Source organism: Triturus cristatus, chromosome 5_1, assembly GCF_964204655.1.
Source record: "Triturus cristatus chromosome 5_1, aTriCri1.1, whole genome shotgun sequence".
Classification (NCBI taxonomy): domain Eukaryota; kingdom Metazoa; phylum Chordata; class Amphibia; order Caudata; family Salamandridae; genus Triturus; species Triturus cristatus.
In genome coordinates this window covers 346496964-346569052 of record NC_140587.1, presented here as the reverse complement: position 1 = coordinate 346569052, position 72089 = coordinate 346496964, and positions in this window count along the sequence as shown.

Sequence of the window (72089 nt, the reverse complement as noted above, 5' to 3'; positions counted from 1 at the left end):
GTTCTTCTCTTAGAGACGCTAATCTCTCATTGCTAATCTCTGACTGGAAATTCTGTGCTCCTGTGAATTTTCTTTTAGTCTCCAGTTCAATTGCTCATAATATCCACAGATATGCTGATTTCATTTATACTTTTCAGCACATTGTTTATAAACTTAAATGCTCAAGTCTTAGTCTCTTTTATCTCTGGTTTCTCCCCTAAAGCCGGAACACTGCTCTCTAAATAATTCTCACTAACAGAAGACTACTCGCTGGATTCTACTCACAAAAGACCTCAAGAAACTAGCGTTTTTAAACTGTCACTGATGAAATGCTAGTTTCTTATTTTTTTCCTCAAATTCAGGCGTGATGAGTTACTACCTGTCTCCTCAGAGAGTTCAGGTGAAGTGCAACGTGGGTTGTTCGGACGTGCGCATTGGCTTCATTTGATTTTTAGCAACTAGACTGCATGACCGCTTCGCTAGGGATGACGGTGGCCATCTTGGAATTTGCACAATACCAAAGTTGAAACGCTTTCAATAGCACTTGAAATAACAATTTTCTGCGAGGGTGCAACTTCCTCCACATCAGATACTGCGTACACCAGAGGTACTTGACCATTTTCTTCCTCTTTACTGAGATTATTGTGCGACAGGATAATGACTTCTTGACACAAGCTGTTCCTCCATGCTCAGAAAATGTACTTTTATAGAATTAAGACAAGAATGCGTTTCTAGTTGCCCAACTTGTGCATGAAACAAGAACACTCACACGACACCTGCAGGCTGAGTACAGCCTCTGTCAATACCCCCAGTTCCTCGGCACACCATGAGTCGGGATTTTATCACTAACCTTTCAACAAGAAATACCTTAACTATTATTTTAGTTGTTGTTGACATGTTATCAAAAATTACATATTTTATCCACCTCTAAAAGATACCCATAGCTGCAGAAGTGAGTCAAATACTTATTGATCCTATCGTAAGACTGCATGGTCTTCCGACTAATATCATCTCAGATCGCGATATCCAGGTCACAACAAAATTTTGGAAACAATTCTGCGATAAATTAGGTAAAGAGGTAGCCTTTTCATCTGCCTTCCACTCGCAGACCGAGGGGCAAACTGAATGGGTCAACCAATCTCTAGAAACCACACTAAGAAGTTTACTATCCACGTACACCAGACAATAGGATCCGGCCTTACCCCTAGCTGAATTCTCATATAATAACAGCACCCACTCAGACACAAACTACATACCCTTATTTTTCATGTCAGGACAGCATCCTAGGGCTCTTCCCAATGATATATAAGGAGTTCTACTGTGCTACCTTCAGTCACAGAAAGATTAGAATAACTGCATAAGATTCAAAAGCATGCTAGGACAAGTTTATCAAAAGCCAAATTTGTCACGAAGTAACAAGCTAACAAGCATAGAACCCCAGCACACATATATAAGGAAGGAGACAGGGTATGGTTATCAACATGACACCTACAACTAGAAGTCCCCAGGGAGCTACCACCACAGTTTATAGGTCTTTATGACATTATCAATATATTTAATCCAGTCACCGTCAAGCTTCCCCCTGAATACAATATCCACCACTGCTTCATGTTTCACTGATCAAGCCATACCACATCACCTCACAAAAAGATACCCACCCCCACCAGTTCTGATTAATGGCCAATAAGAGAACGAAGTTCACAGTATACTGGACTTTAAATGATCTCAGGGAAAACTATATAACCTTATAGATTGGAAGGGTTATGACCATCCAGAGTGTTTTTTTGGAACAGGCCTCCTCAGTTCATGCCCCCCCCATCTGGTTGTATGATTTCATGCCCTCCATCCCACCAAACCATGACCTTTAAGACTGGCTTTGGGAGGGGCGATTGCCAGGATTCTTGCCACAGTGCACGTCTCTTGACTATCTCAATTTACCAGCATGACTCATTTTACTCCTCCCAACACTTATGAATTAACAGACATCTTGTACCCTGATGTTTGAACATATTACATGGTGTTAGTAATAGCTAGCTGCAGCTGGTGTTCCCCGGTTTGTTTGAAAAGGCTTAATAGCTTTAAAAAATGTTTTACCATGCATATGTGAATTCAGTTTTCAGGCGCCACGGAAACATCCAGAAAGTCCACCAGAATAAGCATCAAGTAACTGGCATAGATGACCTCAGCATGAACCTGCAGAAGACAGCCCTAATCAACTTAATCCCATGCACCTCTTCCTTGCTATTAGCAATTAGAATGCAACATTTGTGAACATTCTAAAGGACCTTCTAGAGGGCAGCCTCAGCAAGTTAATTATTTGCACCTGTTAGAAATGGGGGTCTCTAGTTGGCAGAGGTAGGTACCTTTGTCCAAATAGGGACCCTTGCTTCTAGTCAGGGTAAGGGGGATACACACTTTAGATAACCCCTGCTCACCCCCTTTGTATCTAGACACGAGCAGACAGGTTTATCCAAAGGGCAATGTGTAAAGTATTTGTACCAACACTCACAGTAACACAGTGATAACACCACAAATGGACACCACATCGGTTTGGAAAAATTAAGTATCTTTATCTAAACTTAACAAGACCAATTCGACAAAAATCCAACATTCAAGTATTAAGAAAAATGACTTTCAAAAGGCTGTAGCAACTGAGTCCATAGAAAACTATGGATTAGTGATTTATTGCAAAGTACCTGTCGTTGTGACAAAATTCACCAAGCCAAACAGCCGCAGCAAGGGAAACATTGAAAAACAAAGAGATACATCGATTCCTGAGACCTTTGTGGACCTTTGACCCTGCCACTAGGTAGGTTGCTCCCCTCACTGCCACACAGCCCCCTGTGTGTCCTGGTTCCTGCTGCCACTGCCGCCCTTGTTAGCCGCCTCTAACCCGGCAAAGTACTGTGATTGCCGTTCTTGATTGTCTGCTCGTCTTGGTTGTTGTTGTTATTGTTCCCTTGCTTGCCCCCCTGTGCCACTCTTGCCTTTTGTACCCTTTTCTGTACCCCTGTGCGCGTTTTCCACATTTGTGCCCCCTTTCTCTCCCCCTGTGCCACTCTTGCCTTTTGTACCCTTTTTGTACCCCTGTGCTCGGTTTCCACATTTGTGCTCCTTTCTCACTGTCCCCACTGCCTCCGTTTCCCCCGCCGTTTTCTGTCCTGCCGCTGCGTCCCTGTGGTCCCACCCCCTCGACTCCCATTGGCGGCCCCGTTCCCACCTCCCAGCTGCTCCTCCCTCCCTCTGCCACTCATATGGAGGCCGCGCAGCGGTAGAGAGAGCGACCTTTGACCCTGCCACCAGGTAGGTCGCTCCCCTCACTGCCACGCAGCCCCCTGTGTATCCTGGTTCCTGCTGCCACTGCCGCCCTTGTTAGCCGCCTCTAACCCGGCAAAGTACTGTGTTTGCCGTTATTGATTGTCTGCTCGTCTTGGTTGTTGTTGTTATTGTTCCCTTGATTGCCCCCCTGTGCCACTCTTGCCTTTTGTACCCTTTTTTGTACCACTGTGCGCGTTTTCCACATTTGTGCCCCCTTTCTCTCACCCTGTGCCACTCTTGCCTTTTGTACCCTTGTTGTACCCCTGTGCTCGGTTTCCACATTTGTGCCCCTTTCTCGCTGTCCGCGCTGCCTCCGTTTCCCCTGACGTTTTCTTTCCCGCCACTGCGTCCCTGCGGCCCTGCCCCCTCGACTCCCATTGGCGGCCCACTCCCACCTCCCAGCTGCTCCTCCCTCCCTCTGCCCCTCATATGGAGGCCGCGCAGCAGCCGCGCTCAGAGAGTGCAGCGCTGGCACGCCGAAGGCGCGCCAAAGGGAAGCCCGTCTGCCCCCGTCTGCGCCTGGACCGTGCCCAGCGCCAGTATCCCTGGCCCCTGCTGGAGCCAGAAGCATCGACTGAAATACGACCCCGCCGCCCTCAATGCACTCAACACTGGACGACCACCCACCTGCTACCGAGCCACCCCGAGGCGCACCCAGGGACCCTTCACCTGCCAAGCCTGCAAATTCACCTGCCTCTGAAACTCCCCCCCGCCCGCCGGACCAAGCAACGACAACAACCACCTCAAATGCATCCTCCTCAACACCCACTCCGTCCACAAGCACGCCGTCGAACTTTGGGACCTCCTCGGCACAACAGCCCCTGACGTCGCCTTCCTCACGGAAACCTGGATGAATGCCTCCTCGGCCCCCGACATCGCCATAGCCATCCCGGAAGGCTACAAATTCACCCGGAAGGACCGCGTCAACCAAACCGGAGGAGGAATCGCCATCGTCTACAAGAACACCATCAACATCACGACCAACACCGAAGACACACTCTCGGCCGCCGAACACCTACACTTCCAGATTCACACCAACCCCAAGACCACCCTTAGAGGAACGCTCATCTACAGACCCCCGGGCCCGCGCACACAATTCAGCGAAACCATCACCGACTTCATCAGCCCGCACGCCCTAGCCTCACCAGAATACATCCTCCTAGGGGACCTGAACTTCCACCTGGAGAACAACAGCGACAACAACACCACCACCCTGCTCGACAACCTCGCCAACCTCAGACTCAAGCAACTGGTGAACACCCCCACCCACCTCGCTGGCCACACGCTCGACCCCATCTTCTCCGCTAGCAACCACGTCTCCTTCAGCCACTCCACCAGACTACACTGGACCGACCACAACTTCCAAAATATTACATCCCACCACCGTACGCAACAAATCCCCCGCAGAAGCTGGAGCAAAATCACCACAGACCAGCTCCTCTTATCGCTGAGCCTGAACCCGCCAGCCAACACCGCTGACACCAACGACGCAGCCCACAACCTCGCACAGTGGATCAACAACTGCGCCGATGACCTCGCCCCACTGAAGAAACCCCCTTGCATGACTGGCAAGAGGAAAACCTCATGGTTCACAGACGCCCTCAAAGAATCAAAGAAATCCTGCCGTACCCTTGAAAAAACCTGGCGCCACGAACGGACTACAGAAAACATGACAGCCCTCAAGAACGCCACTCGCGAACACCACCAGCTGATCCGCACCACCAAAAGGTCATCGTTCAAAGCAACACCCACAACAGCAAGGAACTCTTCAGCATCGTCAAAGAGCTCTCCAACCCCAACCCCAGCGCCAACAACATCACACCGTCACAAGACCTCTGCAACTCCCTCACCACGTACTTCCACCGCAAGATCGCAGACATACACGACAGCTTCGGACCCCAGACTTCGCCTCCAGTCACCGAACCAACGACGCCCACCACCACCCTCAGCGCCTGGACCCCCACCAGCACTGAAGACACCACCTACATCATGAACACCATCCACTCTGGCTCCCCCTCTGACCCATGCCCACATCATATCTTCAACAAAGCCGACATCATCATCACTCCACACCTCCGGAACGTCATAAACAACTCCTTCACGTCAGCCACCTTCCCTGAGAGCTGGAAGCATGCAGAAATCAACGTCCTTCTGAAGAAACCCACAGCGGACCCCAAAGACCTCAAGAACTTCCGCCCCATCTCTCTTCTGCCCTTCCCGGCTAAAGTCATCGAAAAGACCGTCAATAAACAGCTGTCTGCATTCCTTGAGGCAAACAACTCGCTCGACCCGTCCCAGTCCGGATTTCGAGCCAACCACAGCACCGAGACCGCCCTCATCGCAGCCACCGACGACATCAGGATCCTGATGGACAACGGAGAAACAACCGCTCTCATCCTCCTAGACCTCTCGGCAGCCTTTGACACCGTATGCCATCGCACCCTAATAACCCGCCTCTTCAACGCTGGAATCCAGGGAAGGGCCCTGGACTGGATCACCTCATTCCTCTCCGATAGAACCCAGAGAGTCCGCCTCCCTCCCTTCCACTCAGAGACCACCAAGATCATCTGCGGCGTACCCCAAGGCTCCTTGCTCAGCTCAACCCTCTTCAATATCTACATGAGCCCCCTCGCCGCCATCGCACGCAGACACAACATCAACATCATCTCCTATGCCGACGACACCCAGCTGATACTCTCCCTCACCAAAGACCCAGCCACCGCCAAAACCAACCTCCAGGAAGGGATGAAAGACGTCGCAGAATGGATGAAGGTCAGTCGCCTGAAGCTGAACTCAGACAAGACTGAAGTTCTCATCCTCAGACAATCCCCATCCACCTGGGACAACTCCTGGTGGCCCACAGCGCTGGGCACCGCACCAACACCCACGAACCACGCACGCAACCTGGGATTCATCCTGGACTCCTCCCTCACGATGACCAAGCAAGTCAACGCCGTCTCATCCTCTTGCTTCAACACCCTGTGCATGCTCCAAAAAATCTTCAGGTGGATCCCCACCGAAACCAGAAAGACCATCACCCAGGCCCTCGTCACCAAACGACTGGACTACGGAAACGCGCCATATGCAGGAACCACTGCCAAACTTCAGAAAAGACTCCAACGCATACAGAACGTCTCCGCATGACTCATCCTCGACATCCCTCACCACAGCCACATATCCGCCCACCTGAGAAACCTGCACTGGCTCCCCGTCAGCAAGAGGATCACGTTCAGGCTCCACACCCACGCACACAAAGCGCTCCACGACATGGGCCCTGAATACCTCAACAGCTGCCTCTCGTTCTACACCCCCACCCGCCAGCTCCGCTCCGCCAACCTCGCCCTCGCCACCGTCCTGAGGATACGCAGAACCACCACCGGAGGAAGATCGTTCTCCTACCTGGCAACCAAAACATGGAACTCCCTCCCCGCACACCTACGACACAGGACCATCTCACCTTCATGAAACACCTCAAGACCTGGCTATTCGAGCAGTAGCAGCACCCCCCACCCCAGCGTCTTGAGACCCTCGCGTGTGAGTAGCGCGCTATATAAATGTACTGATTGATTGATTGATTGATTGATTGTGGATGCGATGCAACAGTTCCACTGGACAGAAGGGAGCGGTGCATCGATTCCGGTCTGTAGGGGGAATTGATTCTGCGTCGATTCTGAAACGACACCTTTCCCGGGTGATGCATCGGGGAAAACTTGCCGCCCAGGGATGAAACCTTGCCGCACAGGAATGATGCATGAAAATACTGGATGTGTCGGCAAACGATGCGGCAGCGTCAAACGGCACTACGTTGATTTCTTCAGCCGTGCTCCCTCGATGCGTTTATTCTTGCAGCAATGACAGGCAATGCATTGGGATTCAGCAGCAGCGCAGTGATGCGTGGAGATTATTCGCACACCACGCGCTGCATCGGAAAACTGTTGCAAGAAGAGAGCTGCGTCGATTTTCTTCTTGTTGCATTGCTTTTCCAGTTCTCAGCAGCAGAAACAAACTCCAGAAGCCCAAGACAGTCACAGGCACTTCTTGGCAGGTCAGAACTCCCAGCAAGGATATTCAGGGGAGCTTTTGGGGGGAAGTCTTTCTTTTCCTGAGACTTCAAAACAGGAGGCAAGCTCTACTCAAGCCATTGGAGACTTTCCTCAAGTCCTTCTCTTTTCCCTGGCAGAAAACAGCAACTGCAGGCCAATCCCAGACACACAGCAAGGGCAGTACTTCTCAGTTTCGTCAGCTCTTCTCCTTGACAAAGTTTCCTCTTCATTACAGAAGTAGTCTAAAGTTCAGGGATTTTAGGTCTAATATTTATACCCCAAAATGTCTTTGTTCTCTTTGTGCAAGGGTCTCTGAGCCCAGTCCAAACCAATTCTTTCCTCTTGTGTGCAGCTGCCCAGCAGGAGGTGGAGACAGCATTGTGTAAGGTAGACAGGCCCTATTCAGGTGCCAGGGAAATCTCCTCCCACTACTCTAAATGCAGACCGGGCCTATTCAGGTGCTAATGAGAACTCCTCCGCCTACTCTGAATGCAGCCCAGGTCTATTCAGCCAAGCCCTGACTCATTCAGGAAAGGCAGGACACACATCAACTCCCTTCGGTGGCTGTCTGGGAGAATGCACCTCCCCAGCCCCTGTCACTCCAAAACCAGACAGTCAATACACAAACAGGCAGAGGCACACAGAATGGTTAAACAAGAAAATGCCTACTTTCTAAAAGTGGCATTTGCAAACACACAATTTAAAAACCATCTTTAGTAAAAGATGTGTTATTAAATTCTGAGTTCAGAGAGCCGAAACTGTATTTTTCTATCTTATCTCTATAGGAAGATATGCTTGTAAAATATTACAAAGCATTCCCCATTCTGTCCTAAGGGGCAAGATAGCCTTTCTATAGTGAAAAACAAAATTGGCAGTATTTCACTATTAGGACATGTTACACACATCAGTACATGTCCTACCTTTCACATAAACTGCACCCTGTCCAGGGGGGTACATTGGGCCTACCATGGGTGTGTCCTATATGTAAGAAAAGAGAAGGTTAGGGCCTGGCAAGTGGGTGCACCTGCCAAGTCGACATGGCAGTTAGCAAACTGCGCACAGGCACTTCAGTGGCAGGCCTGAGACATATTTTCAGGGCTACACATGTGGGTGGCACAATCAGCGCTGCAGGCCCACTAGTAGTAATTTATTTACCAGCCCCGGCACACCCAATGCACTTTACTAGGGACTGACCGGTAAATCAAAATATGCCAATCAGGGAGAACCAATCATGATATCAATTTACAGGGAGCATATGCACTTTAGCACTGATTAGCAGTGGTAAAGTGCTCAGTGTCCTAAAACCAAGAACAACAGGTCAGGAAAATATAGGAGGAAGAAGCAAAATGTTTGGGGATAACCCTGCAAAAAGGACTAAGTCCAACAGCACCTGTTCCTTGTTACAAACAATTCAAATGTGACCTTTATGAATGTTCTAAAGTAGTCTTACTTAAAGACCGTTCATACTCCTCTTCACTTAGCTTCTTCGCCTGCCACTTACCTGTTTCCTGGCTTCTAGGACTCTCCCTTGACAACTACAGTGCTCCTTCCACTTCGGTCTCACCACAAAGGATGTCCCCCATCAGCCTCGTGCCTGGATGAAAAAAACAAGAATCAAAGGAGAGACGCATTAACAGACTTGATTTCGGTACACGCTGAGTTCAGTTGCAACATCATGTTTGCAGTCAGGGTAACCAGTATTTTTGTTCAACTTGTACTTTCTGTTGGCATGGCTCTGCCAGAAAGGACTTCAGTGAAGCTAACCGCATCCAAATTAGATTGTGGGTTTGGTGTTGGAATCATGCTCCCTACAGTCTCGAAACTTTGATCACATAACCTCAATGGACTATCTAAAAATAACTAACAACAAAACTGAAGGTTGGTTGAGATATAAAAAGCTTTCGTGAGGTGATACCTTAAAAGAAACAGCATCTTTTGACTCCAGACGCTCTCTCCATCTGAAGCCCTGTCCCCCTGGTATTTGCCACCGGAGTAGTGCCTCCTTCTGTACACCAAAGGGAAGTCTCGAAGGGATTCTGGAACCACTGTTAATGCCCCATTGGAATCACCTGGGATCCAGGTAGGTGGCTCATGACACTATAGCATGTGCTTAATCCAACATAACCAGATGTGAAAACAGCCACACAGGTAATAAGTAAGAAGTTGTGAAAGTGCAAAAGAAAATGAATTTAACACAACATAAACATCTTAAAATCTAAAAATATATAAATTACACCAACTATTTTTATCTACACTATGCCTAAACTAATCTATGCTAATTTACCTTCACTACCCTAACTGCAAACTAACCAAACCTACTTAACCCTAACTCATCCTACTGTACACAACACCCCTCACCCTTTGCTGCACATTTGCACATGAGACCAGCATAAACTACACCTATACACAAACTACCTAAACATTAACCCCTTCAGTGCCCATGACGAGCTGGACTCGTCATGGGCTGCGGTGGCGCTGTGCCCATGACGAGTCCAGCTCGTCATGAACTCCGCCCGCTAATAAAAAGCGCGGCACTGGGCGGGGAAAGGGGCGGGCATGCAAGGGGTTAAAACCTAAACAAATATATATATATTTTGAATTTTTTTGTTTTTTTTATATTGCTTTTCTATATACATACTAAACATTAACCCCTAACCCACTTAACAACCTACCCACCTATAACCCTACCCGCAGGCCTTAGCTACGTGCCTGATGTGGAGGTACCGCTCCACTATTAACTGGGGAAGGACAGAAGAGTGGAAGGAGAGACTACAGTTGTTGCCCAAGCCTGTCCACAAATTGTTGTAAGGTGTGCACCATTCTCATCGGTGATATATTTAAAATGTTTTTGATAAGTTTGACAGTTACTTCATAGATGTCCATCAATAACATCTACAATTAATGAGAACCAAAGATGATGTATAAGTCATTCAAGAAAAACAATGAAACAATACAAAATGGGTGTACTTCTTAGTTACTTACATTGTGTTAACAAAAAACAAGAGTTAGGACCTAGGAGTTATGGAAAGCACACTTGGATTGCCGAATTGGAATGCAGCCTCGCTATATCTATATACCCGTTTACACTGAGTTTTAAATTTACTGTTGACAATTGAAATGTGGCCAGGAACAATTGATGTATTTTTCCCAATATAACTGCGGTCTGCATATTCTTCATCTTTTCTAGGGTTTTTGGATCCTTAAATCAAACTTTTTGTCCTGATGACGGTCTCATAGATTAATTCCAGAAGAGACTGAAACATCGACGCCCTAACCCATTTTCCTTTTTGTTTTGTTAAGAACCTATTTGGGAGAATTATGATCCTGTGTTTAGGACAGTGTCTATTCTATATTTGAGAATGGGTTTATAGACATTGATAACTAGTGTAATCTAAGTGAAATCATTTGTTGTAATCTGTTTTCAATGCTATATGAATATCTTTCCAATTCTGTACACCAAAATGCAATCTTGTTTCTTTTAAATATTCTGGGCCCAATTCACAAAAGTAAACTGTCTCAGTCTAACTTAAGTTTTGTCTTAGTTTAACTTTACTACTCATAAATGCCCTTTGTGCATACGAAAAGTCATAAAGTAATAATTTTGTCTGTTTTCCTTTGTGAATTGGGCCCAATATAGCTGACTAAGATGTACACCCATTTTGCATTCTTTCTTTCCTTTTCTTGAATATATATAAAGTATCTTTGGTTCTCATTAAGTGCTGATGGTATTAATGGACATCTATGAAGTAACTGTCAATCTTATCTAAATGCATTTTAAATACATCCCTTCTTGGCACTATTACCTGACATCTATTTACCCAAGCCCACAAGGATATACTGGGTCACTCTTTTCTATGTATACCATTCTCATCGGTGTTGCCACAGGCAGTTTTTTTCCTGCGATCCTCAACTTCATGGCTGCATTGTCCTTCGGCACTGCCTTTCAAACTCCCTTTGCAGAGCAGTTGTTGTGCTGACCACCTGTGGTATCACTGCTGATGGTGTTGTGGAGGGTCCCGGAACTGCCCCAGGATCACCACCATGGGACACCTCCACTTACAACCTGGTGCTTGCCCTGTCCAGTGCTTTAGTTCTCGAGTTAGCAACTTCCATGTCCACGCGACCTTAGATTGCTGGTACTGCCTCCTCATGCGCCCGCAGGCCTTAGCCACGTGCCTGATGTGGAGGTACCGCTCCAAGCAAATCCAATATGCTTTCTCCTGTGAAGGGGCTGTGTTGTCTTTTGGAGGGAAGGACATATGTATCAGACAAGGCTGAATTTGTTCATGTTGACATCAATTACATGCATGTGTTGCCATTAGCATCACAAGTGGCATGTCCAGCCAAAAAGAAATCTATGGAGCAAATCTTGACCAACTGTCATGAGAAGCATTTACCCCTCCTAATATTACAAAGCAAGTGTATTCAGGTCTTGACCTTGTAGGTCAGGAAATGTCAGTTTCTGACCTCATAATATACCCATGTGCATATACAGACAGATAATAAACAATGATGTTGTGTACATATAGTATGGTACACATGGTCCATCTAGGTACTCCCTTCCAATTGTCATGCAGCATGCAAGAGGGTAAAATTGAAGTCATCTCCCCTATGTGAAATGAGTAATGTGTATCAAGTGCACGTATTGTGCCTCAGCAATGCTTCACTGTTATAGCGAATGCATATGGCACACACATTGCAGCATAGATTGACTCTGTGCCAGGTAGTTGAACCATAGATGGAGTATGACTAGCTACCTCCAAATCAACAGACCTGTTAGACACTTCTCCAAGAATGACACATGGACATATCTGGGACACTTTAACATAGATCACGTATTGAAATTCAAACAATAGCATGCGATCATTTCCATACCCAAGAGTCTGTCCATACATTTCTAAACAGATTTTTACCTAGATGAACATCAACTCATACTTAATCCATGTGATGAGTGTGTGCAAGCATGCTGTAGATCTCACATTTCTGAGTATATTGTGCTGTATTTTGCAGGCAATTGGCCGAAAAGGTTCAATAGTGACAATTCCTGAGGCTACAGAATGCGTCACGTTTCTTACTAAAATGTCACTTTTTCTACTAATTACCAAGAACAGTGGTCCCTAGACAAAAAGCAATGCGGCGGGGCGATAAATATAGACCTAATCTGTGCTATATTTGTAAAACCTGTCCAGCCGGACGGAGGTTCAATATTTAATATTTAGTATTTTAGTCACACAAATACAGAAAACAATTCAAGTGGGACACAAGCCTGTGTCCTACTTAATCAGACAAAACAAACATTAAAGAACAGAAAAAGTCTCAGGCAGAGCTGTATGTTTGTTAGAAACACGATATTAAATGTAACAAACAAATCACGTAAAGGACACCTTTACACAAAAAATGGAAAATTAAAACTGTGTAGTAGGTCCCTAGGGGGTCGACGTCGTTTTGATCCAGAAGAAACATACATGGATCATCATCAGGACATTTAGAATTAGCATGCCTGTGTACAATTCCCTGTAATAAGTGCTGTCAGATCCAGAATGACTGTTCATAGTCATAGGACACTAAGGTGACTATATTGGCCTCCATGAGTGTACAGCAGTGGATAAAGTAATGACTTACAACACACACACTCAGTAATTGAACACTGTTTACATTTACACTAATTTTGGATTGTGGTGGGATGTTTGACAGTCAGTACACAGTTGCACCACACATACTGTGCACACTGGTCAAAATTGCTACCTTTCTTTGGTGTACATCTTCCACACATACATACGTTTGGAAAATGTTGTTGATATGCACTCATGTTTGGACCACATCGTGGTGTCCTGGGGTGAGACTAACACTTAGCTACAGACCTTTGTGATGGGGAAAATGCAATAATGTGAGATGATGACTGTATTGATATTTACAGAGACTGTCAAATGAGAGTGCTTGCACAAAGGAGTTGTTTGTTCATGTAATTAAAATGTTTAACACTTATTCATAGCATAAATATGATTCATGGCCATCCAATAGTTCTGCACAATGGTGTACCTTCACAGAGTGCTAGCAATTGTGCCCACATTTTTGCCTCTGTCCTCAACTTCATCCTCATCCTCATCTGCTGCTTCCTGGTTCTCATGTGACATTTGTCTGCATAAATCTGTTGTGCAATATGCAGCATACCAGGATGATTTTGCAACCAGAGGTGGAGAGTATAGCAATCAGCCCCCAGGCATAACCAAACAGCGAAAGCAAGACTTCAGTACCCTGAAAGTCCGCTCCACAAACGCCTGGTCTTGCACAGTGCATGGTTGTAGGTGCGTTTTGCCTTTGTCTGGGGATATGCAAATGGGGTCATGACCCAGGACTGCAGACCATATGCTTGGCCAGCTGAAATGACAAAGGGAGAAATGTTGATTTCTGCTCATGGTGCTTGATCAACCCATATTCAAGTACATGTCTCCTATGTGTACTGAATTATTTGTACACATTCTTCCCACAGCTGTACACTATTGTTAATATTAAGGTTATCACATGCATTCCCAAATGTCTAGTCCTGTTCTCTTTGTCAGATTAAAACATGTGCATGGGCTGCTACTTTTGGCACTGCCACAATGGGACAAACACATTTGGACTGTAGTGTGATTTGTAGGTCGATTGCGACTGTAAGTGACAGTATGTTGACCGCAAATTGGGGTGTGTTGTCACCCATAGGTAGGCTGTACCAGTATGAACCTGTTTCACAAGCACACATGCACATGTCCCTGTGGACCCACTGATGTTGTAGCTGCACTGCCTACCAATGATGGAACCTTCAAATTGATTACTACATATAGGAAGTGTAGTCTGGTGAGTGCATGTGGTGCATTCTGCACAGGTTACCTGGTGTGGGATACATGACAAGCCTCATGTACCATGGGAGTTACATCTAGACACACAGACAGCAGCCATGGCAGGCCTTCCTTGCTCATAGTGTTGCAATACAGCATTTTTCAAAGTGTAGCATTGCTCACGTTCTTCCCACTACTAATAGACAGACACAGTGGCTTAGCATGTCTTAACACATGTGACCGGCAGGTTTGCATTGCAGATGTGCCCTGAAAAATAATGCAAGTATGAGGTCCACCCCTCCTACATATGCACTGTCTCAAGTAGCACACATGGATATGTCAATTGGGTCATTCAATATTTGCTGTTAATAGGTGTGTCATGTACTTCAGATGCAACCAGTAGGCCATTCCCATATTGGCCATTCTGGAAGAGCTCATTGATGATGGATTGCTTGAAGATGTATGCGTCATGCACACTCCCAGTGTATTTGGCCAACACATTGGTGAATATTGCCCTGATGGTCCACAATGGCCTGGACATTCACAGAGTATGTGTTCTTCTGGTTGCTGTAGAGATGGGATGTAGCTATAGAGGTAACCAGTAAACATATGTGCAGCTCATAGCACCCAGCACATGTGGGAAAACGACGATGGCATAGATGCCTTGCTTGATCTCCAGCTGCAGTTGTGTGTTAGGGAAGAAGATGTACTGTGGTATTAGGAGGATGATGGCATCCAGGACAGAGCATTGGAAAGCCAAGAAAGATGGCTAGGAAATATCTGCCACTCTGGCTGTTGTACTCTGTAATGACCCAGATGCCAACATGTGGAGGACAGCCACGTGTTTGACCTGCAGAGGGAAGTTGGTGGACCAGGCAGTTGCTGGCTGACGCCTTGGCACTATCTGGTGTAGCAGCTGGGCAATAGACTCCATCCTGAGCCGGTAGTCAGTGATGACCTCATCCTCCCTGAGATCAATGAGGGAAGTCCACTGCCGATAAATGTGCTCCCTTCTACTAAGTTGCCTTTGGGATGGGGAGGGGGCGGAGGTGTGGGCGGTTGGGCTGGTGGTGGTCTTCTCCTTGCGAATTACAGCTGCGAAATCAAAAGCTCCATCATGGTGTATTAAACTTGCCAGACTGTCTTCTCTTTATATGCCAAAACCAATGTGTCATTTCTTACTCATGGGTTATCAAAACGCGGACATTTTGATGCATTTAGCCCTCAGGTGACAATTCCCAGCGATGCATCTCTTTTTCCTAAAATTGTAAATACCCATGCGTCTGTTTTACGGTGGAGATAACACTGGAACGCCTACCGTGCATATACTAACACTTATGTAACTCAGCAGTTTGAGGCACCAGTACAGTTAGACACAGGATGGCTAAAATTGATGCATCAGCCCAGATGTGTCACCATATAAATATGTAGTACTGACTGCATCACCAATGTGTCAAAAATTATGAGGCATTGGTGGTGCAAGCTCCTTGTAAATAAGGCCCAAGTGTTTGTGCCTACTAAAACGCTTTTTGAACTGTACTAAACCCTTAACCCAATTAACAATTCAGAAAAGGTTTCTCAAATTGTTAAATGGAGTTAGGAAACAACGAGGAATCTTTATGATATATATTAATTTTTCAAAACAAAATATTTATATTTGGCCAAGAATTCATAGTAGGAGGTAAAGTATTCACAAATTGGAAGGGTTCTAAAGGGAACACTTTCTTCTTCTGAATGTTGACAAAATCGTTTTTTAAGAGTAGGCAGTGGTCCATGGGTAGTGTTGAAAAATACCATTCCGTAGTTTCAATAAAAAAAACAATAAATGTTGATAAATAACATTTTGTATAAAATCTGCTCCAAATGTGTATTTTTTTTTTCTAACTAACCCAGAGCATCGTACTCCGCTCCGCCTGTGGAGTTTGTGGAGATTTACCAACTCCGTGCTCCTCTGAGAGCGCGAAGTTGGGCAAAACTCTGCTTCCGTGCGGAGCGGAGTACGAGGCCAGCCCCATTTGAATTTTCTTTTTTTTAAAACACCACTTACCTTTTCTTCTGCCTTCCCTCCTCCTCACCGTGGTGCCTCCCTACATCATACGTGAACATCACAGAAGTCGTAATACCTACAGGGAAGAAAGGAGGAGGGCGCGGGAAGAAGGGAGACTCCGCGGCGAGGAGTTAGTATGTCATAATAACTAGATATTAATACAATAAAATGTGGAATGTGCTACATTGTATGACTTAATGAACATAAAATGCTGTTTAATTTGACATTCCTTGCTACTTAATTATGTTAATTGGCCCATACGTTTCCTTCCTTGATGCAGAATTAACTCAACGAACCTGCATTATGCAGTCCTCCATTGCCACATAATTCCAGCCCTTATAATATTGTACAATCAATTACATGTATACCAGGGTACAGCCACATTTTAAAGGAACACTGGAAACATATAGTATTATTTTCTCCATGACCATGGGATTTCTTACCCAATGCCAAGAGTCTAGACCGCATAGTGTTTATGGTGTCTAACTACAGGGAATTATTGATTTGCCCACAAACGTGCTTTCCTTCAAACAGTTGTTCAGTGCAAGTACAAAGGGGCATATCAACAAGGGCTTTATCTCTGCTTTTTTGGCTTTAAAAGCCAAAAAAGGAGAGATAAAACTAGCGCCCTATCAACAACAGGGTGCTAACATGCAAATTTGCATGTTAGCACCCTTTTACTCTACGCTTCCCCTTGCATCTCTAATGAGATGCAAAGGGGGCGTTCCAGAGTAAAATAATAGGAGAAATGTCGCTAAGCGACATTTCTCCTATTATCAAGAATGTCGCTAACCCTGTTAGAGACAAAAAAAGAAGCGCTAACCACGGTTAACGCTGCTTTTTTACGTCTGGTATTTTTCTGACTTAGCCATGATATCCTATGGAAGGAGGGTATCATGGCTAAGTTTGCCTGTCCCTATCAACAAGGTAACGTGAGATTATCGCTGGCTTTCCAGCGATAATCTCACGTTAGCCTGTTAGAGTGAGGATTTTTATCGCTATTGAGATAAGCGTTGCTAATAGCACGCTATCTCAGCGATAAAAATTCACGCTAGCCGGCGATAATTATCCTAGCGCTAAGTGCGCTTATTTTATCGCCGGTTGTTGTTGATATGCCCTAAAGAAAGTTGTAATGTTCCGCAGGGGTGATACCAGGCCGTTCTAAACTCCACTGCTTTGGATAATATTGCGATGAAATGTGTGCAATCGGTGGTACCCTGATTCTTGTAAAGGGACAGAGCCTGAAGAGCTGTTTTTGTGCCACAGAGATATGCTCTGTTCTGGCAGCAACACCTGACACGAGAGCCGCTGCCTTGTTCCAGATGCTCGGCAGTCATCCATCTTGTCAGGAGCGCCCCTACATCACGCCCATTGGAAAAATGAATCCTCAATCTGTGCAGTGATTGACAGCTTTCTTGCAAGGCTGCAATTTTCCTTCATAAAATAATGAAACGCCTCTACCTAGATTGCGGTTGCTTAGAAACACATTTATTGTATACAGAAATTGCTGTAGAAACCATTAGAATGGTACAAGTGTTGTTGATATATTTCACACAATTTCGTTTTTAGAGCGTATTAAATGTATTTTTACTGCAGTAAAGTGAACATATTCTTAATTTAAACATGGAAACGGAAGGTTCTGAAAATGTCTATGGTGTTAACTCATTGATGAGGAATTGATAGGTGTGGATTTAGACTCGTTGTTGAAGAGAAGAAAAACATTCACAATTTACTAACTATATGGACGCCACAAACATGTCCTGACTTTGAAAAGAGTGCCCAAAAGACACCAAATGTGGGTTACAGTAAAGTCACATGGTTGAGATACTACAAATTGAGATGTCTGTGCATGAATATTGAAATGCCAGTAGGCAAGTTCCATGAAACATACTGATGTCACATTGCCGCAAACAGAGGTATCATGCTAACTGTGAGAAAATCAAGTGCAAAAGTAGCTTTATTCGATAACAAGTATCTTAAAAGCAATAACATAAAAACAAACATCATAAGAGTACGAATTATCAGATAAAACATGGTCTAAAAATATACAATCCATAAAAACAGCAATTAAAAATTTCCATACTAAGATAACAGTGGGCAATTTCAGATAAAAGGTTTTGTATGATCATAACTTAGTTCAGTTTCAACTTGTTTTCAATTTATAGAGCAAATATATAAATGGAAGTGCAACAGAAAATGCGCTATAAGTGCAATAATCCGTCTAGGTTGTGGCGCGTAGTATTTTATGCCTTGCTATCCAGGCACGGGCAAGATACTTGGCCATGCCGCAGGCCAAGAAGGTCCGTGGATCCGTCTTCAGTATACGCAAGGCGACCCTGTGTTCGCGAGTGTCCAATGAACTACAAATAGGTTTTAGCCATCTTGTTCTTGCCTTCTTATAAGTGGGGCAAGCAAACATAAAATGGGCCAAGGTTTCGGCTGGAGCCTTGCAGCACGGGCAATCCACCGTTGTCTGATGCGGGAAACTCCATTTTACAGTTAATTCTCGTATCGGGAGTGTGCCTATCCTGAACTGGTTGTAAAGTGCCCTGTCACGTGGTGTCTGAATAAAATCTAAATAGGGTTCTGAAAATATACGCTGCTTATGTAAATAAAATTCATCTGTGAGTCTTCCTAGTCTTGAGTTGCAATGCTCTCGTGTGTCCACCCAAGCCCAGTAGCGCTTTTTTAGATCGGCCTTACTGGGTGGGATTTGATTTTCCCACGAGTCCTTCAAGCCAAGCGCCAAAAACTATTTTTTTAAGATTAAATAACCAACTAATCTTTTGATTGCCCTCCATAGCCATCACTTCTGTAAGCGCAGAGGCATAACTACCAAGCTCTGGGGTACGACGCAGGCGGGCCCAAAGTAACAGGGGCCGCAGCCTAGCAATATCTTTAAAAGAGCGCCTACACAGATCACCCATCAGGGGTTTTAAGGGTACCTTGCTGGGAAGCATCACTAGATCTCTAAAAAATGTGTGTTCGGATCTGCTAATTCCATCGACATTGTCGAAAACCGCATAATTTGGCACCATAGAGAGCTGAGCTAACAGCTTTAACTGCATAAATCGTGAGGGCAGGAGCCACAGGTCTGCTCTGCGAGGAGCGATGTTCTTTAAGTAGTGTTTCTACCACACGTTTATGGCTCAAAAGCATTTTGTCAATATGGTGCCTCCAATGCATTTTCTCAGCAAGCCGAATCCCCAGGTAATCAAACGTTAGGACTCACTCTAAGCGTGTGTCGTCTAGTATAAAATTAGCTTTATGTGGCTTGTAGGGATTAAACATCATAAGCTTAGTTTTGGTGGTATTAACAACCAACCCCCTGGATTCACAGAACAGATGGAACCTATCTAAGAGCTTGTGGAGCCCAGTAGGAGTTTTAGACAGGAGGAGAGTATCATCCGCAAAGAGCAGGGTAGGAACCTTGTCTCCTGCCAGAGACGGCGCATTCGGTGGAAATTCTTGTAAGAAGCTGACCACCCCATTAATAAATAAAGAGAATAGTGTGGGCGCCATTACACAACACTGGCGGACTCCTCTATTTACAGGGATCCTGTCTGTCTTCTGTGCCTGAGATCCCCACCTTACTTGGGCATAATTGCCCGCGTGAAGGCGAATGAGCAGATTCAGGATCATAGGATCAATCCCCATTTCGCCTAGTAGTTGCCACAGCCGCGGGGCACTAGGTCAAAGGCAGTCTTCAGGTCAATAAAGGCCAAATAAAGACTGCCCTTGCCAATTAGTACAACCTTCCAATAGATTAGCAGCAGTCTAAATGCTTCATCCACTGTACCTGTGCATGCCCTAACACCCGCTTGATACTGGGAAAGAACATCCTTATCATCCACCCAATGGTGGATTCTCTGAAGCAACACCCTGCCAACTACTTTCTGCATAGCATCAATCAAGCTAATTGGACGGTAGTTGGCAGGGTCCTCCCTGGCACCTTTTTTAAAGATAGGTACCACCTCTGCACCTTTCCATGAGTCGGGTACTGCACTACCCTCTACAATCGAGTTGATTAGAACCTTAATATAAATTGCCCAATTAAGGGGATCTGCAAGGAAAAGGTCGCCTGGGACACCATCCGGGCCTACGGCTTTTGCTGGAACAATTTTCTTAATGGCTGCCTCTATTTCCTTTGTATTAAAGGGAGCAATGACATCCTGAATGGGGTAACTACTTGTTTGACCGACAGACCTATCTTGAGGGGTTAAGCTGGGCCCCGAGTAAAGTTTCCCAAAGTGGTTAAACCAATCCTGATTTGCGATATGGTTAGGGATTAGATCGGGATCTTTATTGCCTAACTGCCTAACAGCATCCCAAAAAAGATTGGGATCCCTGGCGACGCTTGCATCCTTTAGATTCTGCCAGTGTGTCTCATCTCATTCACGCTTAGCTTGAGTAACAGCATTTTTATAATCCTTTCTAGCTTCCCTAACTAAGGGACAATGTCTGTTTTTTATCGCTAAGATCAAGGCCTTTTTCTTCTGTCTGCAATCCGCATTGAACCACGTCCAGCAGTTTTTGCGACATATGATTTGGTTGCCAGCGTGATTCTTTATAATAAATAGAGACCCCAACTGAGTCATCATGCTTCCATATAACTCTGGGATCCTAGACAGACTATCCTCTTCACTCTGGACCTCACGCAATTTAGATGTACTTTCGCTGAGTATACGCTTAATCTCAGCCATTCGAGACTCTTGAGCCGCCACTCGTGGCCATTTGAGAAACCTACTGCAGTTTGAGGGGACCAAGTCTTTTGTCCTCATAAGAGGGCCTGTCCCCTGAATTGTAGGAATATAAGGAGCCCAGGGCGAATCCATTGTCAGACTTAGTATATTATGGTCACCATCGATAGAAGGAACCACTTCCATCTCTGTTATAAATCTCCAAAATCTAACATTGATTAGTATATAATCGATTTGTGAGGGGCAAGACACCCTATTATATGTATTAGCCCTGGCGACGTCAGAAGGTGTTCTGCCATTCGCAGCCCTTAGTCCTACTTCTAGGGTAAGAGCACTAATCTGTATTGCTACCTGTGACCATTTCTTAATAGGGGGTATATTTAGCGATGGGATACCCCACTTGGCGTCGTCTTCATCTACCCCCAAATCTTCAGAACTTAAAGGCTCAAAAGTACAATTAAAATCCCCAGCTATCATAACATATGAATCTAAGTGGCATTTGGATAATTCTGGTTCCAACGACATAACAATATCTGATGCTTTGCCCCCTGAAGCCCCCCTTATATAAACATTAAACAATTCAAGGGTTTTACCACCATTAGTACCCTTGAGCGAAAGCCACATAATATCCGGGCTCGCACATTGCTGCACCTTCATTTCACAGTTCGTGTCAATCTTGGCCCAAACAATGTGACGTCCAGAAGGCCGCCCCCTACCCGTGTGTACAGCAGATGTAAAAAAACAGGTGTAGCCAGACTTATATAGTGGTACTAGGCTCCATGTTACTTGGAATATACAGATATGGTGTTCCTCAATCAGAATATTCCAGTCGGGTAAAGACATTTTATTTTGGAGCCCAGCCACATTCCATGAAAGAATCTTGAGCTGGGAAAGAGAAAAACCATTTCCCAAAAAAGATAGTTGAACCAAAGGGGATGCAGTAGAAGATGGAACAGAAATATCATAAATTGCTGCCAATCCGTGGTTCTTCGTACTACAAAGCGGAGAACTACTGTTTCTATTAGCTGTTACCCTATTTTGGGATTGTTCAGGGACAGGGCATAATTGAGTAGTAATAGGGGGACTTAGGATATTGGAATTTGGTGAAAGTTCTAGAACCTGACTTACATGTGAGTCCTGCCATAGTTAATCAACCGCTTCAACTGAGGACCCACTACGTTTGGGCAAAGATAACACATTGTCATGGGCCCCTGCTGCAGTAATTGTTTGAAAACGCCTGATCTGGATGGATGCAGAGTCCGGGGCACAAATCCTATACTCTAGTGCCAAAAGATTTTCCACCAGATCAGAATTAATCAGGGTTAATTTGATGCTATCCATGGAATTATTATTGGACGTGCATCTCCGTGCCCTGATAATATCTTCCCTGATCAATGAGCGGCAACCCCTAACATACCGCAACCAATGAATAGATTTATTTTTCAAGGATTCAGCATTCTCGAAGCCACTACTAAGAACAATCTTAGAGACATTGACTAGAAAAAACGTGTGTGGCTGAAGTGGGGGGTGGGTGAATTGTTTGTTTTGTTCGGATGGGGCATTAATTCCCATTAATTGGTCTAATGTTAATCTTGTAGGCCTATCATGTTTTTTGGCCACCTGGGGATAAGATTGATTTTGCAAAATGCTACAAGGCTGAGCTACAGAGGGGGCGATCTGGATGGGGGTTGAGACTTTAATGGTTCGTTTGGTTTGAGTTGTAGGTGCGTGTTGTTGTTCGCAAGTTGTGGAATCACCTACTTTAGATGGTTCTTTTAGATTACAAGATCGAGAATCTACAGGCGTATGTAGGGTACCATTATTAGCTAACAACCTAACAGTGCCCATAAGTTCCTCAATCATCCCTTTCAGTGATCCAACCTCCTCCTCTAAAGAAGTAACCATCTGAAAAGGGTCTGTGTTGAAGGAGGGCTAGCAGGAACTACCACACTTAAACTCTTATTACTAGAGGGGATAATTTGTACTCCTCCACAAGTATCCAATTCCCCAGCCAGGACGTCATAACGATTCGTACAGATAATGGAGGGCTCAAAGTCTCCCACAATATTGTCAGTGGAAGGTAAGGACAAGAGGGGAGACGTGTCGGGCACAGCTGGCCCACCACCCAACATTGAAAACACGCAGCCAATGTCTGCTCCTTTTTTTTAAAGATTTTTATAACATCTGGGGGACAGTGGTTGAACGTAGGGGGGTGGAACCCTTATCAACAATATCTAAGGGGGGGGAGGAGCCTAGCCTGCAGCCGAGATGGCCGCCTAGCTCTTCGGCTCCGCCGACCCTTTCGCCCTTCGTCGATATCCTGGCAAGAATCCTGCGCCTCCGAGCCCTACGCTTACCTGCGCCACGTCCCTGACCACGATACTTTGACTCCGGTCGAAAACGGAGCTCCCCCGGCGGAGTTGGGCCCCGGTTTCCATTCCGGCCTTCCAGGCGGTCGCGGCCGGGCCATTGTTTGGTGGGGACGGCCGGCGGCGACAACGATAGCAGCGGCCGCTGTGGAGAGGGAGGAGCCGGTACACCGGACCTGGAGCGCGGCGCTGGGATTCTCACAGCAGCCTTTTTCGTGCTCGGCTGCCCAGCGCGCCCCGCTCGCAACATTGTATCCAGCTCCCGTATACTGTATCCCGGCCCAGCTGGGAGAGGGCCGGGATCGCTTCTTTGTTGCAGCCTACAGCAGCGGACGCCATCTTCCGCATCGGAAGCCCTGGTCTCGCCGGTGGGTTTCCCTGCACCACAGATTCTCCTGCTTCTGAAGCCTTTCCACGACCGGCTGCCTCCACGTTTCCTGCACCACCGGGGCCCCGCAGAGAGCTTATCACCTTCCAGATACCGATGGTTGGTGAGGGGGGCTTGCTCCCCGGGGCGCTCGATGGTTGCTTGCCTAAGATGGCGGACGCAACAGCACCCTCCATCCTTGATCCGCCGCTGGGGCTTCGCGACATCCTGGCAGCACTGGAGGACCTGTGGTTGGCCTTCCGCGACTCTGCCACTGGTTTGGAGGACCGGTTTGATCGGACTTTTTCAGCTGGCCATGATGATTCTCCAGTGCGGCATGTTAAGCCACATCTTCAGTCGACTGTCGGTGGATCACCCGAGTTGAGGTATGTGGCGGTGACGGGGGGACGTGTCCCAGTGCCCGCTGCGGTACTCCTCGGCTCTGCCCTGGACGAGTCTGACAATCCTGCTCCCTCGGTATGGCCGGAGCTTGTGCCTCAGCCGCCGTTTTGCCCATCTCCTCTGTCCTTTGGTGCCACGTCTCTGAGCGTCCTCCTGGACTTGCTTCCTGTACATCGGCCGGCCGCTACTCTGGGATTTATGCATCGTCCTGCTCCCTGTTGTGCTAGCCACCGCATAGCAGTGGCGCATTCTGTGGTCCTTTACTATCGAGCTTCGCTCCAGTTTGACTTGTCTCTTACCCCTCGATTGCTGCAACGGACTCCATGGTGGCCCATCCAGTCCAGGTTGGCTGTACTGCAATTGGACTCTGTTGGACTGCAGATTCGAAGGGGCCAAGGCTGAGGAAGGGGTTTTTTCTTGTTGCACATTGATACGTATATGGCTGGGACTGGGACTTGTGACTGTTGGAGGTACATGTAGCAGGGTGTTAGGTCGGGGCCTGGGGTTGGGTGACCGCGGGTAACGATTTTGCTTGCATTGAATAGATCCTTGGCCCTCCTCCGATCAACCGTGACATTTTTTTTTCTTTTTCTTCTCTTTCTCTTCTCCTACATTTCGGGTACTCTTTTGGGGCGACAGACACACTGCTAGGGGGGGTAGGCCGTAGCCTCTGCATGCGTGTAGGGTGGGGGGTATATTTCCTTGTTGGTTTTTTTTTTTCTATGGGCCTCCTTTTTCTTTCTTTCTTTTCTCTCTTTCTCTTCTCCCTTTCTACTCTTTACCTTTCTCGTTTGTTCTCTCCTCTCTTATTTCTTGGGTCGAGGGGAGGATTGGGAACTTGTGGGTAGTGCTTGGGGATCGTCATGTGATATGCTTCTTTTCTATCCTGATTTTATTGAGTGCGATTGATTACCTTACGGATAATGCTTGCTGACTCTTCTGATGATCGTTGCCCACTATAGTCCTAACTGCATTGCTCTGATTCGGATCCTTCCAGACCTGTTGCTAAGGACTTATTTCAAAACTTTATAAAACTTAAACCTCATCATCCTGCGCTCGGCGGCACAATTGTGTATAACGTAATCTGGTCTATTTGTGCTTGTACTGATATGCTGCTGAATCGTATAATTGCTTGCTGATGTGCCCTTTTTTTTATGTCGAGGCCGGCCTGAGGGTTGTAGGCCCGTATTTGTCTGCACATACTGTTAAATAAAGGTTTTCCAAAAAGAAAAAAAAAAAAAAAAAAACAATATCTAAGGGGAGCTCAACGCCTAATAGCCCTTCACATTCCGTAATTAAATTATCAATTCTATTCATTACACAATTATTGGCGGCAGATACATTCTTTACTGCTTTCCTTGCCTTTGACCCCTTACCCACCCCACTAACAGGGCCCGTAGCCCCCCCTATACTCTCCATAGCTTTCCTTTTACCCATTCCCAACCTGATAGTCGGCCGCCCAAAACACCAACAAGAAACAAGAGATAAAGATAAAATAAAACAAAAGCATAAGTGTTTTTTATATCAAAAAACAACTTTAAGCTGACTTCTAGTAATTAAAATTTCGCAAAAGATTCAAAGAAAATAAAAATAAAAAACACAAGAAGTGGTCAATTTAGTAACACCCCAAATAAGAACAATTTAAACAAAAGTTTTACAATAAATTAAGCAGCCTTCGTCCTACAGTCATCACAGTACCTTGAGATAGCTGCTGAAGTTTTTGTAATAAAGGTGTTCAGGGAGGAAAGTCGAAAAAGCTCAGGCCCTGCCCTGGCTTTTCCTGGTGATGACGGGCTAGGACGGGCCCGCGCGCGTCCCGCGTGGCGGGTGGCGTTGCGCACTTTTCAGCGCGAGTGGCAGAGCAGCTCCTCCCTCAGGCAGCGGTGACTTCTGGGACCTGGAGTCCCCTGCAAGCAGCAACCAAAGTTCCTCACGTCCCGCGTCGTGGGTGGCATTGCGCGCTTTTCAGCACGAGTGGCAGAGCAGCTCCTCCCTCAGGCAGCGGTGACTTCTGGGACCTGGAGTCCCCTGCAAGCAGCAATCAAAGTTCCTCGCGTCCCACGTCACGGGTGGCGTTGCGCACTTTTCAGCGCGAGTGGCAGAGCAGCTCCTCCCTCAGGCAGCGGTGACTTCTGGGACCTGGAGTCCCCTGCAAGCAGCAACCAAAGTTCCTCGCATCCCGCGTCGCGGGTGGCGTTGCACGCTTTTCAGCGCGAGTGGCAGAGCAGCTCCTCACTCAGGCAGTGGTGACTTCTGGGACCTGGAGTCCCCTGCGAGCAGCAACCAAAGTTCCTCGCGTCCCTGTGAGAAAATCATTGAATGGCTAACTTAAATGCTTGAAATTTTAATCAATCCAAGTTAGAAGTTTGCATTTTCACACAAAGCTCCGACCTCCTGTCTTTCTACTTGGTCTGAACATAGAATGGTTAATTCCTGCTATATGTAAGAGCTATTGTGAGACCATGACTCTGGGTGCTGGCATAGCCAAGGTCACTAAGGAAGTCTTGAGTGTTATGCACCATAGTTGGATTAAACAAGAAAACTTTTAAAATCTTGACTCACCAAATTTAGCTAGGTTGAACAGTCAAGGCTTAAATCAGGAGGTGCTTGTAAATTTATACGTTGCTAGGACTATGGCGATATGATGACAGTAATAAGGTGCACAGAACTTAAAATATTACACTTTAAAGAAAAGAAGAAAGCTCTGACTCCATCTGTGGCAAAGCTATGATCTCTTATATTTTCCAAACCTTGCGGTTGTATGATGTTATAGTCCATTTAATATTAGAGTCTCTGGTAAAAAGATATTTTTCGTTACAGTGTACTCGCTGTTCATTTTTACAGCCAATGGTATACTAGTAATAGGCTTTTCCTGTGAATGATGTATAATTATGCCAAGTGGACTAATGGTATAATTTCATTCAATTTGCATTTGGCTTGTTACCCAAAACCCATGAAATTACACACATCATTCACATAATTCACAATAAAAAATCTACAACTAGTGCTCCATTTACACTAAAAATTTACATTTAATGCTAACGCTGCTGGGTATGTGGAAAAGTAAGTGGGGTAATAGAGAGGATGAATAAGGAAAGTGGGGGATGTGGCCTGCCATGGGAAGAACATTATAGGAACCCCTCATCAGCCAGGCTAGCTTGAATCCAGTGGCACAGTGAGCCCGGGACCCATGTCTGGACATACCCAGCACACTTAGGGCGAGAAAGCAAAAGACACACAAATGATGGACGCAATGTGGAAAATTCAAACATTTCATTACCTGTCAAGAGATCTAGGTTAAATCCATAATTCTTTTGCTCACCATGCCAGTCCAGTTTAGATCTAGCCATATGCAAATCAGTCTCGACCCTGCTCCTCATTGAAACAGTCCAGCCCGAACTGTCAAACCAGGTCCTCCTTAAACCGGAAACAAGCATCCTCAGACCAATTTCAGGGTATCATCCCTTATCAGCCAGGTTAGCTTGAATCCAATGGCACAGTTAGCAAGGGACCCACATCTGGGCATACCCAGTGTACTTAGGGCGAGAAAGCAAAAGACATGCAAATGATGGGCGGAATGCAGAAAAAATAAAAAATGCACTCCCAGTCAAGAGATCTGGGTTAAATCCATTGTTCGTTTGCTCACCATGCAACCAAAGGTTAGACCTAGCCATATGCAATTCAGTCCTCACCTTGCTCCTTATGGGAACAGTCCAGCCCGAACTGCCAAGCCAGTTCCGCTATGGACCAGGAACAAGCAACCTGGGACCGATTTAAGGATATCACCCCTCATCAACCAGGCTTGCTTGAATCCAGTGGCACAGGGAGCCCAGGACCCACGATTGAGCACACCCAGGGCACTTAGGATGAGGAAGCAAAAGACACACAAATTATGAAAAGAATGCAGAAAAAATCGAACATTCCGCCCCCCACCGGTCAAGAGATCTGGGTTTAATCCATCATTCTTTTGCTCACCATGCCACCCCAGTTTGGACCTTGCCATATGCAAGTTAGTCTCAAGCCTGCTCGTAATGGGAACAGTCCAGCCCAAACCGCCAAGCTAGATCCTCCACAGACCAGAAACAGGCATCCTGGGATCGGTTTCATAGTATCAACCCTCATCAGCCAGGATAGCTTGAATCCAGTGGCACAGTGAGCTCGGGACCCATGTCTGGGCATACCCGGGGAACTTAGGGTGGCAAAGCAAAAAACACACAAATGATGTACGGAATGCAGAAAAATCAAGCATTTAACCCACAGTCAAAAGATCTTGGTTAAATCTATAGTTTTTAGGCTCACCATGCTACCCCAGTTTAGACCTAGCCATATGCAAACCAGTCTTGACCCTTCACCCCATGGGAACAGTCCTGCCCAAACTGCCAAGCCAGGTCCTCCCTGGACCAGAAACAAGCATCCTGGGACCAGTTTCAGGGTATTAGCTGTCATCAGCCAGACTAGCTTGAATACAGTGGCACAGTGAGCCTGGGACAGACGTCTGGGCATACCGGGCACACTTGATTGGAATGTATGATTTATTCAGCATTCCGTCCATCATTAGCTTGCATAGCATTTTTTGTCCTAAGTGGGATGAGTATTCCCAGACGTGGGACTGTGCCACTTGATTCAAGCTAGCTTGGCTGATGAGGGGTAATACCCTAAAACCTGTTCCAGGATTCTTGTTTCTGATACAAGGAGGACCTGGCTTGGCATTTCGGACTGGACTGTTCCCATGAGGAGCAGGGTCAAGACTGATTTGCATATGGCTGGATCTAAACTGGGGTGGCATGGTGAGCATAAGGATTATGGATTTAACCGTGATCTTTTGACTGGGGATGAAGGTATGATTTATTCAGCATTCCGGCCATCATTTGTTTGCGTTCCACTTTTTGACCTAAGTGGGATGGGTATGGCCAGACGTGGGTCTCTTGCTCACTGTGCCAATTACTCCAAGCTAGATCTGCTGATGAGGGGTAATACTACAAAACCAGTTCCAAGATTCTTGTTTCTGGTCCAGGGAGGACCTGGCTTGGCTGTTTAGGCTAGGCTGTTCCCATGAGGAGCAGGGTCAAGACTGATTTGCATATGGCTGGTTCTAAATGAGGGTAGCATGGTGAGCAAAAGAATGATGGGTTTAACCCAGATCTCTTAACTGGGGGTGAATGAATGATTTATTCAGCATTACGTTCATCATTTGTTTGTGTACCACTTTTGGCATTTACTTGCTCTAATCATTTGGTGCCTGCAGCATGCTCCTGGGTCATATGACCATGTGATGTTGGCAGTTAGCCTTTCTGCATTCTTCCCAGACAGTATCACAAAATGGGGACTGGGAGCTGGCAAGATGGGACATTCTGACTTGATGGGTGGCACAGAGCCGTTACCTTCTACACTTGCACCTCAAAGACACCGCCTCAGCTCACACACATATAACTTCACACTAGCCCTTTTTGACCTCAGACATCATAGGACTAGGGCTGGGAAGAAGGAAACTTCAGAAAATCCTGTGGGGTGCTCCAGATGTTTCTCCCACTCCAAACCTGTCTATTGGACCCTCAGACTTACTCTCCAGATCAATTCTGGACCTCTGGAAGACTCAAAAGTAGGACTGCTCTGCTGACCTGCTGCTGGAAGGATTGCCCTCCTGCAAAAAGGATTGGCCTGCTGCCTTACTGCCTGAGGAAAAAGGACTTGACCTGCTCCTTGAACCCAGAACCACAAGAGTGATTACAAGGGGTAGCTGACTATTCACCTGTTCTGAGCAACAGGGAGAAAACATGCTCCAGGCATCTGTTCGGCATCTGCTCACCTGTCCAGAATAAACAGGGCCTGCTTGTGCCCTGCTGCTCACCTCTGCTGGAGTGAGTCCTGATCCCCAAGAAGTTTCCCCCTGGTCCTTGACACTTAGCTGGCCTCAGAGTGTTCATTATGCAGTTAGACGCATCTTGGCACCACCTGACGCAGGATCGAGGCACCTCACAGCGCCTGCTCGACGGCCTCATCAGAACCAACCAAGCATGAAGCAACTCAGTTCAGGACCTTGCCTCATAGCTTCTCATCGGAACTGACATGGCGTTCTGCTACTCGGTGCCTGGTCTCTGTATCTGGCCCGCACTCCATTTCGGTCAGATTTTGTCCCAGTCCAGCATGACCAGATAACTACTGTTGGCGCTTTGCACTTCTCAGAGCTACTTTTATCTATGACTTGCATATCTACAGTTCTACTGATTACATTTTTGCCACCTTAGTGTGAAATATTCAATTACATTTTCCTCTCTTTTAGGGCAGTGTCAGAATGCCGAACATGGCAGCTGCTCTTCCCTGAGCTCCATGGCCCCTCTACTGCCACTCGTCCTTACTGCTAGACTGGGAGACCCCAAGGGATCTGAACCCCCAGGACTGGATACAGGAATCATGGGGAGAGACTTGGAGCCCTGATGCTGAGCCACAGGGGTCTGCTTCACCACTGAGGTGTGGCACGGCCTGGCTGTCACAAAGAGGGTTGTGTTCGGCTGGTGACATTGCCTCTCCTCCCTGCGACTCTGCTTTGTGAAAAGCCTGCATGGGCCGGGAGTGACCCACAGGAGTGTTAGTAGAGGCCTAGGAACAGGAGTGCTGAGGACCCAGAGTCTTTGGCCGTGTTCCATGGCCAAGGGGTCTACTTGCTGTACAGCACTAGCAGTCATCTGGCCATGGCGAGAGGCGAGAGGCAGAGCTTGGTAGGCTCACTCTTCCTGAGGGGAGTGTTTGCTGGAGATCCACAATGCTGAGAGTGGTGTGGCTCCGTCCATGTGGAGGCATCGTGTGGTCTGCCCCGACGAGCATGGACAAGAGGTGAGGATACGCACCAGCTCCCTCCCCACCACCAAGGGGAGCACCATAAGGAGCGAAGGAGTCTGCACCAGCTGTTAGACTGTCCCGTGGGGCCTTGCGGGGGTGCCTTGGATGCTGGGACCTGCCTCAGTGGGGGTTTGCAGCAGGAGAGGGACTTCCTCTGCCACAACAGCCCTAGCAGTTGTTGGCTCTTGGCTCCAATCAGGAGGTAGCATCTGGAAGGCCCAGTGGCCTCTCTCATACAGACTCAGAAGGTGCACAAGGGCCAAAAGAGGTCCATTGACACAGGAACCTTAAGGCCTGAAGTGGACGGTGATAGCACCCCAAGTTTTAGGGGGATACTCTGCCCATTCCGGCATGGTTAGCGATGGGCCTGGTGGCAGTGGTGGGTGTCTCAGGCCCAGGCTCCTTTCAGGAGGCTACCATCACCCCCAATTGTACCCCTTGTTGCATTATGGGGAAGGACAAGTAGCCTGCGACCCAGACTTCACAGGATTGCATCAACAAATACCCACTGCCCATGGGGGGTGTTAACGGGGAGGCAATACCAGCAGTAGCGGTGGCCCTCGTTGACCCCTCAGCCTCCATTCTGCAGGTGATCCAGAGGTAAAGATGGGCAAATTGAAAATGGATGTGTCCCTGCTGAGACAGGATTTGAGCAATACTACAGTGAGTGTGGCAGAGGTTCATACATTGCAAACAACTATATCTGGGCTTCAGAAAACTGCATCACCTCTAGGCACATGCAGATAATGCAGACGGATGCCCAAGTAGCAATAATATCCCCATTGTAGAGGTCCCATAGGGAGCTGAGGAAATATCTCTGACTCAACTAGTAAACACCTGGCTGAGCTCATGGATCACAAAAGAGGAGCTACCTCCCTGCTTTGCACTGGAGAGGGCCAACAGGTCCTTGTCATGGAGGTTCCCCTCATCCCACAATTACCATCATCCTCAATTTTGCTGACCGCAACACCATCCGCAAGGACTCGTGGCGGCAGGAGACTCTTACTTGTGGCTCTGCCCGAGAGATGGTCTTCCCTGGCTATACCCTTAAAGTTAAACAGGAACAGCACACTATTTTGTCTGTTAAGCAGAAGCTATGGAAGCTACAGTTTCAGTACATGGTGCTATCCCCAGATCGACTGAAAGTGATATTCAAAAACAAAACCATGGTTTTGACACACCTGGGTGAATTGGGAATGGCTGGAGGAACTGCCCTCTCTCTGACGAGCTGCGACTTCCTCAGCCACTCATCCAGGGGTGTGGCTGGTGGCAGTTACTGTGACAGTCTTGGTACACATGGCAGAGATGCCGCTTGACCACTGGCTTGGACGACACCCTAGGGTCTGTTTGAGATCCGGATCTGACTTTTGACGGAGCTTCGTCCCCAACCCAGCTGCAGTGGGAGCCCTAGGGCTGTTAACCCTCTTACGTACTTTGGTCTATCCTGGATTTACTTCCTTTGCTACTGTAGCAGAGAGGTCGGAAACTGACCATGTGGACCCTCTTTCTTTTCGGGTTTGTGGGTACTATTATGGGGACATGTGCAGCCCACAAGACCTTTTCCCTCATATATCTCTTACTCCTGCCGGCAACTAATACCCTGAGGGTTGCTGTGGCAAAAATTCTTCCCAGAGGCATTTCTGACCACTCTCCAGTCATGATCTATGAGGATAAGAGATCATTCAAACAATCCTGCTGGCTGCTCAATGCCTGACACTTATAGGACGAATTTTCCTAGCTACAGAAATCCAGGCCTACTTCGAAACTAATGAAGGCTCCATGTCCTCACCTGGCAAACTATGGGAGGCTGCCATTAGCGTTCAGGCCAAAACCTTTATCCGGCATGGTGAGAATGCCAAGGCAAAGGAGATGTCTACATTGGAACTCCTTATCCTCTGTCTGTGAAGGCTTCTATTTAATCAGGGCTATCTCGGACAAACAAAGACGTCAATTGAAAGTTGCCCCTCTGAACAACTCTAGAGGAGGCCAGACACTGTTGGAGGGCCTCAACACAACAGGTGCATGGAAAGAAATCCAGGAAATTACGGTACTGGCTGGCTACCAGGGACACCTCCAACAGTGTTATTCCCAAAATTCTAAACCAGGAAGGCTCCCTGAGAAATAGGTCCAAAGATATTGTGGTAATATTTACGACCTACTGTGCTTATCACCCACGTCTGCCCAACAAAGAGGGGTCCCTCCTATTGAATGATATCCCAATTCAGACACTCTTGCCAGCCGAAAGACTAGACCTAGAGACACCTATTTCCATTGAGTTAATCCACAAAGCCATTAAGGAGAGGAATACTGGTAAGACGCTGGGACCAGATGGGCTCCCATAGGAGTGCAACCATATATTTCAGTGTCTTCTCAGCCCCTAATTAACAAACCTGTAAACAAAAGTGGCTGACAAGTGCCACTTTCCCCCAGAGATGGATATGGCCAAAATAGTGGTCCTAAATAAATCAGGCCAAACTGAGCTGCAATGTGCCCTGTACCAGTCAATATCCCTCATCAAAACAGAAGTTAAAATATTCGCAAATATCTTGGGCAACAGATTACAACAAGTCTTAACAGTCCTGGTCCACCCAGACCAGTGTGGTTTTAAGCCTCAACTTAGCACTCATCACCGTATATGGTGGGTATACGTGGCAATAGTCCACCTCCAACAACTGAGAGGCCCCTGTGCCCTTCTCCTAGATTTTAAAAAGGCCTTTGACTCTGCAGATTGGGACTTTCTGAAAACGGTCATGATGACGATGGGCTTGAGTCCTCAGATGCAACAATATACTGACATACTGCATTCGCAGCCCTGGGCCCAGGTCCTGGTTAATGGGGTGTTGTTTGAACCCTTCCTCATTCGAAAGGGCAATAGCCAGGGCTACCCTCTCCAACTACTCTTGTTTGCCCTGCCAATCAAACCCCTGTTCAGACTCATATGATATGATGCTCAATTACAGGAATGGAGGTAGGGTGAGGTCACAAATAGTGTTTTCCGCAGATGATGACCTTCTATTCCTATTGAACCCCCCAATCCTCAGACCCCCATTGCCTCCGGATGCTTGATCTCTTTACAGAGGCATCCGGTCTTAAGGTGAACAGAAGTAATTCCTTGTTGATTTCCCTTTGATGCAGCCTTGACCAACACGTAGCATAGTTGCACATCCATCCAAATGCTTAGCTTTAAGTACCTGGGGATGCATGTCTCTTGTGAGGAGATATGACCTGGAGCTTAATATGACTCCCTCCTGACTGCTGTGAAGGCGGAACTTCAGAGATGAGCACCATTCGTGCTTCATTTGCTGGGACCCATAGCATTATTTGAAATGATGGTTCTCCCATGATGTCTTTATGCCCTTCACAATTTTCCACTAATGATTCTCAAATTGTTAGTTTCAAAACCTCACGGGCTACAATTGAGCATTCTTGTGCACAAACAGGTCACCATGCATTTCACAGGTGAAATGTAGGCAGATGACATTTTGGGGGACTGGGAGTAGCTGATCTTCAGTTGTACTACAGGGCCTCACAGCTTCAGGTCGTTAGCAACTTTCTGTCTGGAGGGTGGGATGATCCTGCATACTGGGCCCAGCCATTGCTCCTGGGTCTTGACAATGTGATGGGCCCTGTGTATGGTAACTACCTCCTGGAATCCACTTGAGTGGTCTTCCTTAAGTAAAGGATGGTGCTGTACTTTATAGGTTGGGAACACACTCTGACACAACATACTCCACTGTGGCAGGGCAACTGCCTGCTACATACTGCATGATTAAGAGGAGCTTTCACAAATGGTATAGAATAGGAATCACAGCACTGGGAGACATCTGGCTGGGGGACCGTATCTGCTCTTTCCAAGAACGCCAAGCTCAATATGAGCTATCGAACACACAGTTCTACAAGTAACCACAACAAGGTCACACTTAGACCACATAGAAGCCCCTCCAGGTCGACCTCCAAGAATTCAATCCACTTGAAGCTTGTTTACTCATGAGCAATCTAGGTTAAAAGAGGGATTTCCTAAAATATATTGTACTCTAATTAATAATGCCCATGAAGGCTACGCTGCTCTGAAACTGAAATGGGAGGGTTAGATTAGCTCCATCTGCAACCAGGACTGGCACCTAGTGCGACATACCTCAGCCCCTCTAAGACTGTGGCGAGCATGCAAACTCCCGAGCCTGACATTCTTTTGGTGTTCCCACTCTGACACTAATTTCTATCACATGACTTAGCAGTGTCCCCTGATCACTCACTATTGGAGACACATAAATGCAGCTTTTGCCGCTGTATTGTGGTACCAAATCGAAGCATAACCCAAACAAGTTTTGTTAGTGGTACTGGATGAGATAGAGGAGATGGGGTGACAGATGACTTATAGGCATGGCTATATTTGTCACCAATGGAACATAGCCCAGAAATGGAAACTTTGGGACTCATCAAGTGTGGCGGAATGGCGAACAGGAATGAGCTGAACCACCAAGGTGGAAGAACCTAACTACCTTGCGAGTGGGTGCCCTCGCAATCATGAAAGAATATGGGGCAAAATGTGAGAATACTACAGACTTCCCTGCTATTGACTTGGGGTGCTGTTGCCGGCCATGACTACTACCAAAACCAGTATCAATGTTCAAGTGGCAGCAGAAATGAATTCATCTTGCAGATCGTTGACTGCATAGTTCATTTACATAACCCACCACGAACTATCAGGATTGAGCGAGGAGGGTAGTATTTTGAGTTTGTGGCGGTGACTAACTAGAGGTGAAAGACAGGGCACATCAATGTATCATTGTTTTTTGTTTCTGTTCATACAGGTGTAATATGTTTCAGGAAGAGTTTCCGATCGTAAGTAAAGATTTTGAGGTGCTTTAATAGCGCTGCCACTTGAACATTGACACTGGTTTTGGTAGTAGTCATGGGTTCTTCAGTTAAGTTGTTTTAACAGTACTGCACTATTTCACTGTTTTTTGTTTTTTGTTTCAAGACACCTTTTTATTTATTTTTTGGCTATTATTGTTTGGATATGAGAAAAACATACGATTGAATTCAGATCTGAGCATGAAAAATTTCACTTTGTGTTCATTGGTAATGTCTTGCACATTGAGTTTGTTTTATGTACTGAAAAATGTATCATACAAGTTTGATTTGTATGGTTTGTAGATTCAAAGGCCCCCGAAGAAGGGCCGTGGGCCCGAAATGCATTGGGCAACATTGAAAGATTGGAAGCATTGAAGTTTCAAATTTCAAATGATGTGAAAAGGAATTGTTGAAAAATTACAAATGAAGAATTTATGTTGACAAAATTTCGGTTGTGTTAAAAAAATTCTTGTCTACATGTGTTCGTTGATGTCAAATTGAAAAATTGGTTTGAACAAAATGTTGGACAAATAATTTAGACTGAATCGGAAAATAGTAACCTACATTCGGCAAATGTGCATAGTGGACAAATCAATGTGACTTGTAGTAGGTTGGTAGTGCAGACCTATACATGAGAGGCAGTGGAAAGTGTTCATAATGGTAGAGAAGTGGTATTCTTAAATCTGTTATCTGGAACTAAAGAAAGTAGGGGATTCCGATAAGGGATATTAAATGAGTAGTCATTGTGGTGTAGCTCAAGGTAACTCACAGGTATGGATATATACTCTGCGAGTCTAAGTAGACAGGTGCATATTATGTTTATTAACAACACAAAGTATGGCAGACGTTTCATTAGCAGTTGTTAATGGCAGCCTAACCCGTACATAGGAAAATGAACACTACTGCATTACAGATAAGAAAAAAATGTATGTGAGAGCAATGCAAACATACATGAGGTTACAGCAATTGTCAAAACATGATTCATAGTAAGACAATTGTGAAAGTGGCTTTCCTTAGATCCCGGCGACAACAAAGTTATTTAGCATTGTGGTGGAGTCAGAGTAGCAAAGAAGGAACCTGGACAATGGGGATCAAAACAGAAACAAATGTGGAAAACAGTAAAAAAGGTAATTGTTTACCTCATTTCCTTTAATTCTGCCACCTCAAAGTAGGAGATATTCTTGCCACGATTGTCTTGACGGAAAGCTACATCGTGATTTGCGCGGCAGTCATCTTGGGTGGACTTCCGCCGACAGCTGCTTCTACTGATGGCGTTGTGGATGCAGATGAGAAATTCTGCTGGAGTCCGGTGGATTCTGGTAGTCTTTCATCCATAGCCCTACCAACATATAAATGGAGTGGGCGGACCTCCAAGTAAATGGCAATTAATCTGTTGAATAAGTGACAGTGGGACAATTACCCACAATATGTAAATCAGGCCATTAGCCTTAACATGTTGTTCCTAGTAAGTGATTGCTAAAGAAGAAGAATTTCATTGCTCTCTGGAACTTATACGAGTGTCTTGAAGAACCCAGATATATGCCGTCAGTTTCTGGATCCCTTCATCGCTGTCTGTATCAACTGAATGCAAATCTCTCTCACAATGCTATTGAACTCTATATATCACCTTTGCTGACATTTTCTGTCTCGTTCCGCCTTGGGTCCATGCAGGGCCTTATATATGGCCTTATATATGTTTATGATAGAGTAAATGCTCAACAGAACCAAAGAGTACCAGTTTCAAGAAATGTGTGCCTGAGGAGACCACCTGCAATCATTGGCACACATTCAGCATTGAAAATATCCAACATTTGATAAACATATCATTAACCTTGTGTAGGAAAGTAGGACCTGCTTTTATGGTTACCCACATTACTTGCCTGGTGCTATGCTGTTTCTGACTAGTCTGACTGGGATCCTGCTAATCAGGACCCCAGTCTCTCTGATTTTTCCCCTAAATTGTTAGGGTAAGTACTTAGGTACATCCCACATTGGATACTGGAGTACCCTTATAAGTCCCCAGTATATGGTACTAAGGTACTCACGGCATAGGTACCCCAGGAGTCCCCCTTAGGCAGAAACATGTATTATGCCACCCATGGCAGACCATTCAAACTGTCACTACAGGCCTGCCATTGAAGCCTGATAAGCTGGTGCTAACACCACTTACAAAATATATACGTTCCCTATATCTAGGGTCACTGCACACAAAACCTATAAGTCACCCCTACAGCAGGCCTTTTCAATCCTGAAGGCACGGTGCTCAGTTCTAAGTGTGAGGGTGATGTTGCATGAGCAGGATACCCCTACAGCCATTGGAGTCTATTCTCCGGTGTTTAGTTATGTTATGTTAATCGCACTTGTAGAGCGCACGGTTACCCTGGGGTGTCCTGGTGCTAAGCACTGGTTACTAGGGACCACCGAAGAATGTGTACTACTGAGAGAAGAGCCATGTCTTCAGCTCCTTCCTAAAGGAAAGGAGATCCGGGGCGTTCCTGAGATGGAAGGGAAGCTCGTTCCATGCCCTGGAAGTACAATTGATGAAGCTCCTGCCTCCCCAATTGACTCTTTTAAATGGGGGGACTTGAGCAAATTTAGCTCCAGTGGAACGTAATATTCTTCCCGGGAAGTACCATTGGAATTTACACCTAAGGAAGTCGGGTCCTGTTCCATTGATGGCCTTAAAAATGATGCAAAGTGCCTTGAAGCGAACCCTTTGTTTCACCAGGAGTCAATGAAGTTGTCTCAGTTCCTTTTTTACAGAGACAAATTTTGGAGTTCCTGACCGCAATCTGGCTGCTGTGTTTTGGGCTAGTTGGAGCTGATTGATGTGCTGCTTTTGAGCATTAAGATATAGTCCATTGCAATAGTCCAGGCGCAACATTATAAGGGCCTTTATCATTGAGGCTGTTATCAGACAGGAAGAATTTAATTTTTCTTATAATTCTTATGGCCAAAAAGCAGGCCATGATAACCATGCTTATTTGGTCATCCTTGGTGAGCTTATTGTCTAGCAGTACCCCAAGGTTTTTTGCTTTCCTAGTGGGTAGGGGGCAGGCACCAAGGTCTTCTGGCCACCAGCCAGGAGTCCACACACATGTATTGTTACTGAACTTTATAACCTCGGTCTTGCTGGAGTTCAATTTTAGACAGTTGGAGGACATCCAGCCTGAGATGGCCCCTGTACAATCATGGAAACGTGCTCCGGTTTCCTTTTCCATCCCTTCCTTCAATGACAACACTATTTGAGTGTCGTCAGCATAGGAGGTAAGTTGGAAGCCAAATGATCTAATGACTCCTGCCAGGGGTGCCACAAAGATATTAAAACGCGTCGGGCTTAGTGGCGAGCCCTGTGGCACCCCACTTGGAAGGGAAAAGGGTTTGTACCTGTTGCCATCCAGATCCATAGTTTGTGATGTGTCAGATAAAAATGATTGCAAGTGTTTCCATGCTCGTCCTTCTAATCCTATATCAGACAATCGGTCCATCAGCACTTCGTGATGAACCCTGTTGAAGGCTGCCGACAAGTACAGCAGGATCAGCACAGCACTGCTTCCCTTGTCCAAGGCATCTCTAATTTCCTCCGTGGATTTAAGTAAAACAGACTGTGTGCTGTGCTCTGCTCTGAACCCATGTTGAGATAGGTTAAGAGAGTTGTTGAGCTGAAGAAATGCACTAAGTTGGGCGTTCATGGCCTTTTCCAATATTTTGGCATGGAATGGGAGCCATGAAATGGGACTATAGTTGTTAGGATCCTTTGGATCCAGGGTCTGTTTTTTCAACAAGGGAAGGATAGAGGACTTTTTCCATATTTGCGGGAATATGACTGAACTGAATATAACATTCAGCAGTGGTGTGAGTGCTGTTCCAATGACTTCTGGAATTTGCTTAATAATCCGCACTGGGCAGGGATCGGTGGGGGCTCCAGAGCGGATAGAGGGTTGTAAGTGAGATAGCCATATAACAAAAAAAGGGACACCGCATCATTACGCATTGACCATCTTTAAACTGGCTGTAATGAACCCTTTCATGTTTGGTATCAAACATGTTGGAATCATGCCCCTATACCATAAACGGTGCTGGGTATGATTCCAAGCACTGTAAAGGCCCTTTGTTAGGTCCTCAGTGCTCTTGGTCCCAGTCTTCTAGACACGGACAGCACAACACGGCGGGTGCCGACCAGAGACATGATTCTGCCCTCCTGCTGCTGAGCCAAGCTCGAGCAGGGAAACGCAGAACAATCGGTATCCTGTCCCAGGGAGGTGTGACCACTGCCCAGACAGGGTTTAGTGTATTGGGGATGGGTGAGAGCGCTTGCCAGCACCACTCAGTCTGCTTGAGGGGCACATTTGGTGCCCTCCTTGCATAGTCCAGTTCAAACCAGCTCAGGGAGCCGTTGGCTCCCGTTCTGGCACAAAACTGGACAAAGGACATGGGAGTATTCTCCCCTCTGTCCGACCCCTCCCCTGGGAGGGAACTATGAATACTCCCAACCCTTCCCTTTGGGTACTTAAGGGCTTACCTGAGGGTCAGTCCCTAGATTCGTCATGGGACATGATTCATTTCAGACACCACTTCAACTTCGACCGTTTGAGTACTCTGAACTTTGCTGGACTTTACTCTGGGCATCAAGGTTGCACCAGGGAAGACTCCTGCTGCTCCTGATCTCTTTGCCCTACTCATCTGCTGTGACGTCTGTGCCTGTGTTCCATACAGGAAACGTTCCAAGGCCTGTGGGCATCCAAGATACCTGAAGGAATCTCTCTTAAAGTGAAGGAGTCACTTCCCTGCATCTGCAGGCACTGCAACTAAGTTGACAGGTCTGCTGATCGTGGGCTCACAGGGACTCAGAAAGGCTCAGCAACACAGGTCACATCCCTCAAGGCCTGCCCTGTCCTCTCATCAAGATTGAGGCCAGTATCCCTCATCAGAGCCACAGGAACCAAACCTCTGTGCACCACGTTGACTTGCTGTTGCGAAAGCATGTTGGCTTTCTTCCATCAAGATCTTTGGGTTCCAAGTAGACTCAACCTCAAGCAGCTCCAGTGAGCAGAATCTTTGACCACACCAAATCGCTTCCACCGTGGCCTGCATTTTCAGGTGAGCTGCTCGAGGTCCTCTTGTGGCTTCAGTGCTTCCGGCCTGTGAGTCCTGTTGAGGGTCACATTTGAATTTTTTGGGCTTCCCTGATTGCTCAGCGCCTGCCATGACTTCCCTGCTTCTGGTGAGTCCCCTGGACCTTGCTGGTCCCGACACTGCACCTTCTTCCCTTTGTTTGCAGTTGCCAAGGCTTGTTGGTGCTCCGGACAGACACCGACCCCTCAACTCTCGACATCCAACATGGGACAGCTCGTGAATGGCTCTTGGTCTTCCACAGAATTGCCTGCTCCCCACAGCTGCAGCTCCAATATCACTACCATCTCTCCTGAAACATCTGATATCGGTGGGCATTCATCTTCCAGGCCTCCTGATCACTCCTGAGTGGGATAGACTCTTTCCCCTCTGCTTCAGGTACTCTTCACCTTGAATCCACATTTGGATTCCACCGGACACTTACACCTTCCCCAGCAGAAGCATCTTCCTGCAGTCCTCCATTGGGTTTGGCGGTGGTTTCCGATACCACTTCCCACCTATGCTTCCCTGGTGTAGGTAACGTGAGTACTAGGGTATCCATGGGTGGAGTGGCTCTACAACCTTCTGTCTTCCACGGGGTTTCGTCAGGGTCCACTGTGAAGGGTCCTTCTTTAAAACTGCAACCGTGACTTACATGTTGATTTGTACCGAGAACGTGGTCCTGTTCACACACTGCACACAACCTCTGTGGGGCTTCTAGATACTTTGGGTGGTTCTTTGGGTCCCCAGCACTTTTACGTCCTCTGGGTATATTTTTAACTGTAGTCGTGGTTCGCACACCACTATTATAGTATATGGTTTGGTCTCCCCCTGGGGACCACTGTGTATTCTGTGCTACTTACGTGTTTCTGTTGCCAAGTATTGTGTGCATTGTGTATATCTCCTGGTAGGAGATATCTGTATGCATTAGAAAGTGTCTTATAATAAATGCATACTTTTATAAATACATTGTGTGGTTCTTTTTTACTTAATGGATACCTATGACATTAAGTTCTGGTAAAACAATTTGCTTTACACTCCTTCTGGACTAAGCCTGAAGGCTGCTCTTCACAGCTACCACTTAGAGAGCTTTCTAAGGCTGTCTAAATCCACTAAAATCTCCATGAGGGTTGTCTGGATGAGTGCAAGGTGTCCACTTTCATAAGTGTACAGCATATACTAAGCCAGCCTCTCACAGTCTGCCAGTATTTTTGGTCAATGCTTGTTAATACCATTTTGTATTGTCAGAAAGCAGATATATAAATATTATTTGTTTTTCAAGCAGGACACCTAATATTGTGCATAGATAGCGTGTAAATATATTCGAGTGTACGAGAGAAAAAATATTTATATTTGCCTGTATTGTGGATCTATGATACAGAATAAACATTACTCAAACAATTTTTTTTTAACCCCAGTCTGGTATTGAATATTATCAGTCGAGTTTCTAGGTTTACTGTTTCAATGACAGCTTAGTGGATCAACTTCATGTGGAGGTAAGATGAACCATGGCAGAATATACTGTTGGGTTCCTCTAAATCTGACATCTGGAGTGTGACTACTCTCACTACATTTTCTGTGAAGGAGAAATGGTTATTGCCATACAATTAGAATTGTTGTGTTAAGGTGACCATTTCAGAGTAGTGGAAGGTTATGACTTTAGGACAAAGGAGTTTCATTAATGTAGAAAAGCATCTTACACATTGATGAAGCCCTTGGTAACTGATAATAATAGGCGATCTCTTTGCAGGTGAATGCTTTTCTTCATGTGCAAATTTCAGAAATATCTTCAAGAACTGTGATGCAAAGTGTTTTATATTGAGGAGTTTAGTAGGAAAAGGATAGCAAGCTGGGGATTCATATTAGTGACAAGTTTGAATGATTTCCTCTACAAAGTATGTATTAGTTAAATTTGGTCCTTTATTCCCGTCTTGGCAAAGAGGTTTGAATGTTTGAAAGTACGGTGTTGCTTTGGTTATATTGTTAGAGTGAAAACTGTCTTTGATAAGTGTCTTTATTCACCTGATGGAACAGAACCTTTAATGGCATGATGTCTTATATCTTCAAATGATCTTCCTTATGCTTCATGGTGTGCATTGTTGGAGAGCTTTTATTTCATGTTTTTTATTTTAGCTAAAGTGTGATTATGTGTCAGTGAAATGTGTATTGTGGGGTAGTTGTTGATGCTGAACAGAATATTTACATCAATGTTAGACCTGACATCCTTGGAGTGCTTTTGTACCAAAGCTTTTCCTTCAGTCCTGCTGTTTTGCTGAAGTTGTTTATGCTGGCATTAGGACTCTGTGATCTTTACCACTGCTAACCAGTGGTAAAGTGCTGGTGATCTCTTCTTTACACATAGTAAAATTGGCTTAAACTCCATTGGCACTTTTAATTCACTATTGTTGGCCTGAACTTGTGGCTAACCCTTTGCGGAGCATGCAGAGTTGTACTCTGCGGAATTTCACAGACTTAGTGGAAAACTCAGTGAATTTCCACGGAGCTCCGTAGCCTGGCGGAGTTACATCCACACACCCCTGCACACCTACCCACACCCCCTGCCCCCCTCCATCTCCTGCACCCCTCCGCATAGTAAGGACTGACCTTAACTGTCCGGGCCTCCTCCTGTCCTTGGTGGGTGGGTTTGGCGGCGCCGGCTTCCTTCCTGATTCCAGTTCTTTTCTTCTTCTGCTTCTGGCTACACTCTACTTCCGCTGCTCCGGCTGGCTCATAGAATTCAATTAACAGGAAGAACTGCAGTGTGCAAGCGTGAAGGCGTGCCTAATCTGGAGCAGCCGTATTTGAATTCTATGAGCCAGCCAGAGCAGTGGAAGATGAGTGCAGCCAGCAGCAGGAGTAAGTAAGTCCCAGACTCCTGTCCTCCTGGCACCGGTAAACTCCGCTCTGCTGCGAGTGTGGAGTTTAAAAAAAATAATAATAATAATAATTTTATTGAATGTTGACTTACATCGACAGATTTACAATACAGTGCTGGATAATCAGTGGCATACATTAATGATCTAGGCACCCATTAAACATGGCTTAATTTCATATTGTAGAACACTAACTCTAACAATCCCTCCGCATCTCCTGGGTATAGTCCAACGCAGCCAGCCTTGTATCTTCCATGTTAGATTAGTCACTATCGTCCAATATATTCTCTTGTGGGGGAGATTCGCAGATGTCACCCCAATAATGGTTCCATTTGCCCCAAATTTGCATCCATTTTTTAGGGCATCCTCTGCGGGCGTAAACAGATTTCTCCGCCACCATTGTGTAGTCCACATCTTGACACCACTGCTGAGGCGTTGGGGACTGATCCGAGCCCCACCGCTGTGCTATGTTTCGTTTAGCTAATGTCATCCCCAACGTTACCCAGTCCTGATCTGCATGAGTCAAGTCTGTGGGCTCCCAAATATTAAGTAGACAACATTTTGGAGCTAGCGGAATGACCACGTTAGTAACCTGTGACATAGTGCGTATGACCGAGGTCCAGTATTAAGCGATCCGCAGACAGTCCCAGAGAGTGTGCCAAAAAGTACCCTCCACACCGCAATGTCAAAGGCAGAATGGAGTGTTTGCCCTGCCTATTCTGTGTAGCAGGGGCCTCGTATAATAGATGCGGTGCAAGATTTTTAATTGGAGTAATCGGAGGGTGAAGGGAATTGCTACTTCCCGTGGGGACATCAATGCTGTCTGCCAGCCACTCTCATCTAGGTCACCCAGCTCTATCTCCCACTTACTTTTAAGGGCTACTGGAGGATCCTGTTGATTGTTTATTATTTTACAATACGTCAATGAAATGGCTTTCGCGTGGAGGTGGTCAGTAAGTAATCTGTCTTCTAGTGGGGAGGACTCAGGTAATTGCGTGGCCGCTGGGATCACTGCCCTCAAGGCATGACTGACTTGGGCATACCTATATGTTTTGGTTTGCGCCAATTTGTATGTGTTTTGCTACTGAGCAAATGGCACCACTCTCCCTTTCTGCCATAGGTCCCCGTCCCTCGAGATTCCAATAAGATCCCACTGTCGGAAACCCTTGGTGTTTTTCAGTTTTCCTAGTTGCCGAATATCTCATAATGGTGTCGCCTGTGTAAACTTCCCTTCCCACCCCAGCGCCCTCTGCGCCTCGTGGCAAATTTGGAGTGTGTGGGCCGTAGGGCCTTTGTATTGTGATTTCTTTATGTTATTATACAATGCTCCCATTATCCTTTCTGCGCCCAAAAGGTAGCGATCCATTCGAAATGCCGGTTCCTCCTGAGGTGGGTGTAGCCATTGATTTATTGCAGTGAGTTGCGCTGCCCATTAATAGGTCTGTAAATGCGGTAGGGCAATTCCACCGTCATACCACCCCATGGTTAGCTTTTTCATAGCGATCCGAGCTGTCCCTCCGTCCCAAAGGAGTTTGGTGACTTCAGTATTTATCTGGGCGAAAAAGAGGCGGGAATGTCAAAGGGGGTATTTTGCAGGACATATAAAAATCTGGGCAGTGCCATCATTTTGAAAAGTGCTGCTCTACCCAGCAACGTCAGTGGGAGAGAGCGCCAGTGCTTAACATCGCGGCGGAAGCGGGCCAATGGTTGCATGAGATTTTCTTCTACAAAGTGTGCCGTCTGAGGGGTGATATAGATGCCGAGGTATTTAAAACCCTGTTCCGCTATCTGTATCTCACAGTTACAAGGTAATTTCAGGGGGGGGCATAGAGAATGTATAGCAGAGTCTTCGACCAATTGATGGTGTAGCCCGAGGCTCTACCGTAGGCCGCACCGATATCTAGAAGACAGTTCTGGTGGGAGATGTCATATATAATAGAATGTAGTCTGCCTAAAGTGATATTCAGTCCTCCCACCCCATTGTCCACCTGAGTCCCACTATAACTGGGTCCTGGCGAATCCACGCCGCGAGTGGTTCCAATACCATCGTGAACAGGAGAGGGGAGAGTGGACATCCCTGCCTCGTACCTTTACCTAGGGGGAAATTCTGCAAGATGCGACCATTCACCACGACATGTGCCATGGGCTTAGTGTACAAAAGCCGTACCCAGGCGCAAAATTTGGGGGGAAATCCCATGTGTTGGAGGACCACGAAGAGAAAAGGCCATTCCACCATATCAAACGCCATTCGGGCGTCAATCGAAAGGATGACTGCATCTTCTACGATTATGGACCTACGAGCTATGACTCCATGGAGCCTATGAAGGTTCAGGGCCGTGTCCCGGTGGGGCATGAAACACGATTGATCGGGGTGGATCAATGTGACGAGATATGGCTGAAGGCGAAGCGCCTGGGTTTTGGCCAAAATCTTAGCTTCGGTATTTATAAGGGAAATTGGCCTGTAGGAAGTACAGTCTTGCGGCGGCTTTCCTATCTTGTGAATCGGGACTATTGTCGCTAGTCGCTGGTCCTCTGGGAGTTCACCCTTCTCTAGGCTAGCCTTGTACATCTCGAGCAAATGGGGCGGGAGGTGTGTAGTCATCTTTTTATAGAGTTCCACTGGTATGCCATTTGGGTCCAGTGCTTTCCCTGGTTGGAGTGCCGCAATAGCAGAGATTAATTAGTCCTCAGTTAGTTCGGCCTCGAGCGCCGAGATGGCCGCTTTAGACAATTAGGGCATGTGAATATCCTTAAGGAAGGCGAGGTTGTCTTCCAGGGTGTTAGTGGCTGTCGGCGTATATACCGTCTCATAATAAGAAGAGAGGGAGTCCGCTATTTGCTGCGGGTCTCCTGTTATCTCGCCGGTCCCCAGACGGAGTTGAGCTATCCACCTACTGGCTTTGTCTTTTTGGCAAGCCAGGCCAGGAGTTTGCCTGCCTTGTCGCCTGCTTCATAGATAGTTTGCTAGTCACTTTGAGTTTGGCTTTCACCGTTTCCCACGCATACGCTTTGTATTCCTGCTGTGCCATGTTCAGCGCATGTGAAGTGGCAAGGGTCAACTGCCACGCGTGGTTCGCCTCGGCGGCTACCATCTCCTGTTCAAGGCTCTCCAGCTGTTGTCTCTGCGATTTTTTGTGCCCGGCAATAAATGAAATCGCCTGGCCGCGCAGCACTGTCTTATATGCCTCCCAGAGTGTTACTGGGGAGAAAACTGAATGTGCATTGTCAGTAAAGTAATGTTTTGTGGTTGTGTGTAGTTTCTTACTTATTGTGTAGTTTTGGAGGTATCCTGGGTATATGGGGAACACCCTCCGGCGTACCACATCATAGGAGGAGAGTGACATGTATATTGGCGAGTGATCTGATATGCCACGTGGTAGGTGCTGGATCTCCGTTATGCGATCCAGTCCCGCCGACAGCGTAAATATGTAATCAATTCAGGAGAGGCTGTTATGAACACCTGAATTGTATGTGTGTTGCGTATCCACAGGGTGGATCTTCCTCCACACATCCAACAAGCCCATGGCCTCAACAAAGTCTGAAAGTTTAACGTGGGCACTGCGGTGGTCCCTGGGAGGCTGTTTGTCCAGAGAGCCATCAAATTACCACGTTAAAGTCTCCCCCTATGATAGTGTCACCCACTTGTAGGGATAAGATGAATGTGCTAAGGGCCGGAAGGGCCGTCTGGTGCAACGCAAGGGGCATATACACCGAGACTAAGTTATATGGCCTCCCTTCCCATTGGCATGTTAGTGCTGCAAAGCGCCCTTGATCATCTATTTTAGAGTCAATGGGTATAAGCGTGAAGCATTTATTTATTAAAACCCTGACGCCTCGGGAGCCCAAAGTGAACCATCATAGTGTAACCCCATCTGTCTAGGGCGTTGATGGCCAAGCCCGTTAAGTGCCTCTCTTGTACCAAGACTATGGCTGGACCCTTACGCTTGATATACTGAAGGACTAGCCCCCTTTTAATCTTATGTCCCAGTCCGTTTACGTTCCATGAAAGCACCGTTGTCGGGGGGCCGGACCCATGGGGTTGCGGAGTGGGCTATCCGGAGTTTCTGTCAGTGAGTCGGTGTGTGTCATTCACATATCTACCTGTAGTGGTAACCCTGACTACGTGCATTGCCAACTTTATCCTGTCGATGTAAGTGTCTTCGTAAATACAAATAAGAACCAAAACTTGAAACTAAAAACCTTTCCCCGTCATCCCCACCCCCCTCCCAGCCTCCCTGCCCGGCGGAACCCAACTAACCCGCCACCCCAACTGAGCAGAGAGCTTGGATCCCTGAATAGTACTTGCGTGGGGGGGAGCATCTGTCCGAGAGCGTCCGATGCCCCCCAGCATACGATACAGCCACGGCTTCTGTCTCATTCCGGAGGCGGCCTTCACCTACGGGTTCAAGGTTCTTCCACTCCGGCAGCACATGTGCCGGTCTTGGGTCAGTGGGAAGGTTTGTGTGCCCCCCCGGAGATGTGGGTTGCAGCTGCCAGTAGAGCTCTGGGAAGTCCCGAATCACAGTAGCAGGGAGTTCAGTCGCATTGCCACTTGCATCAGTCCGACGTGTCACGGTTCTCTCTGCAAGTATTACATCAGGGCAGAGGGTGGGCACATCGAACGTCCAGCGCGCTCTCTGGGACAGTCCGCCGGTTCTATCTCGCTGTTCGGAGTTACTCACTCTACCGTGTCCCCTGGTTCTGTAGATCTCGATCCCTGCAACTCTCGTTGTCTGTGCTGCCGCTGGTTCTTGATCTTGGGGGGCCTCGCCGCAGGGCACCATCCCTCCAACCAGCCCCGAGCTTCCTCAGGCATCAGGAAAAACCACACTCTCCCCTCCGCCTCCACTCTCAGCCTTGCTGGGAAAAGCATGGAGTATTTTATTTCTCTGGCGCGTAGTTCCTTTTTTACATCCAGGAAGTCTCGTCGCTGCTTCGTCACTGCTGCAGTATAGTCCGGGTACATCGTGACCACCTGGTTGTCTATTTGAATCGGCGGGGCGATCCGAGTCGCCTACAGGATAGCGTCTCGATCTCGGAAATTAAAGATACGCACCAGGATTGGTCTGGGGGGAGCTCACGGCCTGGGCTTTCCACCGGGTACTCAATGTGCTCTATCCACCGAGAAAAAACTCGACAGGCTGCGTGGTTGTAAGTGGGTCTTCACAAGGTCCTTGACGAAGATGTCCAAGGCTAGACCGCCCGCGCTTTCTGGCACGCCCACTATACGTAAGTTATTGCACCTTGAGCGACCTTCCTGATTGTCCAGCTTGGCCAGTATTTACTTATTGTCCAGTTCCAGTTGACGCACCTGGCGCTGAAGCATTGTTGTATCAGTCACGAGTGCCAGCGCCGTGGATTCAACTTCAGTTAGTCTCCCAAAGAGCTTCGCGAAATCGGCATGGATTAAGGAAATGTCTGTGGAAATCCTGCCTATTGAGGATTGAACTTGCTGCAGGGCAGCCATGATGTCCACAAGTGTGACTGTGTCCGGACCCTGCTGCGCTGGAGTCTCAACTTGGGCGAGTGTGTCCTGTTGCTTGTCTCCCTGGACTTTGGTGTATGCAAATTTATCCAGCTTCCCAGCCGAGCCGCCACGTGGGCCATGTCCCACCATCTTGCCCCACCGTCTGTCCGCATTCTAGATTGTAGAGGAGGAGGGGGGGCGGTACTCACCGCTGCCTGCCACGTTTACGTATGTTACGCGCGGCCTTTCGAGTTTCTTGCCCCCCGACCCGGTGCTGAAGTCCGTCAGGCCCCCAGGTAACCAACAATTCATGTTGGGAAAGCGGGGGCCGGTATTGGCAATGAAGCCCAGGTGTACAGCAGTCAGGGGTGGCAATCTTGGTACCTCCGTTATGTGCTGGGTTGTGGATGTAGGTTAAACCCCACCGGGGGGCCTCGCATCTGTTGTCACCGCCCGCGCCACCACCAAAGCCCAGTAGGTCACCTCTCCGAAGATATTGAGGGGCATCCGTGGTCAGAAGTACTCAGCCAGGAGCAGTTGCTGCAGCCGGCGGCACAGGCAGGCACTGAAGGCGGGTCTGGCTGGCTCAATCCCGCGTCGCGTGTAGGCTCTCGGCGTCTCACCCAGTTTCGCCGGGCCCCCACCGGAGTGTCACGGACCACACACCACCCTTCCGTTGATCGGAGCAATGTCTGGGCTCACAGGCTCCCTCGGCCATCCTCACGGACCCCAATGGTGCGCCCGCACTTCAGGCGCTGACGTCACTCGGGAAGCCTGCACACTTCAGGGCGTGGCGGCGCTGTGCTACGCTGGCCGCCAAGTCTTCACGAGTCGCCGGCCGCCCCAGGACTCCTCTACCGGTGCCTTTCCCCACTCGCTGGGCCGTTCTGCAGTCAGGATTCGTTTCAGGATGTGTGGTGAGGGCCTCCTCACTCACAGAGCTCCACTAGGCTGTGGCCACTTTGCTTGGCTGCTCGCCACGCCCCCGAGTGTGGAGGTTTTGAAAACTTTGCACTTCAAACTCTGCTGTTGGAGCTGAGTTAGCTGCCCAGGCTTACTTGTGATGTTCCCACATCCTAGCATGACCAGATGACCGTGAGTGGCTCTTTCTGCTTTTAGGTGCTACTTCTACTAAATCTTCAAAACTGCATTTGATCCGTTCTACTAATTGGATTGTTTTTGTTTTGCTGTCAAATAATTTACAAATTTTTGCTCTAGCTTCCTAAATTGGTGTCGGATTTTTCTTGTGTTGTGTTTTCACTGCTTACTGTTTTTATGCTACATAAACACATTACACATTGCTCGAAGTTCAGCCTTACAGCTTTTGTGCTAAGCTATAAGATGATGAAGCACAGGCTAAATCAATGACTTTTGTGGGTCATCCTGACAAGAATTGTGGTTGTTGTTTGAAAAGAGAAAACACCACCCCAACCAATAACCCAATGTTTTTGCCAAGTTTGATGACCTGGGCATCAGTGTGCCTATTTGAAGCAGGCATCTGTGTAACGGTTTTCCATTTTAGAGAGTAGCAATATGAGAGGGTTGGCCTAATTAGCAGCCTGGTTGATTTAGTGAGCTCTTCAAGAATGATGCAGTTTCAGATAGTATTTAATTTAGGTGTGTGCCAGTATCTTATGATCCTGAGAGTATAGACTACTTTATAATTGGTTATGGTACAGTGTGCTATGGGAGGATGGCTTTACCACTGAAAGTATTTTGGGAGGACTTTATAGGGTGTGGTACCAGAATAATGCAACCAATTTGGGGGCAGATTTACAAGCCCCTTGCGCTGCCAGTACGTCACTTTTTGTGACACAATGGCAGCGCATTTCTCTGCCCCATACTTACAAGGACAGAAAAAGACACCCTGCGTGGCTTTTCCTGTCCCTGTAAATATTGCCCCTTTACACGCAGCACTTTACGTGAAAGGGGCGTTCCAAGGGTGTTGCTGTGGGTGTTCCCACGCAAATCCCATGGTACGAGACACATTTCCAAATTTACGAGAAATCTTAAATCTGGAAATGCATCAGTTTGCTACGTCACCATAGAGGTGCTGTAGCCAGGCGCAACGAGGAGAAATGTTTTCCTTTCTCCTCGGTTTTTCTTCTTTCAATGCGTGCGGCATTCAACAGCATGCATTGAAAGAGGAAAATACCTGTAGAGATTGTTTTTGTGCAGGAAGGCACCCCTTCCTGCACAAAAACAATCTCCCCAAGGCACAGGCATCCTTGCACCATGGTGCAAGGGTGCCTGCGCATTGCAGCTCTTTGTGCATCAGCGCAGGGAAGAGCACAGGAAGGTGAAATATCATTGTAAATATGTCGCATTCCTGTGCTCCGAAAGTGCTACAGCGGGGCACAGCTAAAGGGCTTTTGGTGCGGCACTTTCTTGTAGATCTGCCCCATAAGGTTTATCAGAAAAAATGTGTCGTAAATATCAATTACAAATGATTATTCCATTATGAAAAAGTCTAGTAAATAGAGTTATATTTTGGTAAATGTTATTTACATCAAGATACTTCTAATAGACCACTTTTTAGGTAATAATATCTTGGCATAAAACCCACAACTATGATGTTGATGTTGAAGTCAGTGCATTTCTCAAATAATCTTTTTGGTGCAGCCTGTAGAGTGATATGAGAGTTCGAAAATCAGGATGAGTATGCTTGTTGGGGCTGTGTGGGGCTCAGGAGAGACTTGGAAATAGGTGACAGTCTCCAAGTGCACAATTGTGCATTCTCATATCAATTTTCAAGTAAACTTGTGCACAAGGTCTATGCCACTCCTGTTTTCTTAGTAAAGCAATTGTATTGTAGTTCCAAGCCTGTAGGGGTGAGTTCTTTCTGGTAGAGACTGAGATTGACCATGTATCTGTGATAGAGAGTTTGTCCTGGTCATATCTGGTTATAGTGTCAAACATGTGTTCAGAGAGGGAGGGTGGCATTTATGATCATGAATGATGTGGCTTAACACTGAGAGTTTGTTGTATTATGAGGTTGGGGGTGTTTTGTGCGTCATTAACCACTTCTCTGCTAGGCCTTTCCCCCCTCACCCCGTGCCAAGACTTTTTTGGGCTATTTGAGGTAGTTTGCGCTTAGGCCGCCTGTAACTTTTTTGACCACATAAGGTATCCACGCAAAATTTGCATCCTTTTTTTCCAACATCATGGGGATTCTAAAGCTACCCAGGGTCTGTGGATTCCCCTGACGGGGATCCAGAAATTATCCAAAATACAGGTACATTTTGTTTTTGGGGGGAAAAATAGGAAAACGAGCTACAGATGAAAGGGTCTGTCTTTTTCCTTGCAAATGGTATCAAAAAAGGGGCTGTAGTGCTGAAATCACCATCTTGCTAGCTTTCAGGGACAATCAGACTTTTGTCAGAAAACCACAATTTTTTACACAGTTTTGGCAATTTTCTAGGACATAGTCTATTTTATCTATTTTTTGTATTTTCAACCCCTTTCCAGTTAATGGCAGAAATGGGTACGAAAGCAATAATGAATCCTGGAAAGCTATACATTTTAGAAAAGTAGACAAAATCCTGAATTTAGCAAGGGGTCATTTGTGTAGATTCTTCAAGGTTTCTTTATAGAAACTAACCATTGAATATAAGACAAATTGAAAATTAGTTGAAGAAAGCAGCCATTTGTGTCAACATTTTCACCCGTAACTTCTTTTACTTATGACAGCTGTTTGAAAGCAATATACCGTTACATCCGCTGGACCTTTCCGGTTGTGGGGATATATAGGACTTGTAGGTGAACCAAGAGACAATAACTGATCAGTGTCTTGCAATAGTTTTTTTATTATATACCAGGTATATAGTAATTAATTTGGGAAAATATATACATGGAAAAATCGGTATGAAAGACACATATGTATTTCTGAAATTGGAACAAAATATAGAGTTTAGAAACAGTAGATATTTTCACATTTCCGAAATTGTGAGTACCCAGAGTAGCATGAGAATTATAGGTCTTTTTTCAAAATGACTTCTTTTTTATACATTGTCTTTCATTTGGAAGGCAGAAATGGATCAAAAGTCAATAGGTAATAACAGTTCTGTGTTACCCTAACTCTCTCAATAAAAATGGGACCTCACTTCTGAGGGTAGGCATAGTGCACGAGACAGGAAACGGCTTAAAACCCAAAGTGGACACACTTTATTTTTACAATGAAAACTGACCCTTTTTTGGTAAGGTGCCTAGCTATAGATTTTGAACCCTAGCTCTGCTGCACCTAGGAAAAACTAGCAAACCTATACATTTTTCAACCTAGACACTCATGGGACTCCAGGATAGGGTGACTTGACTGGCTCTCACCAGGTTCAATTACCCAGAATCCCTTGCAACCCTAAAAATGTGTTAAAAAACCAAATGTTCTCGCATTTCTGTGGTAGAAAGTTCTGAAATCTGTGTGGATCCACAAAATTCCCCCCACCCCGCGTTCCCCAAAGTCTAACAAAAAAAATAGTACCTCACTTGTGTGGGTAGGCCTAGCACAGGTGACAGGAAACGGCCCAAAACGCAGCGTGGACACACCACATTTTCACAGTGAAAACTGACCATTTTTTTGCAAAGTACCCAGCTGTAGATTTTGAACCCTAGCTCTGCCGGCACCTAGGGAAACCTAACAAACCTATACATTTTTGAAAACTAGACACCCAGGAAAATCCAAGATGGGGTGAGTTGATCGGCTGTCACCAGGTTCTGTTACCCAGAATCCCTTGCAAACCTAAAGCTTTGTCCAAAAAAACACACTATCCTCACATTTCTGTGGTGGAAAGGTCCGGAATCTGCATGGATCCACAAAACTCCCCCACCCCTCGTTCCCCAAAGTCTTCCAAGAAAAATGGTACCTCACTTGTGTGGGTAGGCCTAGTGCCCGTGACAGGAAACGGCCCAAAACGCAACATGGACATACCACATTTTCACTGTGAAAACTGACCCTTTTTTTGCGAAGTGCCTAGCTCTAGATTTTGAGCCAAACTTTGCCAGCACCTGGGGAAACCTTGCAAACCTATAAATTTGTGAAACCTAGACTCCCAGGGAAATCCAAGATGGGGTGACTTGACTGGATCTCACCAGGTTCTGTTACTCAAAATCCCTTGCAAACCTAAAAATGTGTCCAAAATAAACACTTTTTCCTCATATTTCTGTGGTGGAAAGTTCTGGAATCTGCGTGGATGCAGAAAATTCCCCCCAATCCCCGTTCCCTAAAGTCTTCCAAGCAAAATGGTACCTCACTTGTGTGGGAAAGCCTAGTGCCCGCGACAGGAAATGGCCCAAAACTTGAGGACACACCACATTTTCACAGTAAAAATTGACCCTTTTTTGCAAAGTGCCTAGCTGTAGATTTTGAACCCTAACTCTGCCTGCACCTGGGGAAACCTAGCAAACCTATACATTTTTAAAAACTAGACACCCAGGGGAATCCATTATGAGGTGACTTGACTGGCTTTCACCAGGTTCTGTTACCCAGAATCCCTTGCAAACCTAAACATTTGTCGAAAAAAAAAAAAAAATCTCATATTTCTGTGATGGAAAGTTCTGGAATCTCTGTGGATCCACAAAATTCCACCCACCCCGCATTCCTCAAAGTCTTCCGAGAAAAATGCTATCTCACTTGTGTGGGTAGGCATAGGGCCCGTGACAGGAAATGGCCCAAAATGCAACGTGGACACACCACATTTTCACAGTGAAAACAGACCCTTTTTTTGCAAAGTGCCTAGCTTTAGATTTTGAACCCTAACTCTGCCAGCACCTAGGGAAACCTAGCAAACCTATACATTTATGAAAACTAGATACCCAGGGAAATCCAGGATGGAGTGACTGGACTGACTATCGCCAGGTTCTGGTACCCAGAATCCCTTGCAAACCTAAAAATGTGTTAAAAAACCACATTTTCCTCACATTTCTGTGGTAGAAAGTTCTAGAATCTGCGTGGATCCACAAAATTCCCCCCACCCCGCCTTCCCCAAAGTCTTCCGAAAAAAACTGGGGCCTCACTTGTGTGGGTAGGCCTAGTGCCCGCGACAGGAAACGGCCAAAAACACAACGTGGACACACCACATTTTCACAGTGAAAACAGACCTTTTTTTCGCAAAGTGCTTAGCTGTAGATTTTGAACCCTGACTCTGCCGGCACCTAGGGAGACCTAGCAAACCTACACATTTTTTAAAACTAGGCACCTAGGGGAATCCAGAATGGGGTGACTTGACTGGCTCTCACCCGGTTCTGTTACCCAGAATCCCTTGCAAACCTAAAACTTTGTCCAAAGAAAACTCATTTTACTCACATTTCTGTGGTGGAAAGTTCTGGAAACTGCGTGGATCCACAAAATTCCACCCACCCCGCGTTCCCTAAAGTCTTCCGAGAAAAATGGTACCACAGTTGTGTGGGTAGGCCTAGTGCCCACGACAGGAAACGGACCAAAGCGCAGCGTGGACACACCACATTTTCAAAGTGAAAACGGACCCTTTTTTTGCAAAGTGCCCAGCTGTAGATTTTGAACCCTAGCTCTGCCGACACCTAGGAAAACCTAACAAACCTATACATTTTTTAAAACTAGACATGCAGGGGAATCTAAGATGGGGTGACTTGATTGGCTGTCACCAGATTCTGTTACCCAGAATCCCTTGCAAACCTAAAACTTTGTCCAAAAAAACCACATTATCCTCGCAGTTCTGTGGAGGAAAGTTCTGGAATCTGCATGGATCCACAAAATTCCATACACCCCGCATTCCCCGAAGTCTTCCGAGAAGAATGGTACCTCACTTGTGTGGGTAGGCTTAGGGCTCGTGACAGGAAACGGCCCAAAATGCAACATGGACACACCACATTTTCTCAGTGAAAACTGACCCTTTTTTTTGCGAAGTGCCTAGCTTTAGATTTTGAACCCTAACTTTGCCAGCACCTAGGGAAACCTTGCAAACCTATACATTTATGAAAACTAGACTCCCAGGGGAATCCAGGATGGGGTGACTTGACTGGCTCTCACCAGGTTCTGGTACCCAGAATCCCTTGCAAACCTAAAACTTTGTCCAAAGAAAACTCATTTTACTCATATTTCTGTGGTGGAAAGTTCTGGAATCTGCGTTGATCCACAAAATTCCACCCACCCCACGTTCCTTAAAGTCTTCCGAGAAAAATGGCACCACACTTGTGTGGGTAGGCTTAGGGCTCGCGACAGGAAACGGACCAAAGCGCAGCGTGGATACACCACATTTTCACAGTGAAAACTGACCCTTTTTTTGCAAAGTGCTTAGCTGTAGATTTTGAACCCTGACTCTGCCGGCACCTAGGGAGACCTAGCAAACCTACACATTTTTTAAAACTAGACACCCAGGGGAATCCAGGATGGGGTGACTTGACTGGCTCTCACCAGGTTCTGTTACCCAGAATCCCTTGCAACCTAAACTTTTGTCCAAAGAAAACTCATTTTACTCACATTTCTGTGGTGGAAAGTTCTGGAATCTGCGTGGATCCACAAAATTCCACCCACCCCGCAATCCCTAAAGTCTTCCGAGAAAAATTTTACCACACTTGTGTGGGTAGGCCTAGTGCCCGTGACAGGAAACGGAACAAAGCGCAGCGTGGACGCACCACATTTTCAAAGTGAAAACGGACCGTTTTTTTGCAAAGTGCCCAGCTGTAGATTTTGAACCCTAGCTCTGCCAACACCTAGGGAAACCTAACAAACCTATACATTTTTTAAAACTAGACATGCAGGGGAATCTAAGATGGGGTGACTTGATTGGCTGTCATCAGGTTCTGTTACCCAGAATCCCTTGCAAACCTAAAACTTTGTCCAAATAAACCACATTATCCTCGCAGTTCTGTGGAGGACAGTTCTGGAATCTGCATGGATCCACAAAATTCCATACACCCTGCGTTCCCCGAAGTCTTCTGAGAAAAATGGTACCACACTTGTGTGGGTAGGCTTAGGGCTCGCGACAGGAAACGCCCCAAAATGCAACATGGACACACCACATTTTCTCAGTGAAAACTGACCTTTTTTTTGCGAAGTGCCTAGCTCTAGATTTTGAACCCTAACTTTGCCAGCACCTAGGGAACCCTGCAAACCTATACATTTATGAAAACTAGACACCCCGGGGGAATCCAGGGTGGGTGACTTGACTGGATCTCACCAGGTTCTGTTACCCAGAATCCCTTGCAAACCTAAAAATATGTCCAACAAAAACACATTTTACTCATAATTCTGTGGTGGAAAGTTCTAGAATCTGCGTGGATCCACAAAACTCCCCCCACCCCGCGTTCCCCAACGTCTTCCAAGAAAAATGGTACCTAACTTGTGTGGGTACGCCTAGTGCCCGTGACAGGAAACGGCCCAAAACGCAACATGGAAATACCACATTTTCACAGTGAAAACTGACTCTTTTTTTGCAAAGTGCCTAGCTGTAGATTTTGAACCCTAGCTCTGCCAGCACCTGGGGAAACCTAGAAAACCTAAACATTTTTGAAAATGAAACACCCAGGGGAATCCAAGATGAGGTGACTTGACTGGCTCTCACCAGGTTCTCTTACCCAAAATCCCTTGAAAACTTAAACATTTGTGCAAATAAACACATTTTACTAAAATTTTTGTAATGGATAGTTCTGGAATCAGCATGGATCCACAAAATTCCATGCACCATGCGTTCCCCAAAGTCTTCCAAGAAACATTGTATCACACTTGTGTGGGTAGGCCTAATGCCCGCAACAGGAAACGGACCAAAGCGCAGCGTGGACACACCACATTTTCAAAGTGAAAACCGACCGTTTTTTTAAAAAGTGCCCAGCTGTAGATTTTGAACGCTAGCTCTGCCGACACCTAGGGAAACTTAACAAACCTATAAATTTTTTAAAACTAGACATGCAGGGGAATCTAAGATGGGGTGACTTGATTGGCTGTCACCAGGTTCTGTTACCCAGAATCCTTTGCAAACCTAAAACTTTGTCCAAAAAAACCACATTATCCTCGCAGTTCTGTGGAGGAAAGTTCTGGAATCTGCATGGATCCAGAAAATTCCATACACCCCGCGTTCCCCGAAGTCTTCAGAGAAAAATGGTACCTCACTTGTGTGGGTAGGCCTAGGGCTCACGACAGGAAACGGCCCAAAATGCAACATGGACACACCACATTTTCTCAGTGAAAATGGACACTTTTTTTGCGAAGTGCCTAGCTCTAGATTTTGAACCCTAACTTTGCCAGCACCTAGGGAAACCTTGCAAACCTATACATTTATGCATAGTTCCTGCGACAGCGAACGGCCCAAAACGCAACGTGGACACACCACATTTTACAGTGAAAACTGAAACTATTTTGCAAAGTGCCTAGCTCTAGATTTTGAACCCTAGCTCTGCTGACACCTAAGGAAACATAGCACATCTATACATTTTTTAAAACTAGACACGTAGGGGAATCCAGGATGGGGTTACTTGTCTGGTTTGCTAGCTCTCACCAGCTTCTGTTACCCAGAACCAATTGCAAACCTCAAAATTTGTCCAAAAAACGACATTTTCCAAATATTTCTGTGGTGGAAAGCTCTGGAATATGTGTGGATCCACAAAATTCCACACAACCTGCATTCCCCAAAGTCTTCTGAGAAAAATGGTACCTCACTTGTGGGGGTGGGTCACGTACCAGCGACAGGCAAGGGCCCAAAACCTATTGAGGCGACTTCAAAATTACCTATCATAAAACAACCTGGTTTTACAAGGGGGGTCCCATGAGTTTTTGGCCCCGGGCTCGGCACCCATCTTGAGAAACCTATCAAACCCACACATTTCTGTAAACTAGACATTCAGGGGAGTTCAGCAAGGTATGGCTTGCATGGGTTCCCCAACATTTCCCTACCGAGAATCCCCTGCAAACCTCAAATATTGAGGAAAAAATCACTTTTTTCTCAAATTTCTGTGTGGGAAAGTTCTGGAATCTGCGTGGATCCACAAATTTCCCTCTGCACAGCATTCCCCCAGTCTCTCAATAAAAATGGTATCTCGATTGTGTGGGTGGGTCAAGTACCTGCGACAGGCAAGGGCGCAAAACGTATTGAGGAGACATCAAAATGACCTATCACAAAACAACAAGGCTTTACAAGGGGGGTCACCTGGGTTTTTGGCCCCGGGCTCAGTGGCCATCTTGGAAAACTACCAAATCCACACATTTCTGAAAACTAGACACCTGGGAGAGTCGGCGAGGTATGGCTTGCGTAGGTCCCCCAACGTTTTCCTATCCAGAATGCCCTGCAAACCTCAAATTTAGTCTAAAAAATCACTTTTTTTTCTCAAATTTCTGTGTGGGAAGGTTCTGGAATCTAAGTGGATCCAAAAATTTCCAACCACCCAGCGTTTCCCCAAGTTTCCCAATTAAAGTGATACCTCACTCACGTGGGTGGGTCAAGTACCCACGACAGGCATAGGCCCAAAACGTATTGAGGAGACATCAAAATGATCTATCACAAAACAACCTGGTTTCGAAAGAGGGGTCACCTGGGTTTTTGGACCCGGGCTCGGTGGCCATCTTGGAAAACTACCAAACCCACAAATTTCTGAAAACTAGACCGCCGGGAGAGTCCTGAGAGGTATGGCTTGCGTGGATCCCCCAACGTTTTCCTACCCAGAATGCCCTGCAAACCTCAAAATTAGCTGAAAAAATCACATTTTACACCTATTTTTGGGTGCGGGCACAAATGTCCTACCCCACGGCCTTCCCCTCAGTCTCCTGAGTAAAATGATACCTGACTTGTGTGGGTGGGGAAAGGGCCTGTGACTGGGAAGAGCCCAAAACATAGGGAATAAGGGTATAGCACCGGGAATTCTAAGCGCTACATTTTAAAAAAAATATGTTTTTAGCCAATCCTGGATTGGACACCCACACAAGTTAGGTATCATTTTACTCGGGACACAAAGGAGAATGCTGTGGGGTAGGACATTTGTGCCGCCATGGTGATTCCACACAAAAATATGTAGAAAATGTGTTTTTGTTCAGCCAAATTTGAGGTCTGCAGGGGATTCTGGGTAGGAAACTTTGGGGGATCCATGCAAGCCATACCTCATTGGAGTCCCCAGGGTGTCTAGTTTTCAGAAATGTGTGGGTTTGGTAGGTTTCCCTAGATGGCGGCAAGCAAGTAGTTTTGTTATAGGTAATTTTGAAGTCTCCGCAGTACGATTTGGGCCATTTCCTGTTGCAGCCAATATGCCTACCCACACAAGTGAGGTGCCATTTTTATCTGGAGACCTGGAGGAACGCTGGGTGGTAGGAAATTTGTGTCAGTCCAGTGAGCCTACAACTTTCCCACAAAGAAATGTGAGAAAAAATAGATTTTTTCAACAAAATTTGAGGTTTGCAGGGGATTCTGTGTAGGGAAATGTTGGGGGACCCACGCAAGCCATACCTTGCTGGACTCCCCCGGATGTCTATTTTTTAGAAATGTGTGAGTTTGGTAGGTTCCCCTAGGTGGCCGCCGAGCCTGGGGCCAAGAAGTCATGGGACTCTCCCTTGCAAAACCAGGTTGTTTTGTGATAGGTAATTTTGAAGTCGCCTCAATAGGTTTTTGGCCGTTGTCTGTCATGGGTACTTGACCCACCCACACAAGTGAGGTATCATTTTTCTTGGAAGACTTTGGAGAATGTGGGCTGCCTGGAATTTTGTGGATCCACACAGATTCTATAACTTTCCACCACAGAAATGTGATGGAAATGTGTTTTTTGACAAAAAATGAGGTTTGCAAGGGATTCTGAGTAACAGAACCTGGTGAAAGCCAGACAAGTCAACCCATCCTGGATTCTCCTGGGTGTCTAGTTTTTAAAAATGTATAGGTTTTCTAGGTTTCCCTAGGTGCTGGCAGAGCTAGGGTTCAAAATCTACAGCTAGGCACTTGGCAAAAAAGGGTCAGTTTTTACTGTGAAAATTTCTTGTGTCCACGTTGCGTTTTGGGCCATTTCCTGCTCCGGGGACTAGGCCTATCCACACAAGTGAGGTACCATTTTTCCCAGAAGTCTTTAGGTAATGTGGGGTGCATGGAAGTTTGTGGATCTACGCTGACTCCAGCACTTTCCACCACAGAAATTTGAGGAAAATGTGTTTTTTTTTTTGAGGGTTTGCATGGGATTCTGGGTAACAGAACCTGGCGAAAGCCAGTCAAGTCAAGCCATCCTGGATTCCCCTGCGTGTCTATTTTTAAAAAATGCATAGGTGTGCTAGGTTTCCCTATGTGCCAGCAGAGCTAGGGTTCAAAATCTACAGCTAGGCACTTTGCAAAAAAAGGGTCCGTTTTAACTGTGAAAATGTGGTGTGTCCATGATGCGTTTTGGGCCATTTCCTGTCGCAGGCACTAAGCCTACCCACACAAGTGAGGTACCATTTTTCTCAGAAGACTTTGGGGAATGTGGGGTGGGTTGAATTTTGTGGATCCACGCAGATCCCAGAACTTTGCATCACAGAAATGTGCGTAAAACTATGTTTGAGGTTTGCAAGGGATTCTGGGCAACAGGACCTGGTGAAAGGCACACAAGTCACCCCATCCTGGATTCCCCTTGGTGTGTAGTTTAAAAATTTTTACAGATTTGCTAGATTTCCCTATGTACCCGCTGCACTAGGGCCCATAATCCACAGGTAGTTACATTGCTAAAAACAAGTCTGTGCCTAATGGGCTTTCTGCCGCCCAAGGGGAATCGAAGGGGGTTGCCCGATATGCCCCCAAGGGGGCAGAAAGACTGTGGCTATATTTATGGGGGCTGGAGGCATTGGTATGCCCGTTCTGGGCAACCCCCAACCCCACTCATACAAAAGCCAGGGTAATCGCTGGCGCCTAGATGGCTTTTTGCCCCCCTGGGGGCAGATCAGGGGCCACCGCCCACAACCACCGCTCGGGGGGCAGAAAGACTGTGGCATTTTTTGGGGGAGGTGTGGGATTTGGCATGCCCATTCTGGGCTGACCTCAACCCTGAATAAAAAACAAATCCTCAGGCCTAGAGGGCTGTCTACCCCCCTGAGGGCAGATAAGGGGCTATTGCCCCCATCTGCCCCTGGGGGAGCAGAAAGACTGCTGCATTTTTTTAGGGGGGGGGCATTGCCATGCCCTTTTTGGGCAGACCCCACCCCAACATCAATAAAAAAAAAACCTGGTTTCTAGTTGGCTTTCTGTCCCCCGGGGGGCAGATTGGGGGCTACTGGCCCCATCTGCTCTCTGAGGGGGAAGAAAGATTGACATTTCTCGGGGGGGGGGCATTGCTATGCCCTTTTTGGGCAGCCCCCACCCCAACGTCAATAAAAAAACAATCCCTGGATTCTAGTTGGCTTTCTGCCCCCCAGGGGGCAGATTGGGGGCTACTAACCCCGTCTGCCCCCTGGGGGGGCAGAAAGACTGACATTTCTCAGGGGGGCATTGCCATGACCTTTTTGGGTAACCCCCACCTCACCCCAAAAAAATAAATGGTTTCTAGTAGGCTTTTTGCCCCCCCTGGGGGGCAGATTGGGGGCTGCTGCCCCCTTCTGCCCCCTCGGGGGCAGAAAGACTTACATTTCTCTGGGGGGTGGGGGCATTGCCATTCTCTTTTTGGGCAGCCCCCACCCCAAAGTCAATAAAACAAATATTCCCTGGTTTCAAGGGGGCTTTCTGCCCCCCGGGGGCAGATTGGGGGCTACTGCCCCTTCTGGCAACCAGGGGGGGGGCAGAAAGACTGATGCGACCAAAAAAATATGGGGGGAGTAAAGGCCCTTGCCCAAGGCGCCGCTCCCCCCTTCCTGGTGCTAGTGGGTGGAACACTGCTTGGGGATCGCCCTCCTGGGGTGATCGCCCTCCTGGGGTGATCGCCAAGCAGGGATCCAATAGCGAAGGGTACCATCGGAAAGGGGAGATTCTCCCCTTTCCAACGATACCTCTCCCATCTTTTTCAGTGCTTGGGGGGCTGAGAATGCCCACAAGCACCGAAACTGAGAAACTGAAAGTTCGATTTCGATTTAGTTGCAATGACGATGGCGCGCCATGCACGCCATCGTCATTGCAATGAAATTCCAAAATATGCCTGGGGAGGTTGGGGAAGAGGGATTTCCTGAGCATGTGCTCATGACGGAATGGTTCCGTCATGAGCACACTAGAACTTGTGCTCATGACGGAACCATTCTTTCATGAGCATAGAAGCGGTTAACACATGTACTACTAGATTTTGGGTGTTGACTTAATGATATGTAACAAGAATCACTGTTTTAGGATAAAAAATTAAACTGCATCCAGACCCGTTCAGTTTTTCAAGTGCACAGAATTATGACAGGTGATGTTATTGTGCTCCTCAGCAAATTAGGATATATAACATAGAATACTTAATTAAATGGACACTATTTTCTTGGAATATTTACAAGCCCCTATCGCCACCACAACATCACTTTCTGTGATGTTGTGGTGGCCATAGGGGCCTCTCCTTATTTACAAGGCAGCATTAAGCTACTTAATGTGACTTAATGCTGCCTTGTAAATAAGGCCGCCTTTCACGCTATGCTTAGCGTGAAAGGGGTGGGCAGTGGGTGTCGCGGTGGGCGTTTCACCACAACACTTATTGTTTTTGACGCTGCCACCTATTTACAAACGCAGCGTAAATAGGTGGCAGCACCAAAATTAAGACCAGGAGAAACCTGGTCTTAAGTTGGCGAAACGAGGAGAAATGCTTTATTTCTCCTTGTTTTTCCTTTTTCCATGTGTGCTGCCTTGTGCAGCGCACATGGAAAAAGCATAACGCCTTGGATTGTTTATGTATAGGAAGGTGACCCTTCCTGCACATAAACAATTCTTTAAAAAATTCCATTTTGTAACTTTCATGTATGCTGCATTAAGCAGCACACATAGAAGTGACAAAATGGCATTTCAGGATTGATTATGTGCAGGAAGGGACACCTTCTTACACATAAACAATCTGTGGTGTTGTGATACTGCCAGAACTTGATGATGTCACCTGGAGTGTTGGCAAGCGTACTGTCCCGTGTGTTCCCTCGGTGACAGTTACTGCTTGTGCCTTGGCTGTGCTAGCTGGGATGGCTCTCTGTACCCCCACAATAAATACTCCTTCTGGAAATCCACGGCTACATCTGACTGTCTTCTTTTCAGTGGCGACAGAAGATGAGATGCCACTCTGTCTAATCTGCGGGCGCTTTTACTCCCTGCCGGATTCTACTTTCCAACATACCTTCGTCCTGTATTTCAAGCCCAACTGTGAGTATTTTGCTTCTCTCTATCACCTTCTGCCCAAGGCACATATGCTTGTGCATGGATACAGAGAGCCGTGTCCTCATTTTTTAATTCCTTTAAGCACCTGCCCTGCGCTTGGTCTTCTATTGCTTGCTCATAGTCTTGTTCATGTTTACGGGACTTTACTGTGATACTATCTTGCCCTGCTCATGCTAGCTGTGTACTTTGTGCACTTTGAAGGCCATTGACTTTTAACACACACTCCCTCGAGCCGTCAGTACATCACAGCACGAGCTGCCAACACGTTCCAGCCATTGATTCTGCTCGCGCACTCCCTCGAGCCGTCAGCACATCACAACACAACTTGCGGTCTTGCTTGAGTCTCCAGCGCTTCTCACGCTCTGTCTTACAAGCGTTGGCTGCCTCCTGTCATTGCCTGCGAGCCCCGCCTGTCTCAAGGATCTTCTTCAAGAGGGACCCACTGCTGCCGGAGATTCCATGTTCTCTTCAAGTTTTCACCTTACTCGTACAGATGTTCCGCTTCTTACTTCCTGCCTGATTTCTTTTGGCTTGGTGAAGTTTTACAGGCCTACAAAGGACTCTTATGCTTTTACCTCTTCCAAGCCTGCCTTCTAGTGGACGATCTGCGTAATCCACCAAGATTTCATTTTTTCTTTTCTTGTGTGTTATGCCTGTGATACACACACACTTCTTTGCTGCTCTAAATATCAACGACAATAAAAATAGATATTGCCATAACGCAAACCAGAGACTCATTCAGACTCCATTCCAAGAAACTTCTATCTTTCTTTTTGTACTTCTTCTGTCTGTTTGCTCTTGATTTCTGTTTCACTTGCTTTCAACTCTTTCTGTCTGCTGCTTATCTTTTTTTTTTCCAGGTACTCCAGCTGACATGCAGAGTGTTACTGCTCCAGCGCCTTTTCTACAGGAACCGGGAGAACCACCACTGGAATGGAAGTTGTGGATTAGATCCTTTAGAGCTTATTTAGGTACCATAGACAGTCAAAGGTACAAACCTGAGAGGAAAAAGAATCTCATGTATTATCACTTAGGGATTGAAGGTCAGAATGTGTTTTATCATTTACCGCCTTATGACCCACTTGAAGGTGAGGACCCTGACAAATTTAATATAGCTGTAGCTCAACTGGTCAAGTACTTTACTAAAAAAAAGGACATTGTAGTACACAGATACAAGTTCTTTATGAGAATGCAGAAACCTACAGAAAGTATAGACACTTACATCACGGCATTGAAAGTCCTGGCTTCGAAGTGTAAATGCAAACATGTTACATCACAACTCATGAGAGATCAGCTTATTGCCAAATGCTATTGTAAATAAATACAGGAAAATCTACTTATCTGTAAAGATCCCTCCTTAGTCAAAGCAGTTGATATTGCTAAAAAGCATTGAAAATCAATGAAGGATGCAAAAGCAACTAGAAACTGCTTTCTCTAACACCACTATTTCAGGCGCTGTCTTCACCAAACCTCTTGTTATCACACGTAACGATACCAGGAGGCAAAGTGTGTTTAGAGGTGGAAGATATTTTGCGCAAAGTAGACCATCTAATCAAAAAATCAGTTGTTTCAGGTGCGGTTCTTCTTTGCATGTCTCATCTTTCAAGAACTGTCCAGCTGTCAATCAAGAGTGTGGACAGTGTGGTAAAATCGGTCATTTTGCCAGAGTTTGTATGGGAGCTAGAAGGAAAAACATAAAGTGTGTCCTGAATGAGCCTGATAGTCACTATGACGATTATGTCACCAGTCAGGAATACATTGTAGTGGTGAAGGACTGTAGTGAGAAACAAACCACACTCTCCATTCCTGATCCTGAGGTTGATGTCACCATTGAAACCATTCGCATCCAACTTCTTGTAGACACAGGAGCACGTATTACTATCGTGTCACAAGAAAAATGTCTTAAGTTCTGGTCAAAGAAGAGCTTGTTACCACCTGATGTACCTCACAGTGGCTTTTGAAGGTAGAAGAATTGAATTATTAGGCTACTTCTGGGCTACCATCAGTGTTCTAGGGGAGGTCATCAAGGAAAAGGTGTACGTGGCAAGAAAGGCGAATAATGTCCTCGGATTACTGCATCAAGCTGAATTAGGCTTAACCATTAAACATGTTCTAGCCAAACCTGTCTTCATTGATAAACAAAAGAAACAATTGATGGAGGGAAAGCTGGAAAATGAAAACATTCACCACCACTCACTAAGATCTGGGTTTAATCCATCATTCTTTTGTTCACCACACCACCCCAGATTGGAACCAGCCATATGTAAATCAGTATTGACCCTGTTCCTTGTGAGAACAGTCCAGCCTGAACTGCCAAGCCAGGTCATCCCTGGACCGGAAACAAGCATCCTGGGACCAGTTTCAGAGATCACCCTTCATCAGCCAGGCTAGCTTGAATCCAGAGTTGTAGTGAGCACGGGACCGACCTCTGGCATAATCTTCCCACTTAGGGCAACATATGCAAAAGAAACAATTGATGGACGGAATGCTGGACAATGCAAACATTCACCCCCACTCACTAAGATCTGGGTTTAATCCATCATTCTTTTGTTCACCACAGCACCCCAGTTTGGAACCAGCCATATGCAAATCAGTCTTGACCCTGTTCCTTGTGGGAACAGTCCAGCCTGAACTGCCAAGCCAGGTCCTCCCTGGACCGGAAACAAGCATCCTGGGACCAGTTTCAGGGCATCACCCTTCATCAGCCATGCTAGCTTGAATCCAGTGGTGTAGTGAGCACGGGACCCACATCTGGCATAATCTTCCCACTTAGGGCAACATATGCAAAAGAAACAATTGATGGATGGAATGCTGGACAATGCAAACATTCACACCCACTCACTAAGATCTGGGTTTAATCCATCATCCTTTTCCTCACCACACCACCCCATTTTGGAGCCAGCCATATGCAAATCCGTCTTGACCCTTTTCCTTGTGGGAACAGTCCAGCCCGAACTTCCAAGCTGTTAGCCCGAAACCGGTCCCAGGATGCTTGTTTCTGGTCCAGGGATGGCTTGGCAGTCCGGGCTGGACTGTTCCCATGAGGCACAGGGTCAAGACTGATTTGCATATAGCTGTGTCTGAACTGGGGTGGCAAAGTGAGCTAAAGAATGATGATGGATTCATCCCATATCTGTGACCGGGGGTGAGTGTTTGAAAAGCTTCAGCACTCCGTCCATCATCTCCTTACGTTTGGTTTATTCGCCCTAAGTTGGTGGGGTATACCCAGACGTGGGTCCCTTGCTCACTTTGCCACTGGATTCAAGCTAGCCTGGCTGAAGAGGGCTGATAGCCCAAAACCGGTCCCAGGATGCTTGTTTCCGGTCCAGGGAAGACATGGCTTGGCAGTTCGGGCTGGACTGTTCCCATGAGGCACAGGGTCAAGACTGATTTGCATATAGTTGTGTCTGAACTGGGGTGGCAAAGTGAGCTAAAGATTGATGATGGATTCAACCCAGATCTGTGACTGGGGGTGAGTGTTTGAAAAGTTTCAGCACTCCGTCCATCATCTCCTTGTGTTTGCTTTGTTCATTGATAAACAGCCTGCCTAAGACCAAGTCAAATCGGCAAAGGACATCAATTCTCTGTCAACTTCTGAGATGGCTAACAAATGGGAGTACAAGTTTGGGAAGGTGTTTGAAGAATGCCTTGGCAAAATCACTAACCTCCAACACTTTATCAAGGTCAAAGAAAATGCCAAGCCTGTCAAGCCTAAGTTACATACTGTCCCCCTCAGCATTAGGGCTGATTTATCCAAACATTTAAAAACTCTGTGCAATCAAGGCATAATTGAAAAAGTCGAAGCTACTCTCTGGCTTTCGCCCATCGTTCTGGCTAACAAGAGGTCTGGGGACTTGAAAATGTGTGTCGACTTAAGGAGCCTCAACGAAGCCATCTGGGTCGATGGCTTTCCCCTCACTCGCATTGAAGATTTGATCACTAAAGTTGGATCCTCTTTGTGGTACACTAAACTGGAACTCAAGGCTGCCTACCATCAGGTCAAACTGCATCCTCAGTCCTGACACCTCATAGCCTTTGTCACACCCAATGGCGTTTTCCAGTTTTGCCCCCTACCTTTCGGCTTGGCTTCGGCGGCCGCAGTCTTTCAGAGGCTCTTGACTGAAATGTTTCATGATATTTCCCATGTTGTTGTCTTAATGATGACATCCTTATTTTTTCTAAGACTGAGGCCGAACACGATTTAGTCATTGATCAAGTTTTCAGCATCCTAGAGAATAGAGGAGTTACCCTAGAGAAGAGCAAATGCACTTTCAAGGTGAGAGAAATAGAATATTTAGGTCACATCATCTCGGATCATGGCATAAACCCCAGACAAGGTTTGATCAGAAGCATTGTGGAAGCCCCTGCTCCTCAAACCAAGGAACAGCTCATGTTGTGTCTTGGTCTGTGTGAGATTTGTGCCAAGTTCATGAAAGATTTTGCCATAATTACTGAATGCTTCAGGGGTCTGCAGAAAAAAGGGGCAACCTATTCATGGTCTGAAGAGTGTGAAAAAGGTTTTCAATCCATCAAGGACCATATTGTTAAGGCCCCTGCTTTGCAAGCTTTTGTGAAGGGAAGACAGACTGTTGTCACAGTAGATGCTTGTGAGTATGGTCTGGGGGCTGTCCTGTCTCAGTATGCAGTAGGTATAGAGCACACGGTGAGCTTTGCCTCCAGAACTCTGTGTCCTGTGGAACGGAAGTACTCCGTTATAGAAAAAAGCTTCTGGCCTGTGTCTGGAATGCTGAGAAGTTGAAGCCGTATTTATGGGGTCGATATTTTGTACTTAAGACCGACCAATGTCCCTTGGTTGATATCTTATCTGGCAAGAAAATAAAGCGCACCACTGCCCGCTTGGCCAGGTTATCTGCCAAGCTTTAGGAAAACACCTTTACTGTAGAGTACATTCCAGGGGCAAAGAATTGTAGAGCGGATTGATTGTCTAGGCATCCTATTGCTGACACAAAGGAGCAAAACTGGGAGACTGAAGTTGAGGAGTGTTTTGTAGCATGTATTAGTCAGCACAGCCTATCTTTCGCTGAGGAGGATTGGGTGGCTGAAGTGGACAAGGACGTTGTGCTTAGAGAGGTTGTGTCTTTGATCAAGAAAGGTAGCCCAAAGAGAAGTGTCTCTCACCTGAACTACAGATGTTTTGGAAGGTCAGCGATGAGCTATCGGATGAGGGCGGTAAAGTGGTCAGAAGCGATAAGCTTATACCCCCTGTGTGTTACCAAGAAAAGATTTTCTTGGCTGCTCATTCAGGTCATCTTGGTTCAACCATTACCAAGAGGAAGGTCAGAACTGACTTCTGGTGGCCTAGGATAGATTCTCAGATTGGCGAGTTGGTCAAGCAATGCACGTGTTGTAGTGCCAGTGACAAGGTTTTGGTCCTGGAAGGTGTGTTCGAGTCTCCTGTGTTCCCACCTGGAAGAGCTTGGCAGAGGTTAGGGAGGGATTTTCTTGGGCCCTTCAATGTTCTACCTGCTAACATGAGATATTTTCTAGTCCTTATTGATCATCTGTCTGGGTGGCTTGAGCCAATCAATATCCCGAACCCCAAAAGCATTATCAATTGTTTGAACAAGATTTTCCTTAGAGAAGGTTATCCCGAGGAGATTCTAACAGACAACGGCGTCCAATTCGCCTCACAGGAGATTAATTTGTTTCTGTGCTCCTGCAGTATCAAGCATACCAGGACTTCACTTTTCCACCCACAAAGCAATGGCAAGGCATAAAGGTTCAATAGAGTCATTGTGGAGTGTTTCCAAGCAGCTTTCAGGTCCAAGTCGTGTGTTTTTCAAGCTGTGAAAGATCTGGTATGGTTATACCGCACCTCGCCTCATGTTGCCACCAATTTTAGTCCCTTCACACTTTTGAGGGAAAGAAAAGCATCCTCACAGGTGTACCCATTTTGGATGGTAAAGTCCTTTCTACAGGGTTGTGATATGAGATGTGTGGGAGTCTGCGAATAAGAAATCAGCTGAAGCCTGTTTTCAGAGTTGTCAACCCAGTGCCAAGAATGAAACCCACAGACTTCTTGTTGGGGCCTGGGTTAGAATAAAAAATTCTGTCTCTGCCAGAAAAGGTCTTTCTAAGTTTTTGGATTCTCAACAAATTGTGGAAATTTGCAAGAATGCTGTAAAATTGTCCAATGGGAACTGGTGGAGTACCTCTCGTGTTGCTAAAGATCCATCAGAGCTGACAAAGAGGTTTTGCGGTGGGATGGTGTCAGGAAAAGCACTAGGGTCCATGTTAGACCAGGCAGATTACATGATTATGTTTGATCACCTTGTCCATGTTAGACCAAGCAGATTACATGACTATGTTTTATCTCTAGAGTTTCTTAAAGGTTTCATGGGCATGTTTGTTTATTACATTGTATTGCTTCTCATGCACCGTTCTTTCCTATTCTACCCCTCCCCTTATTTCTTTTTCCAGAATTGTTTTATTAAAAGGGGAGAGGTGTGGTGATGTGATGTTGGCAGAACTTGATGATGTCACCTGGAGTGTTGACCAGCGTCCTGTCTTCGAGTGTTCCCTCGGTGGCAGTTACTGCTTGTGCCTTGGCTGTGCCAGCTGGGACGTCTCTCTCTACCCCCACAATAAATACCTCTTCTGGAAATCCACCGCTACATCTGACTGTCTTCTTTTCGCAATCCTCCCCTGCATGCAGACACCCTTGCACTATGGTGCAAGTGTGCTTATGTTGGCGCTACTCTGCTAAGAGTAGCACCAGCACTGGGGAAACGTAAGGCTGCACCATATTCTAGTAAATATGGTGAAGCCTTGCGTTACCGAAGTGGCGGAGTGAGGCGTTGAGCCATGACGGCTAACGCCTCACTCCGGCACTTCAGTTGTAAATATCCCCCCTGGTGGTTAATAAACTTTGGGCTTGCCCCAGTTTGATTCTTTGCTCAAATCTAAATGTGTATAGACTCCAACCTTAGCCCTCCATTAAAATCAAATATTATTATTTTCAGAATGTCTACTCAGACATTCTCATATGTCTCAACGTCTCATAAATACAGAAAAAAGTAATTACTATACCTGGAAAATAGAGACTGCACAAGACTCCTCTAAACAGCTATGCTATTTCCAGTAGTCTCAAAGCTGGCAGAACCAGCCAACAGCTCCATCAAGTTGGCATCCCAATCACTTTGCAACTCTCTGACTAGCTACTTTCAAGATAAAGTGGGACAAATTTACTCTAACTTCACTGCCCCCGCGGTGGGCTGGAACCAGATGGTCGGAAATAGTGAGAGTAGAGAGTAGAGAGTAAAGCCTCAACTTTATGGAATTTAGAACAGTTTTAGTGGAATAGATCTCTGATCTGTTCAATATAGTCAAATCAGGCTCTCACTGTGCCCTCCCTCAGTCCTGAAACTGATTCCAGCTATAATAGGCATTAACCTGACGAGCTTCTGCAACTCTATGTTCTGTTAAGGCATCTATCCCTCCCTATGGAAAAAGGCCTTCACTGTGCCACTGTTAAAGAAACCTATGGTGCTGGGACCAGCTGCCAGTGGTGCAGCAGTCCCGCACCGGTAATTAAGATGCCACCACCCCTATGGTGGTGGCATCCCTCATCCACATCATTGTGGGGGGCGGTGCACACAGCACCACCCGCCACAATGCTGTGGCTGCACATTGTGCATTTGCATGCACAACATGGCAGG